The 72,089-nt window shown below is 37.2% G+C and overlaps 1 protein-coding gene across 1 annotated transcript; it reads right to left on the reverse strand.

Moving 5' to 3' along the window:
* Positions 1-7,571: 7,571 nt before the first annotated feature.
* LOC149801676 (collagen alpha-5(VI) chain-like) lies at positions 7,572-51,465 on the reverse strand. The gene is made up of 9 exons (XM_089956825.1): positions 51,266-51,465; positions 50,389-50,449; positions 49,087-49,644; positions 48,045-48,629; positions 11,732-11,862; positions 11,267-11,312; positions 9,480-10,037; positions 8,308-9,072; positions 7,572-7,872 (listed from the first exon to the last, which is right to left on the reverse strand). Exons 1-9 carry the CDS (start codon positions 51,296-51,298, stop codon positions 7,865-7,867), a joined length of 2,745 nt encoding a protein of 914 aa, XP_089812951.1. The 5' UTR covers positions 51,299-51,465; the 3' UTR covers positions 7,572-7,864.
* Positions 51,466-72,089: the final 20,624 nt, after the last annotated feature.

The raw sequence follows: 72,089 nt of genomic DNA on the forward strand, positions 1-72,089 counted from the left end.
GAAAGCACCTGTTGCAATAGATATCCTTACACGAATAGATCCAAGGATTCGTAGCACAAAGAACGGAATTTTATTATAATAAAAAATTAAAAATACTTACTGCATCAGGTTGGCATAAAAACCAGATACGCTTCCATTCATTAAAGTCAGATATTTTTTTCAGACTTAAATTACAAATGCTTTGCAGCAAATCTTTTCAGCCTGCTGCTCATAAATAGGGGAACTCCCTGGTTTGCACCTAATAGCATAACATGACACTGGGAATCCAGATGCAATTTTGTCAGTAAGAAACTAAATACATGATGTCAAAATAAACATATTTTTAGTTAACTATAGTTTCTAGGTTGAAGTTTATGAAAAGTATAATGGAAAAAATACATCCATTTATAGCCAACAGGTACATCTAAAACATTTTGGTACTTTAGTTTTTATTTCTCCGCCAGTTGACTAGTTCTCAGGCTTTAAAATAATTATAGGAGAATATTTGTAGTATGGGATACATTATAACGTAATACTGTTCAAAATCGTGTCTGGGGCAATGTGCTACTACAATCTCCTCAATGATTAAAGTCAAGATGTTCAACTCTTTTCTCAACATTGTTTTTACCGTGTGGCATGTATCTTGTGTTTAATCAGTTAAATATATTCATTGTTACTCAGGGTCTGGAAAAACAAAATGGAACAAGATATGACATGTCATGGTTTGTTTTTATTCTTGAACAAGTTTTACACAAGTTTTTGTCAATTTTCTCTAAAATATGTTTTTTTGGTACTCATTATGACACAGTTTGCTGTAACTACTAGTTCTGTAGGAGTCCGTTCTGTCCCTCTCATCAGCACATTCTTCCTTTTATTTACAAAATTGCATTTAAAAATTAATTTTAACTACTCAAAGTGACATTGTAAATCAGCTTGCAACAAATTTTTTTTTATATTCATTCATATGTTTATATTTTTTCAGATTTCCTTCCAATTAAATGTACGCTGAATGAAACAAAAAGCAATCAAGATGAATCTAATATTAGCAAAGAAACAGAGAAATTTATGTTACAAAAAACAAAAACGATGCACCACACTGGTAGACAACTTGGTAAATGTTCAATAGGATTTTAAAAAGTCAAATGCAAAAATGTAAAGAAGGATGTTGACTATAAACCGTCAAACACGATGCAAGTCAAGTATTACAATCTGTTATTATTGTTATTAGTATTGTTGTTTTATGCATCTTATTAACTGTGTTGAAAATGAAGATGTTGCTTTACATGGTCTTCCGCATACTTTTGTTAAGGGTGTTGGATGTTGAATTCATCAACAAATTATCAGCCCAAGCACGACGACAGAAGACGGAGGCAAAGCATTGACCTGTACAAAGTATAATATGTTGCTGTTGGAATATGCTTCTCCAAATCAGACGCCAATAGCATGTCTACATATAGCTCAATGTCATAAATGCTTTAAAGAAACGTAATGGTGTGGAGCTAATCATTCCAGTGTATTTGCACCAGTTCACAATTGATTTTTCGATAGCAAATGTAACAACGAAAACAAAATGGCTACTCAACAAACATCGAAGTATTTCAAAATAAGCGAGCTACTATTGCAGTTCTTCAGGTCTCTCTATAAACGAAAAATACTTATCAATTACAGAAATGGAAAGTTACGTTTTTCTTTGCAAAGAAAGGATTCTTCATAAACTGAAAAAAATTATATAATTTAGTATATCAATGACAAGAATGAAACAGTGATTATTTTAAACTTGCTAGTTGTTATAATCTTCAATTTTGTAATAAAAGTCCAAGCTGGAATATCTACACAGAACAATAATGAAGAAAGTGTTAATGTTTGATGTCTAACGTAGATCTAACACATAACCAAACTAAACTGAAAATTGTGGAAGATAAATAGATAGATAACTGTTGAAGCCTATGCAATTTGTGTGTTGTTTGAAACCTAACAATTTATAGATTTTCCTCCACTCCTCTACCTTAGCAATGCCAAATCTGTTGGTCATTTGAAAAATCTATTTTATCTTCAAAAATATTTTTTTAATTGTTGTTCTTATCTAGGGTTTTTTGATGTGCTTTCCAAAATTGTAATGGTTCGTCAATCTGAGGAAGTCCTTTTGAATTAGTTTCTAGCTCTTTATCTAAGACATCTACACAGCTCTAAGTACAGTTGTTAGTTTAAAACGTAACTGCTATTACAACCTTTGTAAAGTATCACACTTGCTTTTAGTTTTCAACTTGTGCTATGTACATTTGATTTACATGTATCTGAGTTAATATATATATATTTAATTGTTTGTCAGTTTAATATATTTTTATTTTTCATTACATGATATTGTAATGCTAATTTATTCAATAGAGATGATAAATTTTTCAGAAAATAGTTTGACCTTGACTGTTAGTTTATAAATACCAGGTGTTGATGTAAATCCTGAGATTGTTTCAAAATTTGTAGCAACCATCGTAAACAAGTTCTATTTTATTTTAAAATGATTGGTTGTTTTCGAGGTCATGATGTAAACAATTATTTTATATTTTTTATTTCTTACAGGAAAATGATTGGTTTTCGTCAGGGTCAAACAGGGTAAACGTGATATGTAACACGTACTTGTTTTCTATACCCTTCCAGAAGATGATCACGTGACCCCATGTTTACGTTAAGAATACTATATAACCCATGTTTTGGCGAATTAATTTCAGTAGAAGCTGGGCTGTTAAATTGTTACTTGTATGTTGTGCTGTTTGGAGTTATTTCAAATTACTTGATTTGGAGTTATTTCAAATTACTTGGATTCAAAAGGATTAATTCTGTTATTTTTCTGGAAAATACGTGTGCAAATGTAATAATGTCGTACAAGAACAGTTTTTTCTATGTATTCAGCTATCAGAAACCGGAGTGATAATTTTTGTTTCTACAAGTAACTGTAGATTTCAACAAAACAGATTGCAGCATACGTCATCGTCTTCCATCTTGGATTCGAACGTGAAATCAGTAGAACATTTTGTTATTAGGACTACTAAAATTTTAATCTTGGATTATTATTGGATTATTTTTGGATTTGATTCTATAAAACCGTAAGTTCATATGTTTTCATTTTTACAGAATTTTCCAGGGAAATAAATTAATGTATTTTTTCGAAGCTTGTTGTTTTCACTCTTTATTGTGTTACTGTTTATTCGAGCCTAAATAAGTGACATAGGACTTACATTATAGGTTTGGTCCGTTTTTTATGTGGCCCCTGGAGTTTCGTTTATAATCATTTTCTTCCGGAAATAATTACTCTGGAGCAAGTGTGTTGCCATTTAAATAGTCGTGTAGATGTAAATGGATCTCCAAGTCTACATTTAATATGAAGTCGCTATCATTAGTGTCATGTATTATTTATAGGCAAGAATTGGTTCTTGAAACATTTATAGCAATTATTGGTACATAACGAATGACTTTGACATTTCGTGATCAGATCCATTGTTGCATTGGCGTCACCATTGTATGTTATTTTCCATCTTCGTTTGTATAGAATTCGCTAATTACTTTTGCTTATCTATATGTTTTCATGCTAATATCCCTCAAACACCACCTTGAATCATCGGGTTGATACAATCATCAGGTTGATACAATCATCAGGTGGATACAATCATCAGGTGGATACAATCATCAGGTGGATATCACACTCAGTAATTCACTTTTTACGGATTGAAATAGTGAGCGCTTTCAAGAATATAATATTTCATGCAGACATTTCTAAATTCTTCGAATATGTTAGACAACAGAAGAGAATCTTTCTACAAAACTTCTCGAAGATCACTTAAGTTTTGAACGGGGAAGAGTACTATGATATCATTTATATATTGTTAATAATTATAAGCAATGATTAAAACTTTACTTTTTATGGAGTAGGTGTTAACAGGTTAGATTTGATTACACCAAAATATTTAATTGTCTCAAGGAATTCGTGATTATCGTTAAATTCTTAAGTTCAGTTTTTGAGATATCATCCTCTATCATCACTGGCCGTAATCGATTGTCATCAACCATCATCGATCATGATAAACCATAGACTGTCATAGATCATTCTCATTAACCTGACCGTGTCACTCATGTGAGATACATGGCATTCAAATCATTCGATACATGGGTGTCTAGAAGATTAGTGAAATCATTCGGATACATTGGTGTATAGAAGAGTATTGAAATTATTTGGATACATGGGTGTATCGGAGATTATTGAAATCATTCGGATACATTGGTGTATAGAATATTAGTGAAATCATTTGGATACATGGGTGTATAGGAAATTATTGAAATTATTTGACTACATGGGTGTATCTAAGATTAATAAAATCATTCGGATACATTGGTGTATAGAAGATTCTTGAAATCATTTGGATACATGGGGTATAGGAGATTATTGAAATTATTTGACTACATGCGTGTATATAAGATTAGTGAAATCATTCGGATACATTGGTGTATAGAAGATTCTTGAAATTATCTGCATACATGGGTGTATAGGAGATTACTGAAATCATTTAAATACATGGGCGTATATAAGATTATTCAAATGATTTTGATACATGGGTGTATATGAGATTATTCAAATTATTTGGATACATGGATGTCTAGAAGATTATTGAAATACTTTTGGATACATGAGTGTATAGAAGATTATTGAAATCATTCGAATACAGGGGAGTATAGAAGATTATTCAAAATAAATGCAACACAGACTACACATAATTTGTACAACATATTTTCTGTAACAAATATCATTACCCATATACAATATCATATACAATATGGTACTCTGTGGTGATTTAGCAAGGAAGTAAACATAAATACGAATAAAAAGTTATTACAGATTATTTAAAAAAACATTATCGACTGAAATGAAAGCCCAGTCATTTGTGGTAATGTATTGCAATTCACAAATCTAATATCCAGCGAAATCAATCGATTAATCAACAAAACACATGTACCTTTCATAAACAGGCAAGAAAAGAATGAACAAATCTGCAATCTCAAAAAAGTTTGTAATATTACTTCTCCTTCTGACAAACATGAAGAACTGATGCCCTAATGTGGAACGAAAATAACTAGATTTCTGGTCAATCTAAACAACAGTTCATTCATTGGGATAACAGGCGTATGTCCGAGTATGTGATCATGATAGTGGTTTTTTTATATGTCGTAAACTGAGTTTTACCTGCGACGTAGCAGCGTAGATGGTTAATCGGATATCAAAGATAGTAAAAGTATTATTATTGTCCTCAAATTCCGGAACACAAGACTGGCATGCACGTTTTATTACCTTTCAGATATTCTGTCAAGATATAGCTGAAAATTGTTTTTTTTTGCGGTAAAGGGACTCGCTGTCAATCATGAAACCACAACGGCCTCTACGTTTCCTACTGAACATCGTTAATTTGAACGTTTTAAATAGCGCTCGAACAACCATTAAGCGCGATAGATTCGCAAATGTGTTAGAATGTACCATTTAAACTCGCTTATAAGTCGAATAAACCATACTGATATGTAAACGAAACAATATAGGTATAATGTGTAGCTTGCAGTTAGAATCGACTTATAAACAAGTAGATTTATCAGACAGATATCTAGATGAACGATTCATAAGATGCCGTACCACACTGGCATTTGTGATGGCACTCTTGTTTTCACCAAGAATTTTAGCGCATATGCTTAGTAAAAGTAACAATACGACGCTTCTATCGATGCTTTCAAAATATCAAGAACTGCATTAGAAAATGCAAAATTAAACTACTTAGCAACACAATAATTATTCTGTCAGTCATGGTTCAAGATCAGTTGTATTCTACAGTGCAAATTCACAGTATAGATTGTTCTTGCGCCGATACGAGATTTTGTGGCGGTCAGTATGATGCGTACAGACCTCCTGCCAGTCCATGATCGGGTCATTCTCAAAGTAGAAAACTAACAGTATGTTTTCATGTTCTCTCTTTCAGTCTGACCCAAATTCCAAGCAAAATTTATAATACAGTTTCCTATCTACATTATATTAATAGAAGCTGGTTGGTTGGTGTTTAACAGCACTTTGAACCGAGTATTGGCTGTACTGTGTCAAAGAAATGAGAATTAACTGTCGCCATTCCTCATGACACACGTAAGCATTAGAACATGTATAGCCTGGTTTGGTATCGAACCCGCTACAACTGGATTCCAATTGGCTAAACCAACTGTGTTACTACGGATATCACACACACATTATCCTTCAAATGGAGAATGTGTAAATTTACTCATGAGCAAAGCCATCTAAAACGAAGAACAAGTCGAATAATCTCGTAGTACTCTCGCCCAGTCTAGCAAAAGCTAATGATTATGGACAATTCTATTGTAAATGTTGTTGCTCAGTTTGGACACTTGTTATTTGTGGTTTTGATACTGTATTTTTACACAAAAAATTGTCTTTCTTGTGCCATATGTCAACCTCGTAAAGTACACATCTCAAGATTTGCAGGCACCATTTTGGTTACCGTACTATCCATACGCCTGGAAAACTAGTACTCATTATTCAAACTCAAGCCCAAGCCTAGCCTGTGAAAGACCATCGTTGATGATATTTGACTTTTCTTATTCCTTGTCATCCCCAAACTATCCTCTTTCTTTTCGTACACCTCTCCTTTTCTTTTCATCATTTTGACTATCATCGTCACTATCGTGATTGTTGTCATCATTTATAGTAGTTGGAAGAAGAAGAAGAAGACGAAGAAGATGATGATGATGATGACTTACATTTATCTACTTAAGCGGAGTTGGAAGAAAAAAGTCTATTGTTAAGCGTCTTTGTTAAATTCAAATAGAATAGTTTGTGACTTTTATGTTAGAGCTTCAAACGATCTACCACGAGCAGGCGTAAAGTCTATAAAAATTATGTGCCTTGATATTTTTCTTTTAGTTTCTTTTGTTGTAATCTTTCCTATAAGACGGTTCACGCTTTCACTGATGCTTCTTTAGTAAAAACACTAATACTGGATTTTGTCTGCTGACATAAGACGTTTATATAATACATGTAGAGAACATATTGAGGACTTGTACATCAAGCTAGTTACACAGGAATGTACTCAAATGTTTTCATAGGTAGCACATGTTCAATTTCTTTGGAGGCGGGTATGCGGGGTTGGGGGTAAAATATCTGAAGTGCTTTGTGATTATATTATCCTCTGTTTAGTTTGGAAAAAATGTAGATCTTATTTTAAATGTGGACGAATTAAACAGCATTTTAGGAGAACAAAGACAATTCAGGATTTGTAAAAATACTAATATGGCAAATGAAAGTTAAAATTTTAATCTACACAGGTAAATTATCAAGCTTTATGAAAACCATCACTTGGGAATTTAGTAGCATTCTCTTACACAAACAAGAGAGAACCGGAAACCTAAGTTGCTGGCCATTGTAGTCTGTATCTGTTGCAGGTATTGAGAGAGAAAGAGAGACTGACAAAGTGAGAAAGAGAGACAGTCTAAATGATTGTGCTTAACAGAGTACTATCAATTTGTCAGCAACTAAAAATGAAAACAGGAAGAATCTGTTCGTAAAATTAATTTATTTGCTTTTCGACAAGTAACATAGTTAAAACTGAGATGCACTGTGAAAATATAAATAATAAATATCAATTAAAGTTATGGAATTCGCAACAAATAAGCACAACAATTACAAATCAATAACATACAAAAATCTTGTAAATGACTTTCAACCAATTTAAATAATTATAAAAATATTGCAATGTGGGCGGTTGTTGTTTCTAGTGGCGGATATGGTCTGTTTAAAAGTGAACAATTCATCGTCACTTGAGAATCTTAAAATAGGTCACCACCACTCTTCCTACAGACCTGAAAAATATAAATAAAACTGGATCAAAATATTAGAACATTTTCCATTTGATAATATGATTTTTGTTCAGTAATCTACAATACCTTGTTCATGATAATTAATTCTATATTTATTGTTTCACAAAATTGCATCTATAATAATAATTATTTTAATTATCCGTGAAATAATATGACGCTACTTATTAACAATGGGACATTTGTGAATAAGTAAAACCGCTGTAAGTTTAAAGTGGCCATCCGTCCGTCCATCCATCCATACATACATCCATACACACATACATCATACATATGAATCGTAGTCTTCATATGAAGCTTTATTTTGTAATTGTAAGTTAACTTATGATCATGGCGCTAATACTGAATGCATATAACTGGATGCCTATTCATATATTTCACAATTTGTACAATGAATACGTTATTGTGACAATTACTCACCATAGCAAACTTGCTCAAGAAAGGTTGGTCTGTAGGACATCAAGACTTCAAAGGACGGTACATGAATAACGTGCCGGCTCGCTGGACTGCTGCACATCGTGCTCACATATCCTTCAGTGATCGTTTTTCCTATGGAAACAACAAACATCTCAATATCTTGGAACTTGGCTCGCCTTGCCTCGTTCAGGACATCTTGGACATTTTCGAATTTATCCTCAACGAACAGGATGGCTATACGGCGTGCATTGGTTCTCCCTCCACGAGTAGGATCGAAGCTTGTGATTCGAAGCTGTTTGATATATGGCACCAACCCGAGATACTGGTATGAAGCGATATGATTGGATATCTTTGTCAAGTCTGGGAACTGGTTGAGGGAAATATCTGTGTTCTGGCAGATTTCAGATATAAGTCCCACTCGGATATTGCCAGAACCAATGCTCATGTAACGGATAATCTCGTTGATGAATCTATAGATGTACATTGTCTTTGTGTAACCGAAGGCCATCGAATCAAAAACAAACATGATGTCGGCCATGTTGTTTCTTCCACAGGTTGATTGATCATTCATGTTGGGGTCTTTGGTAATGATTTTCTCTGTGGTTGTTGGCTTAGTGGCTGTTGTGGTTTTCTCTGTTGTCGTTGTTGGTGGAGTGGCTTTTGTTGTTGTTATTGGTTCAGTTGTTGTTGGCTTAGTGGTGGTAGTGGTGGTTGATCTAGTGGTTGTAGTCGGTGCAAGGGTAGTGGTAGTTTGCTGGACTTCTTGAACTAAAACAAATGTATAGAAACTTTGCCATTATGTTAGAGTTTATGTAAAATGCAATGTAAGAAACGTAATAATTAATATTATTACATATATATATATATATATATATATATATATATATATATATATATATATATATATATATATATATATATATTGTAGAAGATCTTTCTCATTTGTTTTATACTGTTATAAATGCCCAAAATCTGGATAAAATTATTGCAGTGATAATTAGTGCAAACCACAACTTTAAGTTTAATGGATCCTTGTTTTACAAAATGGAAAAGCCGCGTAATATATTCATTGTAATAAAATGATTGGTGACCATCTTTGATCTAAAATAAAGATAATCATGTCTAACGAGAAATTATTGTATAAAACATTTCCGACAGAATGTAAATATGCTCACCTTCACAAGCCTTAACGGCCAGTCGTTCGTATATTGTATCAAGGTCATCGAAGTCGTTTGCTAGCAGAACGTATTGGTCCGATGGTTCGCTACCGATTGCTGTCAGTTCCTTTAGGTCGACGTCTTTTCCAATGCCAACCGCAAATACGATGACGCCAGATGCCTTCAACCGCCGTGCTTCATCGGAGGTCTTCTTGAAGTCCTGTGACTGTCCATCAGTCATGACGATGGCGATACGAGCAACATTGGGTCTTGCATTACGGAAACCCGTTCGTCTCAGTTCACTCAGGGCTATGTGAGTGTTGGTACCCCCAGTAAGGTATCGAGTCTGGTTGACTGCGCGCTTCAGGCTCTCCTTGTTATCATATGTAGTCAGGTCAATGGATGGTTGGTAAGTGAAGGAGAAAAGGGATACTCCAACACGAGTTTTATTCCGTCCAATGTCAAATGTGTCGATAAGCCTGTTGACAAAGTTTAACTGCTTCTTGTAGTCGAGAATATATATACTGGATGAAGAATCAAGAAGAAACATGATGTCAGCTGGCTTGGGTCCACAAACTAGAACAAAAAATTCAAAGATATAAGTTAATGCGATAGTCCTTGGCGAAACCTTGTTTATGTGGCTTGCTGCCTAGCTACGGTATGCGACTCGCCGTCTGTTCGTGATGTATATTTGTCTTACTTTTAATAGAGATTGAAACTGCTAGCAGGTTTAACTGCCGTTATTAGTCCTCCAGTAAAAAACAAATACATGATTTCATTCGATACGGGGATGATCTAAATCTATGCTCATATCAACAATCAATTTTACTTATGTATTCAAGAAACGACCTCCTAAAATGTACATATATACATTAATGTATTACAAGCAATATGCATAGAGACTGATTATATTTATTCGATGAACTTTAATATTAAAGTCTGATTTGGAAAAAGATCATCTCATTAGATACTCTATTAAGTATGAAAGTTTCATTTTTAAGAACCTATAATAAACTGTTCTAGAGGATCAAGTGTCTTTTCTATATGTAAAAAAGACTGCGCTTAATGTGGGTTATTTTGTAATTGCTAATCTTCCGCTAATGAGGTTTTATGTACCTCCTTTGTAAGTAGTTATGAGGTATCACAGGTGTCACGACCGCTATTAAGAGGTACTGCATTCAGATTTCCTGAATCGGACACCAAATTATGATACTTATCTCTTTCTCTTTAAAAGAAAGAACTGATGAAATTGATATCAATGTAATAATCAGTCACATTCTATCAAGAAAATCCCTTTAATTTGACAAAAATGGTAGAACTCTTATGCAAAAAAGAATATTCAAACATTATGAAAAAAATTGAAAGTGTTAATCTATAAGAAAAGAAATATACATTTTCAACTTGAATCACAATTTACTAAAACAAATTAATATCACCCAACAGAAAAACTTGACTTGACTCCATTCCATTGGGAATCATACCCTCCAAATCTAAATAATTCAGTAATCAGTTGAAAACATCCGCCGGAAACGAAATAAACACAAAATAAAAATTTCTTTGATTTTTGTTTCTAGGTCATCTGATATATTTTTTCTGCCCTTTTCTACAAAATGTTTCTAAATAAAGTCATTGAAACATTTCCAAATTTATTCAGTCAATTTAATCTGACGTTTTCTATAATATCCGACCACAGTATATGTTCATTTACTGAGAACTCTTTTCTGGGGCGGATACGCTCAAAGTTGGAAAAGGGCAGATTATCGCTGAAACTGTTCTATAGCAACTATTAGAGAATATTCCTATACCTGTTGTGTTCTGATGAATGTCTGGGGCAGATACACTCAGTCCAATCTGAAAGATAAACGCAGTCACTGAATAATAGTTGTGCTAAATGCAATTCATTAAATTGATACAGTTTCAAATATTAATAAACCTCCACCCGTAAGACTTAATAGGATCAGGTTGGTCCTGGATCCTGTTGAACACTTATATCTATATTCTGTTTATTTTTTAATATGACTTCGCAAAAGAAGTTTAAAGCGAAACAAAGATTGACTGAAAATTAGCATATTTTACAAAATATATTATTATCTTCTTTCATTCTTTAACAGATTGTTTAATATGAAAATTATTTAGACCCAAGTTTTTTGAAACCTATGCAAAATTACATAGTCTAACGTAACGAACAACAACTTTTCTGTTACCAAACATAATTTTAAAGCGTGAATAAATCTGAAGTAATTTATCAACATAAAGACAAAAGAGCTTACCAAAACTGCAAGAATAAAAAGTCTCGTATCCATTCCTGTTTGTAATGTTCTCTCTTCAGTTACAAGCCTTGTCTGAGTTACTTCTTTCTTACTGTGAATGTTCGATGAACATTTTGTTCCCGTATTTATACATCAACAAAACCGTGTGAATTAGTCACTTACTAAGGAAGTACGTGAGAAAATTCTTTACCCCTCAAGGAGGCGGCTGCATTGCGTCGGCGCAGAAATCTCGAGAGCAATGTACGCCTGCTCATTCATCTACATTATATATTAAATGTTATGAAACTCCCCAATTTTTTCTGACGAGCAAAATTAAATCGCCTCCTGAAGCATGAGCAAATCAGAAATAAATACAGTCATGTAAACACACGTACTTTTAAGGTGGATTGAATTGAAGCTTGATTTTATAGCACGTGGCTTGCATTACAAGCTCGATTTTTAGATCAAAATTGTTATTCCTAACAAAGCTTACTTATGTAATAATACATACGGTACACGCATCTTCAGCAGCTGAGGTCATAATTTATGTCTACGTGCAGAATCCAGCCGATCCAGCCGTATGGGGGAAATAGCCAATTAGAAACTACGCAATAGTTGTAACTATCTCATTCACGATCTTCATCAAAACAATACGGCGTACTACCCACTCCACGAACGTTTTCAAACACCTAATGGCATTCTTCGAATATTTAATCTCTGAGAGAAGAGATATACACCAGCATCTTATCATGAAATTGTCATTCTTTACCTGTTTATGGTATCCAAGTAATGATCAGAATCATTGTCAAAATTATGTGCGTATTTGATCGATTAATGTTTTCTTTCATTTGCCTAATCATTTGTATATATTATTATCAGTTAATTTCCTTAATTTGGTATGATCACTTCAATGAACAATAATAATATTTTGTTCAGAATGATATGCATGGCTTCATCTATCTATCTATCTGTCTGTCTGTCTATCTATCCATCCATCCATCCATCCATCTATCTATCTATCTATCTATCTATCTATCTATCTATCTATCTATCTATCTATCTAGCTAGCTAGCTAGCTAGCTATGAAGTTCCTGATGTGGTTGTTTGGTTGACAGCCTCCATTGTTTTTCTTTACTTGTACTAACGGACGGTTAGCTGACTGCATTATATCATCTCCATTCACTCATGCCCTTCCTTTCCTTGGAATGATGATTACCATTCTGTATATATATAAATCATTATATTAAGTATGCAGTCTACATTTTTTCCATCTCTTTGTATTTCTCTCTTTATTTCTTTTGTTATTTGCAGTTTACGTTGTTGTAATTTATTTGGAAGCCCTAAATTCTGTTTAATACATTGCTTCAAAAGATGACTAAAAGACACCGTTCATTCTGGAATGGTTTTACATAAAGTGCATTTCAAGATATTTCAGGATAACTTATAGAAGAATGTACCAAGATAGTTATCTCTATCCAGAAAACTGATGCTACCAAAAATAAATCATATGCATAGAAAGATATTTAAAGTGAGATTGATGAAGATTTATCGATGATCTCAAATTTTACGAATACACAATCAAATGTAAGACGTACAGACCCAGTGTGCACATTTTCAGATGTTATATCTAGGATGTACTTGTCAAATGAACAAAAATGACATGTATGAATATTCACTCATTTCCTATTATCTGATCACAGCCCAGGAGATTCGGCACTATACAAATGTGTATGTGTCACAGCAGATACGTAATGTATTTGACGTACTGTATGCTTTATCTGGAAATAGTGATGGTCTAAGTTAAGATGTCTTACTGTTATGTAGGATATCGAGTGAAATTACAAATTCAAAATAGTGTCGTTCAAATGACCACCGTGTCACAGCACCTTGGGAACTTTGGTTATGAAGGAAATACTTGCCAAGAAATTTAGATTCTGCAGTATAGTTAGAGGTTTCAAATATAAATACTGAGCATAGCAAACTCTGTTAAGTCAGAACTGTAGGTATTAAATTCACACTCGACAATCACAGTTTCCAGAAAATAAACTTACAATCGGTTACTAGACTGTGAGATATGGCAAATTATATAAACTCCAGAATGATCTCTCTCTCTCTCTCTCTCTCTCTCTCTCTCTCTCGTAATGTTCTGTTTCAATAAGAACGAATGGTAATGTCGTGCAAATCCGAAAATCCCAATTATATATAAACTTAAGTATTAAAACTGGAAAGTTGTTCTTTTCAAAAACATATACAACTAATATAGCTCTTCAATATTAATCGGAAAATGTTCTACAAGAAAGAGCTATGTTTGAAAATGTATCCTAAATTTTTTAAAATATTTTAAATTTAACTTTTCACTTACTCTATTAGACAATAGACAATTATTATTATTTTGCATGAACTTTGCATAAATTATTATTTTAATGTGAGTATCATGAAAAGTAACGCTATAAAATGTGAAATATCTATCTATATGTCTGTCTATCTATCTATCTATCTATATATCTGTCTATCTACATACCTACCTACCTACCAATCTATCTATCTATCTACCTACCTACCTATTTATCTACCTACCTACCGACCTACTACCTACCTACCTACCTATCTATCTATCTATCTATCTAACTATCTATCTATCTAATTTGTTATCTATCTATTCCTACATCAGAACACAACCCACCCATCCACTCACCTATTGAATCACTCATCGAGCTATACATGGATATATACTGATGCATTTTGTTTTCATTCCAAACTTGCAAAAAAGTGCTAGGAGAATCGATTACAGAATGGATTAGTTAAAAAAGCTTCAGAATGAAAATTAGTGAGTGATATAAAAGCAAACACACACACACACACACACACACACACACACACACACACACATATTTAGACACTACATTAATCTGCTTCCTTAGAATTTAGAAATGCTAATTGGTATTTACTTCCACCATATCGTATCAGGTGTAATACACAGCAGAACGAACAAAGTGTAAATATGCTATTTTTTTGGACAAATAAAAATGTGTTTGGATCGTTTGGTGTATTTATCAACCTGCCACAAGATTACCGATCCATTCGTGCTGAACTCATAGCCTGCCATTCCCTATAAGCTTCAATATTTGTCCATACAAACATACATACATACATACATACATACATACAAGTGTAGGGGCCCCAGGTGGCTGAATGCTCTTAAGCGCTCGCCTTTACAGATTACGGACATGTCATCTATGTCCGCGTGGGTTCGAGTCTCAGGCTTGGCCAGAATGTGAATGTCAAAAGGCTTGCCAGTACCCCACCGTGGGTTGGTGGTTCACTAAGGGATTTTTACACGTTCTTTCTGCACCAGATATACTGGCCGCCATGTATAGCCAAACAACAATACATACATACATACATACATACATACGTTATACGTAGACATGCATACATACATTCATCAGACGAGTATTTTCGCTCTGGCATTTTGTGGTTCTTGGAATAACTCTGATAAATGGAATAACTCTTTGATAAATAGGTCCGATGCAATAGTTAAACAGCCCAGCCCTGAATTAAACAGATGACTGCATTGTTTGCTGAGAAATTGCACAGTAATTTCTGGAATTTCGTCCAATACATCCGAAGACATTGCTTTGTTGATTGAGAGAAATTTGCAGTTTTTGTTTTTTGTCTGGTGGGCACATCTGATTGAAGCACGGGCTTGATTTGTTCAAAGCAGTATTAGATATAGAAATAAGGACCTTTAGACTAATACAGAAAGCTGATTACTCACTGAGAACACGGCAAAATCATACCGCAGCTGTAGGAGTTTTTAAGCTGAAATTTATATTTTACTCTGATACATTGATCGAAGTATGGATTTTCTTTAGTCGCACTGCAACTGAGTGATCAGAATGATGGAGGATATGTTACCTCTACTTTTGCATATCTACTTTCTTTACAAGCGACATTTTTTTTTGTCCTTTGAAACATCTTCCTTTTAACGAAACGAGACTCCTAAATATTTTATATAAAAAAAGATGAAACAAATGTCGATGTTATAAAGAGTTCATTTTGTGTATCTTATATAACAAAACTGACAACTAGCTGGAGATCAGACTGGTTATCTAGTCACTTGAGTCTCCGTTAGGCCAGAGTTCACTGACTCCCCTTCGGCCGACAGGTCATCGTCACTAAATGTAGACTCTCCTGAAAAATTAAATATCGCCTGGTCTGATAGTTATTGTTTTCATTGTATTGGGTTGAATTTCATTCGTAAGAAATTTATATATATATGGCAACTAGTTTATCTGGTGAAGGAAGAACCTGGACAAATCATGGGAAGAACCACCGACCCACGGGAAGATACTGGCAAGCTTTCTTACATACCCATGTTTGTCGGGCCTGAGACTCGAACCCACGCAGACGGATATGAGGTGTCAGTGATCTGTAAAGTCGAGCGCAATAGACCACTCGGCCACCCGGGGCTCCACGTCTAGGCTTGCATAAAATTCTTAAACTTGACATGTACCTTCAGCGGGGCCGGATCAAGTTAAATGTGTATGTATTAATGGGGGGTGGGGGCAAAATTTCAAAAGAGCCCTGACTTTCCTCGAAAGGGTGTGTGATTAGGATTTTAACGTAGCTTTAACAATTTTGAGTCATATCGCTACGATGTCTGCAGTGTGGCAGTTTATAGTGATGTCTTGCACTGGGGTATCATGCCGTAGACATGTAGCATGATTTCCAACTCAGTCACATGATCCTGACACCAGTCCGACCAGTCCTAACACTAATCTATTATTGCTGAGCCTAGCGAGGCAGCTGTTAGTATCATTTTGGTAAGTCTTTGGTATGACTCGGCTGGGGTTCAAACCCTCGACCTCCCGCTTCCGAGGCGGACGCTCTAACCACTAGGCCACTGGAGCGGTTCTTCCAAAGGGCACCAAAGCAAAAGTCCATGTGTATATTTGGTCAGAGTGTGCATAATAACAAATAAAGCGATGGTCAAATTTCAAGTGACAAATGACAGTACGTGCGGGGGTGGGGTGGGGATAGTCGGGTGGAACCGAAAATCCCGGAAGTCCCCCTACCCAATCCGGCCCTGGTCAGTTAGTTTAGACTTATCGAATAGGTTATCGTTCTGAATATTTATTTCATAAAGGCAGAAAATGTAAACTTAATTATAAATTAGTATAAGAATTACTGTTTTTTTTCGTCTTCAGTTTAAATCTTCACATTTTAAAATTTAAATAAATTAAAAGTTATATTAAATAGTCAAGAAAGTAAGAAATACTGTTCCTATAATTTCTTCAACCACTCAGAGCAACCTGCGTATACTGGTCTGCATAGACTGGTTCTGTCTTTTTTATCTAGTAGATTAGATTACTACAGACCAGGCAGGTTCCATGCTAATGTGTCACCTTATGAATACTGACGGCAGTATTTGGTTTGAAGTCTAGTTATTAACAATGGCAAATAGACAAAATATGCATTCGTATTTACAAAACTTTTTTCACTGAGTACTATGAAAACAGACGATGCATTAAATATCGTTATATTTAATTTCCAAATTTTCCCTACGTAAGTAATAGATTACTTAAAGGCACCTTTTATGCAGAAAGAAAGAATAGGCATAAAGAGAAAATGGTCAATAGATTTCACATTTGAAGAATTACATATTCAATTGACGGTTATATTCAAATATTCAATTATTTCCCTGCCCATCTTTAAGACAATTTTGACTCTGATACATGTGAATTCTTGGCATACAGCGAACAAGTCTTATTTCCTTGAGAGAAACACGATTTTCCATTGATAAATAATTATTTTTGTCAAAATCAAAGTTTATGGAAATAAAGATGTTTCACCTAGACATGTTTCAATTTCTAATTAAATGGCGTCTTACAGAAATTGAGCAGCTGGACCAGATCACAATTTGTAAAAAAATATCTGCAAATTTAGAGGGCGGGGGAACAGGTGTGCCAAAAAGGTCATTAGATTCAAAACCATTTATTGTGGATCTTACATCGATAAAGGTATGCATATATTCCAATTTTTAATATCCAGAAATTTTTCATGAGATGAGATGGTGATTGGACTATTTTTCTATTTCGTACATAAACAATTCTGAAATAATAAGCAGATTATTCTCTGAACAACAGAAAGTTTTGAAAAATAAAATGTATAGGTCACCAAGCAATAATTTACAAACAGTACGCGAACTGCAGCAACTGAGATAGCAAAACACATATCGGAATATTTTCCTAATTTCGCAGTTACACGTGACCTAATGAGTCATTGAGCTCTAAGAATGATTTGGATTGTTTTCGTGTCGGAGGTTCATGGACACAGTTGGAATCGGTAAGGCATATCCAAATTTGTTTACTCTACAGCCAATAGCAGCGCGAGGGCTCGACGCCTTCGGGAACAATACTAGAGATACGAGTGTGTCTAATTTCTGTTTTGAGTGGAACCCCTACTTTGCTACACAGAACAACCTACCTCATCTCCGCTACTAAATATACGTTGTTTGAAGAATTTCCCCCGTTAATTAACGTGTGGGTGGAATGATATGAAAATTAAAGCTTGAAAAAGCTTCAAAAGGCGACCTCCATAGCCTGGTGGCAGGAGCAAATCCTTCCACCCACACACCACACGCCCCTCGCGCCGTCACTGTCTACACCTCTCAAAATGCACAGAAAGTTACATACATCTTTAGTCTACATGAATTAGCATTTATTTTGTTATCCATATGACTAAAGTCATTTGCCGTCGGAAGAAGAGATATGATAGAAATGACTGATTATATAGGCTGGAGAACAGTATTTGAAATAACACAAAAGTACACAAACCTTGTATGTCCTTGAAATACACAAATGAAGGCATTCATATTTTCTGTAAGAGCACTTTTCCAAGTAAGTTTAGGTAGTGAAAGTAGCAACAGATAGCTAGCTTCTCTTAGATGCAATACCTTCTCTTATGATGTTGTTGTTGTTGTTGTTGAGTTTAATTATAGTGGCCTGCGCACATTTGTGCATGTGCCACTTTTTTCTGACTGCACCGCAGCCTGCTAGTTGTTCCTGGGGAAGGGAATGGTGCCACCTCCCCCAGGCTTTTATGGATTCAAGGAACCCTGATAGTTTGGCCTCAGTCTGTGGGTCCATAAAGGTCCCTTACAGTTGAATGGATTGCTGTTATTAGTGGGAAGGAGAGCCCGGGAACGGTCCTGTTTGCTTTACATCGCTGGTTTCTTGTTGCATTTGCCTGGTGGTTTTTTTTTTTTGTCGATTTTTGTTCTTCTTCAAAATGTTCTAAAAAGGGGGGATGTTCTATGCTGTTTATAGAGGTTCTTAGTAGAAATCATGTATGAAAAGAGATTTTCAAGGATGTTATTTATACTTTATTTAGCAAGAGACCGGAGTCCTAGCCGATTCGTTAAGGACATCTAGGACCAGAGTCCTAGCTGATTACTCGGTTCGTTAAGGACATCTAGGACATCCGATTTTGCGGTTTCCTTAGTTTTTGATAGGTGCTTCGTAAGTGAATTATTTATTAATATTTTTATAAAATTGAATGATATGTTATGGGGTTTTATGTGGTGGCTTCTAAATTTATTTAGCTAGTTACTGGGTCTTTTGGTTTTGTGGGGATAGTAATTATATTTTGTTCCTAAGTCCTGCTGAGTCTATGAATTTATTTATATTTTTATATGCTGATTGTTTATTTTTATTAGAGTCCAAAGCAACTCTGGGTATGTGTGTGGTGATGCAATCTCTTTTTGGTTTTTGATAAATATTTTCTGAGCGGGTTGATATTTTGGGCATATATTGAATACGTGGTGTAGATCTTCGGTGGTGTGGTAGTTAAAGCAGTTAATGGTTGCTGGTTTGGGCCCTATAAACCTTCCAAAACTGCTTGCTAGTTTAGTTTTTCCAGTTATGATCCTGTTTATGGTTTTCTGTTCTAAATAGGTACCCTTAGGTAGTTGTATGTTCCTATCTACGGTTTTGGGGGTTTCATGGTGCTTTTTACCTTTTGTGGAGGAGTAACAAAAATCTTGCCATATTTGGTCTATATACGTTTGTGCGAAGCTTAGTGCTTCTGTAGAGCTATAGTTAAGTTTGATAGAGTTTTGATCTCCTAGTCTGGTTTGTGCAACTTTGTCTGCTGTTTCGTTGCCAGAGATTCCAATGTGCGACGGTATCGACATGAGCTCGACTAATTGATGTGCTGTGGTGATATTGTCGATTAATTGGCATGCTCTGTCGAGGAATTGTTCCCTAGAGTGTGTATTGCGATTTTGAATCGATTTGATAATGCTTAGGGAATCGCTTATAATGGCTGCTTTAAGTAATTGGTTGTCTTTGATCCATTGTATTGATTCAAGTATAGCCCATAATTCAGTGGTGTAAATGGAGCAATAGTCAGGTAATCTGGATCCCGTTTGTATATTGAATTCAGGGATGGCTATTGCTGCTGCTGTTCTTGGGGGGTTGTTTGTTTTTGATCCATCGGTATATATTTTAACATAGTTCGGGTATTTTTGGTTGATTTCGTTTACCAGTACAGGTTTTAGTAAGTTTTCTTGTCCTTCTTTATTGCCTAATTTGGTAGCTTCAATGTTAATCCTTGGTGGCTTTTGTAACCATGGTGATTTGTTCTGGTCTGTATTGTTTGTTACCTGTTTTTTTAGTAGAGGTATCTTTTCTCTTAGTTCAAGGATTACTTTGCCACTTGGTGTGGTGGGTATGATTTTGGGTTTAAAGACAACTTTACACTTATTTATAGCTATGTTGGTGGGATGGTTGTCTGGGTGGGTATCTAATCGAATGGAGTATCGGAGGAGCAGTTCTTGCCTACGTAATTTTAAGGGTAGTTCTCCTGTTAGTGTTTGTAGTTCTTCTAATGATGTTGAGGGGAGTGTTCCTGTGCATAATAGTAAGGCTTTTCTCTGGATAGTGTCAAGTTTTTGTAGTACAGGTTGCTTAGCCGAGTTATACGCTTGGCAACCGTAATCCAGTTTTGATCTAATTAGGGTTTTATATATCGCGAGGAGGGTTTCCTGGTTGGATCCCCAGTTAGTCCCTGTGATGTTCTGAGTAAATTGAGATCTTTGTTACAATTCTGGGTGAGTTGTTCAATGTGCTGTTTCCATGTGAGGTGGTTGTCAAAGAACATTCCTAGAAATTTTACTACTGTTACGTATTTGATTAATTGATTTTGTATATAGAAGTTTGGATAGACTAGGTTGTTATTTCGTTTGGGGGTGAATATGATTGCCACAGTTTTTTCATGAGATATTTTGAAACCCCATTTGTCCGCCCATCTCCCTATGTTGTCTAGGCTCTGCTGGATTTCTTTAACTACTGTGTTATTGGCAGGATTTCCATTCCTCCATATGCCACTATCATCTGCAAATTGTGACAAGTTTATTTTTGTGGAGGCTGCATAGAGATCAAGGTCGTTTACCATTGCGTTAAATAGTAGGGGACTTATTACACTGCCTTGCGGTGTTCCATTTTCAAGTGAAAATTCTTCCCAATGGGTGTTGCCTATTCTTGTGGTAATTTTCCGGCCTGTAAGGAAATCGCCAATCCAGTTGAACAAGCGTCCAGTTATTCCAAATTGGTTTAATTTGGCCATTAGTCCATTGGTCCATACTAGGTCGAACGCTTTTTCTAGGTCTAGAAAAACCGCTATGAGGTTGCGATCGGTTTTCCTATGTGCGTTAAAAGCGAGTTTGATGTCTGTTTCCAGTCTGCGAATTTGGTCAGTGGCGGACCGTTTGTTCTGAAAGCCACATTGATTTATGGAGAGTAGGTTATTGGTTTCTAGGTGGTGTTTCAACCTATTTGCGATTATTGTCTCCATTTTTTTGCAAATATTGTTTGTAAGGGAGATGGGTCGGTACGAATTTATGTTGTTGGGATCTTTACCTAGCTTGGGGATTGGTATTACTATGGCCTGTTTCCAATTGGTGGGTAGTTGGCCTTTATCCCATATCCTATTGAAGAGTTTGATTATGGCTATTGTTATATTGATAGGTAGTTTTTTGTAGATAATGTAACCTAACTGATCCTTATGATGCACGCATTTCTTGTTTATAAATTCTAAGGAAAACTTCTCTTTAATTTTTTTTAACCCTGTGCAACAATGTGAAATTCTGAAACAGAACCTTTAATAAGAAATTTACAGAATGCAAAATACATAAACCTCATTGTTTAGTGACTATCTGACATGTCATTTTTGTCAAAATGACATGTTAGTTTGAAGTTCAAACTGACCTTTGACAAGTTTACGATACATAGTAAAATGTCTCATATAAGTTAAAAGCACGTTAGATAGAGTTAGGTTTAAATTTTCTGAAAAGTATCTTTATATAATTCATTATTTTAAGTAGCGTTGACACTATGCTGATATAGAAAACTTGTTGTTCACTGGGTGGAAGCCGAGATACTAAAAATGAATGTACTCCACTGTCAGTAGATGAAAAAAGTAAATAATCAGTTTTAACTTTCAAAAATGAGAAACCTTTCTCCTCTTAACATTCGGATGTCTGTTAAGCATTTTCGGTATTTGACGATCAATAGTATGCATACATTTAGACCTACAGCAGATGGTATACTTATAATGAACTGTCGGTTCCTGGATTAAGGCAATTTTGATGTTTACAATGATTACAGACGGTATAGTGGCCCGAGTTAGAACCTTATCTTATATAAGATTTCAGAAATGATGGCAACCACTTTAAATCTTAATTAAAAAAAAACAAACAAATTTGATCGATATGAAGTTAGGTAGGCAGCTCTTAGATCTAGGTTGAATAAGTCATTCATTATGCCGTTCTGTTACATAATCTTGTCATAAAAAAAGCTGGCTGACATATATATTTTCTCTGACACATATTAAAGTCTGACTAGATGGTTCATTATCCTCATATGTCTTCTGAATCCACACTAAAAATCTGACTGGATGGTCCATTGTCATCCTATTGCGTCTGAATCCACACTGAAAGCCTGACTAGATGGTCCATTGTTCTCATATGGCGTCTGAATCCACACTGAAAGTCTGACTAGATGGTCCATTTTCCTCCTATGGCGTCTAAATCTACACGGAAAATATGACTAGATGGTTCATTGTCTTCCTATAGCATCTGAATCCACACTGAAAGCCTGACTAGATGGTCCATTATCCTCATATGACGTCTGAATCCACACTGAAAATCTGACTAGATGGTCCATTGTCTTCCTATTGTGTCTGAATCCACACTGAAAGCCTGACTAGATTTTCCATTATCCTCCTACTACGTCTGAATCCACACTAAAAGTCTGACTAGATGGTCCATTATCCTCATATGACGTCTGAATCCACGCTGAAAGCCTGCCTAGATGGTCCATTGTCCTCATATGGCGTCTGAATGCACACAGAAAGTCTGACTAGAAGGTCCATTGTCCTCATATGGTGTCTGAATCCACTCTGAAAGTCTCCATAGATGGTCTATTTTCCTCCTCTGGCGTCTAAATCTACACGGAAAATCTGACTAGATGGTTCATTGGCTTCCTATAGCGTCTAGATCCACATCGAAAGTCTGACTAGATGGTCCATTGTCCTTCTCTGGTTTTTGAATCCACCCGGAAAGTCTGACTAGTTGGTCCAATGTCTTCGTCGGGGACCTGAATCCACATTGAAAGTCTGACAGTATTTTGTTGGAATCCATGATTTTGCAAATACAATGTGTTAATTTGTTACGGATTATAGTTGGATGGGTCGATATGGTATTTTCCAGGTTAAGGTACTGGTATGACTGTTGCTTCTCAACATGACAGTGAAAGACGATAGTTACCCAAATATTATCGAAAATATTTAGTAGCCTATTGACCGCTGTATCAGTTATGTACTTCAGAAGTTGATAGTTGATATAATCAGGTCAAATTGAAGATCCATATTCACTATCAAACGAGTTTTGCAGTTTTCAGATATTGAAAGCTTGGTTGTAATCTTCATTTGTAGAACGATTTGGCCCAATCAGTCCACTCGCTCACAGGGGCCCCGCGCGTTAGTAACTTTTAATAATATAACTGTAGAGAGAAAGTAAATTTAAAGCAATGGAATACAATTTTAGTTCAATATCATATAAAACTTGTTGAAAAGTGTATTTCCAAATGCCCTGCTCTCCGGGGGACCCGCGCGTAAATCGAGGGTCCCCGCAAAATGATTCAAATCGGGCTCCCGTTTTTGCTAAGGCCGTTCCTGATTCTGGATATAGTGGTAGGTTTCAAACAAATTATTTTAAATTTCTGTCTAGGTAGTGACTGGTTTAAGAGATGCTTACAGTTCTTTTCATTGATACCACTGATACTCTGTACCATATTACTGTCACGGAATTGTATATATTCATCGTATATTTATTATCTGATTAAACACATGTAATCGGGTTTCGTTTTTTGTGAACAGCGATACCCGAGCGTGGTTTATGTATATCGTTTATTATTTCGAAATGGTGAGTTAGGTTCATCCTATGCTGCGTGAGCAAAGTGCTTTTGATGGGAAAATCGATATACTTTGAGCGCACAGGCAGTGTATGGCTACATGGCCTGTGTATACATTACCTCATCGTAGAGTTAAACATCACATTACGAAGAGTCTTGTCAGTGAGCAGTCCACTTTATGACGCGCGGTCTCCAGCTGTAGAAGTATTAAATATTGTTTACTGTTTGTATTCTAGGATATAATTGTTTTAACTGTCAGATTTATCTTGTAATTTAGATAATTCCGACTTGTGTCGTATAATGCAATGTTATAGTCTGTATTATAGTTTACCTGTATGTAACTTAAGAGAACGATTATTTTCGCAATAATGTTGTATTTATTAAGGAAGAGAAGCTGTTACGTTAAGTACTATAACATTCTTGTCAGACACAGGTTGACTTCCTAACCTGAGTATCACATTGTACAGTAATCCCGATAATATAATTTGTAAAAAATAATCAACATAAGTTTTTAGTCATGACGTCATTACGCGCTGTTATACATGACCGTGTCATTTGTATTACACGGATTCAGATATTATATTTTCAGCTGACTGACTGATCATTGATGACTGATTGGTGATTGATTGATGGCCGGTGACTGGTGAATGGTAAATGGTGAATGCTGAGTGTAGTGCTGATGGAGTGAAGGAGGGACGGAGTGACAGTTACGCTGTATTTCCGTATATGCACTGTATTGTAGCTGTTGTTTAGCCGTGGTGCTAATTTGGGTTGTGTTATACCCGAAGTGCTGCTCTCGGTGGGTAACGTTGGCCCGGAAGAAGATATTGGTCACCACATAGTGATGAACGAGGCTTCTGGACCAACGGGTCTGCAGAGAACAAGAGATTCTACGGATCTTTTAGGCACACCATAAGGGGCAGACCATTCGTATTGGCTCCTCAACTATTCGAGGGAGCGTTGGGGCTGAAAAGATGTTTCGATTTTGTGTTCGATTCCCTAAGATGTATGTCCCAATGTTTCTAATCATATTTCACTATTTGTGTGAAAGCGTGTCACCTTTCATTATTTGAGTGAACTATATCATTTTCGTGTGGAAATTGTCAATGTTTACGTATAATCATTGTTTCCATTGTTTGTGTGGAATCACTTTGAATTGTTAATCATTGTATCTTTTTATTTTTTAAGAGTTTTCTTGCATATCAGTACTCATTTCGTTTAAATCGCAATATTATCAGGTTCGTGCATATTTTGTTAAATATCCAATATTTGGATTTTGCAATCACAGGAATCAAACAGGTTTGTCAACAAATCATTCATCAATAAACATTGTATTTTTGTCACCATCAAAAGTGTTTTGTTATAATCCGACCCCAACCCGGTTATCTTGTTATAATCACATTCTAATTTAAGCTCATGGAAGTTTAACCTAAAAATCTTCATGCTAATCTCTTGACCTATCTGATGGTACTCCGAACCATAGTTCGGTATATGCGGTATTTAGTAGTTTTTATATTTACATTGAAACCTCTAAGGGCTTTTCTCAGAAGCTTGAACTAATGGTTTCATGACATGTTTAGGAATTGCCGATGTTTATTGTTCTGTATCCGTAGCAACATCTTGAAGCATGTTTTTAAATGAGTATCGGAATCGCTACATTGTCCAAACCATCAGCTTTCTATTTCGATTCGCAGAGAGGCTGAAACATATTCACATATTCCTTTTCAGATTTTCATCTCTGACATATCCAGAAGTTTGAGTAAGTACAATGGTCAATACCACACATGAATAGTAACAGTAGTGAAACTGAAACAAACGGGATTATAGAGTAAAAAGGGTTGAATATTTCTATGGTAAAATTTTGGGTCAAAAGTGCATAGCTTCAAAGGGTCGAAAGTTCGCAGACTTAAACATGAATTTAATATTGGAAAATTGAACTGTCAAAAGAAATGGGATCATTGTTAGAAGTGGTAGCCTTCAAAGTGAGTGACAGAAAAAAGAACACCAGTTTATTTTCATTTTCAACATTTTGTAAGAAGCCCAGCTCCCTGAAACAATCACTATGAAGGTGGAAGCTTAAGACACGCCCCTTTTGCCACATTAAGCATGAACATATTTACGAGGTGGACAACGTTGTAAAGTTAGACTCGAGTTCCAATGATTTAGCACAGTGCCATTTTGCTATCGATGTACACTTCGTTTCTGGGCTAAAGGATATGGATATACATAATGTTCAGCAAAGCCACTTTTCTTTTGCACTTTATCCTGACTCGTGGAACATGTTGACCTTGTACTGCGAGCATTGTGCACAAAAAGTAGCAAAAACCCACCGGTTTCCATCATCATTTGAAAATTATTTCACAATACTAAAGATAAAAATTAATTTCAACACATTTACGTACTAAAACGAAACTGCTTGAAGCAATGTTTCTCTCCAGAAGACCTTTTAGTAATGATTGATGTAGCTGCATTACCTGCTAAATAGGACGTTTAGCACTGCTTGACCTACCTACCTACATTGCGTACTAAAGCGAGCAGTGGTCGACGTTGGGTCTCCTCAAATATACCGTGTCGCACTAGATGATCACGCTACACTGGTTACTAAAAAGGCCATTTTTCGCACTGTTTGACCTAGCTACACTAAGCACTAAAGTGAGCAGAGGTTGAAAGTAAGTGTCCGGCAAACATGCGGTGTTCGAACTGATTGGCCTAGCCACTCAAACGGCTTCAATTTCAAGAGCAACACAAGCCAGAAACACCGAATTCACATATTTATCCATATCCTTTATTATTAAACAATAAATACCGGAAAAGTCAGTTCATAGCTGTAAGTTAAGACATTGACAGGGGTCAATTTATAAAACTATTCTCAGCTTCCTAAAGTGAGCAGTGGTTAAAGTTAAGTGTCCCGCGAATATGTCATTTTTGTACTGACTGACCCAGCCATATAAACGACTTCTTTAGTTACTGATAACATAGTGAACACGATGAAATATTGTCGAATGAACGCAGCAAAATGTGGCTTGTGCTAAATTTAAGTCTACGACTTGTGCTAAATTTAAGTCTACGACTTGTGACGATTAAACCAATGCGTTGCCTATACTCTCAGATGGCACGTACCATATTTAAATTGTTAAATGAGTTACAATAGTGCTAGCCGTGGGTTTGACGTCGGTCAACCAGTCTTCTTAAATATTTGACTTGTTTGTAAGTTTTGCTCTTTCTGTGCATGTGTGTGTGTGGGGGGGGGGTGGATCTAGGCGCAGAGTGTCCGGGCAAACTTGAGTGATGTGCGAAAGTTAATTTTGTGTCCAATGTTTATGAAAAGAAAGAAACTAAAGTGTGTTTGTAAATGAGAGAGAAATATATCTACTTGAGAGAGAGAGAGAGAGAGAGGGGTCTACTTCTTCTTCTTCTTCTTCTTAATAATAATAATAATAATAATAATAATAATAATAATAATAATAATAATAATAATTATTATTATTATTATTATTATTATTATTATTATTATTTCATGATAGGAGAGACAGAGAGGAGGAATGTTGCCATTGTATGAGTTTCTGAAGACATGGTAAATCCTATGTTAGAACTGTTAATTGGTCTTTTATCTCTTTCTAACATATCAGTGTTAGATATAGAACCACGTGAAACTACTAGCGAGCTTTCTCACATAACCACATTGGCCACCCGTAAGCCTAGAATCCACGCAGACAGTAGTGAGCTGACAGCGATCGATACAGGCGAGCGCTTTAGACAACTTGGCCATCCGTAGCCCCATATATATAAAGAGAGAGAAAATGAGATTGAGACTGGTACCATAAAGAAGGAACGAATTTTTAAAAATCATATTCCTACATTGGAAAAAGAGAAAAAGAAACACGCCAAGTCATTTACCTTTCCTTACTATGTATTCCCTTCGAATAAAATTACCAGACATTTCAAGATCACATTCCCAACAGACTAAAATCATACCCATAGGAAAGAAAGCTTTTATTTTAAAATCCCACATGCTTGAGTTTCATATATACGCGATACCATCTCCTTAGCTAAAGTATAGATAAATAAGTATCACAATAAATCACACCAAATCGTATGCAGTCAATCCGTGGAGCTTTTGCATAAGGTTGTTGCATATGTTCATTAAATCCAATGCGGAATATAGGCCATTCTAGTTTTTGTTTAACGTAGTTGCAACGTTGTAACAGTGAGCCAGTTCAAATATATTGGTTCCATAATCACTGAAGAGGAATCAAGAGCAGAAATTTTGTCAAGAGCAGCACAAACAATGGCAGCTATGTCAAAGCTAAGACCCATCTGGAGAGACAAGAATATCTGTCTGAAAACTAAAATCAGACTATTGAGAACTCTAGTCATTTCAGTCTTTTTGTACTCATGTGAGGCATGGACCCTGACAGCAGAATTACAACGAAGAATCCAGTCACTTGAAATGAGATGCTACAGAACCATCCTTGGCATCTCTTACATGGACCACATCACAAATGAAGAAGTGCGTAACACCATCAGGCGCGAAGTAGGCCAATATGAGGACCTCCTCACCACCGTCAAAAAGAGAAAGCTAAAATGGTATGGCCATGTCACTAGAGCCAACAGTCTATCCACAACAGTCCTGCAGGACAGCGTCGAGGGTGGCAGAAGGAGAGGTAGACATAGAAAAAAGTGGACTGACAACATCACAGAATGGGCCAGGAAAAGTTTTGCGGAGACACAGGCATTGACACATGATCGAGACAAGTGGAGGGAACTGGTCAGATGTTCAGCAGCACAGTGCCTCGACGATCACACTAGATCATGAGACTGATGATGATGATGATGAGTTGTAACGTCATCTAAAGTAAAGTGTAGAGCGAACATTGTTTACAACTCTCTGTAACATTTTGAAAGCAAATGCGACCGGTGTGATGGTAAAGGTGTTATAATTGTTATAGCCGATAGAATTTGAGTCTCGCAAACGTGTTCTTTCTCAAACTTGTGTTATGGTTTAGACTGAAGATACCAGTGTAAAATATGACAGTCAATGCATATATTAAGACCAATTGTCTTGCAACATTTTCTCTGTTACTTATTAAAAGCGGTAAATCAAATGTTAGAACTTTTCACGTGACAGACCGATTTTTAAAAGTAGTAAATTTAGAATCTAGCTAAGATTTTTGTCATGCACAAAGGTATGTCAAATCTGTGAAAATGGTACACATTGGATATACAGTTTTCTTGTGACATATGTAAAGTTGTGAGTTCGTGCAAGGTTTAAAAATGACAAACATCGGATATAATTTTGTATAGTGTCCCTTGTAAAGTTGTGATTTCATACAGGTTTCAAAAGGGGTGTCACATGGCTTTCTATTTAACGTAGACATGTTAACGTTGGTGATAATAAGTATAGCAAGTCATTATGACATTTATAAGTATAGGTAGAGAGAGGGTGTCCATCCTGTTTATTTTGTTTTTACTTTTTGGGATGAAGATTTATTTCAACGTTGGCAATGATGAGGGTGTGAAACGTGGTGACATCTTTGTTTTAGCAAGGAAAACCTTAAGCGAATCTTATCTAACGCTTCTCCTTTATTATAATGGAATTCGAATCTACTGATTGTCGGGACATTGTATCAACTTGACATTAGGTACTACTGGAACTTTCAACAAACTAAATCTTGCCAGTTCTTGTTTGGATAAATCCAGTAAACTCTCTAACAACCTTGTTCTATCTTGTACTTTTATCAAAGGAGAGGCCACGATTTTGGGTGCAGCAGCAGCCGCAAGAAGACGTCGTCGATGAAGAACTAGAAGTTTCATTCCAACACGGTTTACATTTATCCATCAAATTCGGAAACACCAGTCTTAAAATAAGGTTTTGCAGTCATCATCATGAAAAAAGAAGTAGAAGCTGCAGTATAGACCGTCACCGATAGAAGTTTTCTTGAGTACGCTTGCTTTCCAGCGTCAACCTCTCTTTCCTGCAGGAGATATGTTTTCTTGGGGCCTTTCTTCTTCTTTGTAAGAAGAGCGTGATACGTTCGCCATTTTTGTTTGATCTTGACACCTCCACCTCTCTTTGTTCTCGCCTGCTGGTTTGTTTTTGGTTTAAGTATCGATTATGTGATTTAGTCAGTTGTGACAAAGCTACTTTATGGGTTTCGTTGAATGTGGGATATCAATGACGCCTTATAGTACCTGACGTGCTGTCAAAGTAAATCATCGTTATGTTTCATTGAGATCAGTTTCTAATGTTTGTGAAAGAGATCTGATTAAACTCAGATCTCCACTGTCCTTCACGTAGGACATTGGAAATCTGATTTTAATCAGAGTGATATGAAAGTATTTGTGAATTTTTACAGGACGGATGGGCATGCAGTACTCGAATCAGTATGGTTGGAGGTTGTGGTCGAAAGGATATTACGTTGAATATTGTTAGAAGGAAAGAAATGAATGATGTTTCATACAGTTTGTTTTTGTCACACAGACGACAAATATGACGTGTAAAAGATTCGACCTCTTTACTGACACCAATCGTGAAACAAATGTGTTCGAATACTCAAATAATCGGGGTGGTAGCTTTAAAATCGATGAATAAATATGCATGTGCCATATGCATATATGAATAATATTGCCAAGGTGTTCCTAACTGCACTAGAGCTTTGTCTCGTGGACTGCTCATTTCTTTGTTCAAATACATTGTACGTGAGAATACTGGCATTACGATAATGTCCCTTTCGGGTAAACCAAAATTTAACTTTGTCTTCGTCTTCTCCTACCATGTCGTCGAAGATTACAAGATGTGTTTAACTACAGTTAGACTCGATCTTCGAGAGGAATTCCTCTCACAAACGAAGTGGATTATTTCCTTGACTTTCCTTCCGTAAAGTGTATGCATTTTCCCACTCTTTGCAACACTACACAGTACGTACTGGAAGACGATCGAATACTTTTGATTTGTGTTTAATCAAACGTAAGACAAACTTGGTTTTGCTTCAACCACTCCATCCATCAACGTGTTAATGACATAGCGAAGATACCATGCCTCCCAACTTTGACGATCAGACTTTTTGTCACTGACTTTGGAGAACGGAGGATGCAACTGTAACATTGGTGTTCAGAATTCTGAAATTACATCAACGAGACAAGACATTTTATATATACGTTTAATTCTTTTTCATGGTATAATTAATTAGAAAATACGGTTCATGACACAAGAAGCGTACATTTAAAAAAACACAATTTATGGTGTAACAAACTCATATTTCACTCTTCTTTGTTTCATGCTAAAACCTATGTGCATGTCATAACATACAGCTCATATACATCATATTGAAATGTCATCAAATACAAAGAGTGTTTTCTATCTTTCATATACCACACATTATCTTAGGTATAGTTATTCGCCTTTTGTTTGTAAGTGTTAAATCCTCGACCTTTCCAGTTACGTACTTCCTTCCGGTCGTAAATGTGCTGGTGTATCCAACATGCTATATAGACGTGTTGGTAAGCATGCGGATAAGTTACAGTACGATGAATGTTTTCTTCACTTGGGAGTGAAACGTGTGCAGTGTTGCTTGTAGCTTTTTCATCGGTCATATCAAACTGTTCACTCAATGTTGAACATTTTTAATTTGTCCAAAAGTTTAGAAGACATTAATTCTACAGGTGTACTAAACTTGAGCAATAAGAGGAGATTTCAAAATGTTGTAAGACCACGATAAACTAAAACGATTTTAACCTTTGGCTTGACGCTGTCGTTTTAATTCCTCTAACAATGTATCAAATATGACAGTAAGAAACACACCTGCTTTATTTGTTGGAACCTCAGACGTAAAGACTTTAAATTTCACTGTGTAAGTGTATGCCAATCTGATTAAAATAAATCTCTATGTGAAGATCTGTCATTGATCGCTTAGGTCTCATATTCTCGTAACATTTGATTTAGCCACTGGAAATGCAGCTTTCATTAATCTGAAAGTGAACCAAATCGTTCGCCACACATTGATGCTCTTTTCTGCTCAGGGTGACGTCACAAAAATACCCAACGAAGTAAAATAAATAGAGAGATACAAAATGGTCTTGTACTATGGCAGAATGAAGGTTGGTATATAGGATGCCAGGGATGTTTCCCTGGTTTGGTCTTAGAGGGCTCTCTAGTTCCAGTATTTTCTACACTTCCCAGCATATTTAAGACTTTTACAGAATCGTTGTATTCCTTCAGAATGCAAGTCAATTTTTGAATTCTTAATTTGATTTTTGTCAGGCATTACCACTGGTGGCAGCGATTTGGTCCTATATGTTTGTGGGCCGGAGCTCTAGCCGGGTTTTTCATAGGATGTTTAAACACTGGGTTTGATCGATGCAGGCCAAGAGGTACTGTCAAGCGTCAAGATATAGCTGCTAGTGAGAATCTGGTTGTCGTTTCAATGAAGATTGATTAGTTTCACTTAGTAGACGTTCTACAGTCCGAGATTTTCAAGCATTTCAGACTCACTGCAACCGTCTGAATCCCTTGATTTGCACCACACTTCTTCTATGGAGGTACCTTTGTTGGTATCACACAAATCTCTCTGAACCAAACTGATTATCAAAGTAAGCTTTTCTACTGTGTTTAGCTAAGTTTTCAAATAACTTGGGCCGTTAAGCCAGATCCCCCAAAAGGCGTTTGAAATAAATTGGCTAGATTCTGTATATGCTTATTCTGAACAGAACTCTATTCTGAGTCATTGTTTGAATTGCTCTTAATACTTTGAGACCAGATACCCCACTGTTGATGACTGGTGTGTTATTGCTTTACCACTCGCGTTGATTCAACAAGTTTTTTCTTTTATGTCAGAGATGCAAAGGGGAATATGCTCGAGTAAATTAGAATCCGGACTTCATTGACCTTTGCTACCTTCCCTCATTAGCCATGTCGCTAATACGATTTAACAATGCAACAGTCTTACATAGTTTCAACTGCGACCCTCGTCAGTCTGGAAAAATGTATAAACTTCATACGTCATTAGAGTAGCCCCTGTAGCTTGGCGTGACCAGCTGACTAGCAGACAGGGCCCTGAAACCGCTCGTCTAGACAAACTGGAGCCTGAGTTGGTGTCACAGGAGTGACAACGATCCGGCCTTCTATCTGCCCATCTAGCAGGATCATTCGGATTGCATCTAATCCTACCCAATGTAATTTTAAAATACCATTCTCCGCTTTTATCTACACAAGGTTTCCAGCAGTTAGAAGTAAATTTATAAAATCAATATTAGAACACGGTTCTAATTTGGAATCATCAGTAATGTTTTTTTCAATTTGTTTTACATTCCTTCATTTCTACAAAAAAACTATGCTTGATGTTTCCTCTACCGCATAGCTATATTTATAAGAATTCTGATTATTATCAAGATATGGTTTTAGATCGAGTTCCTATGTATTGGAAGTCGTATTTTATCATTTGTCTCATAAAAATGGATTCCAAAACAGAAAAGGAACTCATTCTAGACAAGGTATATGTGTTTCAGAGATGGTTACAGTAACAAAAATCATCCAATAAATCATATGCCAATTAATGTATTCTTATGGGTCATATGATGGTGTTATCACACAGATTCTTATTTCATTTAGTGCCAATTGTCTTTTGATTGAATAATTAATTACATAAAAAAGTCTTTAAAAAATAATTGGTTGTCAAATTTATTGTATGATGCTTAACTTTTCATGACATAATTATCCAGCATCCATTTTTATTTTGTTCATATTTTCATATTATTATTATTATTATTGGTAGTAATAGTAGTAGTATATCCTCATAAGAATTGACAAGACAGAGATGGAAACTGAATAAAACATTCTGATAAACATTTCAGCCTCTCCGTGGATCAAATTTGACTGCAGATCGTATCCATAACATAACAGATCCGATACTAATAATTTGCGAAATTACTCAACGATGTTGCGGGAACCACAATATCAAAGGATAAAAACTTCGACAATTCCTACAAGTGTTAGCAAGCTCTTGTTAATGATGCTGGATAAAACGCTATTAGGAAACGGTAAAGATTCATTAGTTGCTTAACTTTTCTAAACCCCTTTATCGATATATTATGCATCTTCAGCATTTAAATCTGTGTTATAGGGTCTAGGTCGATTCGATCGTGGGATCCATGTGCAGACTGTACATTTAGTATGAGATGTAAATAATACTGGGAAAATTCCGATACATACCAATATTTCCCAGGCATCTGTGTGATTTAGGTGATCTAATGACATTTGTAATTTTACATTTACCTACTTCTCTGTCAAAATAATCTTAACACCCTCAGTATTTTTTCAATGATGTTCAATAGTTACTTTGCTTAATTTTCATTTCAGCTCTCTGATATGGAAAACACCGAGTAGAAATTTGACTGCTCTTTCAATTCTAAATTTATTTACCTTTTGTAGATGCCATCTTCCCGTGTTTGTTTTCTTAACTGTATCTCTCACTTTGACGGGACTAATGGTTATAGGGCATTTGGTCATAGAACGTATGGTCATAACCATATGGTCATATGGAGCTTTGGTCCACAGAACGCTTGGTCATAACGAATTTTGGTCATAAGGACCATTGGTCATAGTTCAATCGGTCATAGTATTCCAGATTGAAAAATTATATTGGGTTCTTATGACTGATTTTCTATAAGAGCTTTAGAAAGACGTATTGGCTTCTTTCTAATTCTAAGTCATTGTAATAAATACTTCTGTTTGAGTTAATTAAAACCACGTGTTGGCTTAATTTGACTGAGTTTTGTATTTATCACGGTAAACCTTTTATGATATTAGTTTCGTGAGATTGATTTTCTGCAAGATCTTTCAAAACATTTATTTACTTAGTTTTAGCTGCAAGTCACTTTAAAATAACTGGCTTGAGTTAATTAAAAACATGTATTGATTTCGTTTAACAGTGTTTCTGTCTTAATACGGTAATATAAAGAACATTAACTTTGCACAGATGTGTTTATTTTGAAAAAATGGAAGTACAAGGTATATTGGGACTTAAAGCGTGCGGGGAAAATATAATTTTTATTTAAAGGTTATGAGTACTGTAGACATAAAGAAAATTGACAGGGACATATTATTGGAGCTGTTATATGGCAGGAATATTTCAATGTAAAGATAATGTAGTTTCTGATGGTTTGAAGGTTATTGGACAAGATATCGAGGATCACAATCATGAAAGCACCATTGCAAAAGCGCTCGCTGAAAACGCCGTTTGTGAGATGAAGGAGAAGACGTCATAATCGCTTTCTGGACCGAGAGCAATACAAGGGTCTGTATCGGAAACGCTTGCTTCACACTTTCTTCCTTTAATCAGCAGAAGTTTTTAGAGGATGTTGATGGTAAGACAGCATTTCCGACATGCCCTACAGATTGTAATTTGAAATCCCGGCCGATTCGTCGAACTCGCACTTTATGACACAGGAAACTATGGTGATGGAATTATACTTATAGGATGTCGAGAACTGTTGGACGGTTTGGTTTAGAACTTCGATGTGATTGGCTGATGGGACCAGAGGCGTAGCTGGGGGGGGGGGGGGGGGGGGGGGGGCAGGGGGGTACATATGTCCCCGGGCGCCAAGGTACAGGGGCGCCAAAATGAGGCTTACAACGTTACATTATAATAAGTAAACAAGGGTAATATTCAAAAATGTGATTAAACGGGGAGGGGGCTGGGGCGCCAATTTTATAGTTCGTCCCCGGGCGCAAAATATCATAGCTACGCCTCTGGATGGTACGTTCAAGATTTTGCCTGGCCTCTCCTTCCAACTGTACAATATTCACTTTCAGTTTGTTACTATCGTCAACCCTGCTGCACTGTACTGCTTGCTACTGAAATAAACTCGCGAAACAAAACGGTTTACTGGAAGAGATTAAACAGTTAATTCCAGATGCTGCATCAATGACATCTTGACTGATTGTTGAAATAAGCGCAATGTCCGCATTAAAAAATGAATTTCAATGTGCTAGAGTAACAGGATATTACTCCCAGCTCCCACAACGTGTTCCCCGCAAAGTTAAAGAAAATGGAGTGAAAGTCGAGTATGAAACCTATGGTGAACTAGCTAGATATCTAGCAGCGCTCGTCCATGTTCCAGTTGACGACGATGCTAAGGCTTTTGATATTCTGGCAGATAACAGGCCTATTGTTGAACGCTTTGATGAACTACTAGCTATTTCGAGCACACGTATGTGCGGGATCAAAGTCAATATGTTAGAGGTAACCAATATGATCAGGCGCTGTTTCCTATCAACTTCTGAAATCATTGAGACTCTCCGGCAAAAGGGCTAGCAAGAAGAACGAATTTGGACGAAGGTTGTCATTATGGCATTTAAGTTTTCTTTCAGTGTAGTCACACAACTATATGGATATTTCGAGATGGGCTGAGAAATGACTGCATCAAGCACAAAACCGCTTTTCTGCTAGAGGGTTTCCGAAGTCGAACAAACTGCCTTCTGAGAGAGAGAGAGAGAGAGAGAGAGAGAGAGAGATAGAGAGAGAGAGAGAGAGAGAGAGAGAGAGAGAGAGATAGAGAGAGAGAGAGATTAGAGCCATCGCAACGTACAACCACAATATGTCATAACTCGCTAATTTGTGTTGCATCCTTGGGACAATTAATTTAAGCTCAAATTCTCGGTTAACACTATAATGCATAAAATTGATTATGATAGCTACATAAGTATCATAATAATTCTCCATTGTTATAGTTTATTGTTTCATGATTTTTATGCTTGATACATCTTACGGTGAATAAAGGTTACTTCTTCTATTAGGATTGTTAAATGCTTATTTAATGTTACATATGACTGGCATCTGTGACCAATCGTCCTTATGACCAAAAGTCCTTATGACCTTATGGCTATTACAACTGACCTATGACCGTTAATCCTAGAACCAGCACTCACCTTTTAATCATCATTTACATAGTAAGTTTAGTTGGCAAAAAGTGTAAGCACAAAATTATTCGCTAATGCTTACAACTCAACGTTTAACATCACTAAAATCTACAGCATTTATAAAAGAAGACATTGATACAAAAAATAATAGGAAAGGAAAAATAAAAAAAAATATTTAAGTAGCGAATACCAGACTATTTGTTTAATATTATTGGTCTTTTTATTTGATTTTTTGCCTAATTAATTTCTTTATTTATATAACTTGGGGGAAGACAGCAAAGATAAATGTGGTCAAGAAATTTGTCTTTAAGAGACCGATATAGTACTTTAGTTTAAGCTTTTACCGATTGACATGATGAGTCATTAAGGACTGAGTTATTATCCATGAAATTTGACATTAATGAGTGAGTTATTATCCATGAAATGTGACATTAATGAGTGAGTTATTATCCATGAAATTTGACATTAATGAGTAAGTTACTATTCAGGAAATTTACATTACTGACAATGCCCCTTCAGTTCCTGTTAAATTATAACAAAATCAGTTATTTCCCCTGTGTCGATTTTGATTTTATGTAGAGCAGGGACAGGCGTGTGCACAATAGTGAATACAAAATATATTATTGTAATTTTTATCAATTATTTCTAAAATACACCTATCTCATGGAAGATGGGCACACACTATTTGTGAGTAACGGTTGGTAGTAATGCTGTTGTTATTTTAATGTTAGCCAATTATATTCATCTCGTTGCAATCCTTGTTGTTTTTTTTTTACTATATTTAATTTGCTATGATATTATCTCATTTTTAGTCTTGTTATTCCAATTGTTGTAGTCTCTGCAAATACAGATAGCAAGGAATTCGAATTATTACAGTTCCAAAATAACGAACGATTTACGCTTCATTTTAATATGAATCAGCGAATTAAGAATACATGGAGTTGTAACATAAACGGGACTTGTACCTTTTAAAAGTCTTATCTGTACAGAGAAGGGCATTAGATACCGGTCAACTGACCACTCTGGTGGCCTACGTGGTTAGAGCGTCCGTCTAGAATGCTGGAGATAGTGGGTTCGAACCCAGGTCGAGTCGTACCAAAGACATAAAAATGATATTATCAGCTTCCTCGCTTGGCGCTCAGCATTAAGAGGTTAATGATAGGACTGGTCGGTCTGGTGTCAGGATAATGTGACTGGGTGAGACACAATGCTACATGTCTGCGGCATGATGTTCCAGTGCTAGACATTACAAACTATCCCACTGCAGACATCGTAGCGATATGACTGGAAAATTGTTAAAGCTGCGTTAAAAATCCAAATCACACATACATACAGGTTGACATGAAAGACTTGTCTGTTTCATTTTGTCGAATATACATTAACAGCATTAGGGCCAAGATGACTCACATTTGATATATTAGCGTGCACGTATGTAGCTGCACTGTCATGGGGAGTGGCTCGTGCCAGTAGCATGCACAGTCCATACATACCATTTTTGACGTATCATATTACATATTATTCAGTATTCTAATGGAAATGGAAACTCTAGTCGAGCTACACCTTCAATATCAGTTATAATTCTGTATATTGCAATTGCATTAGCAGATCTTGATACAATTAAGGAAATTATGTTCATCTAAATATAGATACAGATGTTAATGTATACAAAAGGATATAATGCAGAGAATTATAAAGGGACTCTCTCACGCGCCCCCCCCCCCACGTACACATACACAGCGCAGGTTAAGAATTAGGCGGATGTGACGAAACGCGTAATGACCTAATTCTTTAATATAGCCACGCGTGGGCAATATTTTAAACCTTACGGACAAACTCTGTAACATGGTTGCTAAGTTTCGGTATGTAGTATTAATTGAAGAATATAACTCCCGTGGCGGCTTGCCCTAAATTATTTTTATTGTTATTCCGCTTCAATGTATGCCTATGAGATTTTCACTAAAAGACTTTGTATTATATGTTAGCGTTCATGATGAAAATGGTACCTATCTGATGTCCAAAACTGACGCAATGCTGCTATGCTGAAAAAGTCTTAATCGCTGCTTCTTCCTGAAAACAAATAGTTGTAAGAACTTGATATTTTTATTGCGATAAATCTAGTTGATCCAAGGAGGTCATACTGGAAGTCTATTGTAACTTCTCTTTCTCAATAGCTGATTATATTGACATGAGGTTTACACTGAAATACTTCCTATGATATATGCATAGTTGTACATGGAAATGGCGTTGATCCTATGTCCAACATGATGTCAATCCTGGAAATCTTGTTATGGCCACTCCCTCTGAACGAATGGTCGAATGGATATGATGTTTTCATTAGAATTATTTCTGTGATGTCTAGTCAGTCTAGGATGAACATGGGGCAGATCTTACGTCCATCATGGCAGCTATCTTGAAACCATTGTTACCACTAGATCTCCTGGTTGGATTTACATAAAGAAATTGATATTTAGCAGCCATTGACATTGATTTCATGATTTCTATTATTGACAGAGACGTTTATTTGTAATGTAATGTGAGTATGATAACATAAAAAGGTATACATTATTATGTTTCCATTATTAATCCCCAGAATCCATTGAACTGTACCAGTTCAGTAACGTAGGAATCTTTAACAAATAACATTAATCATGGATTGGATCAAACTTTGTATGTGGGTATATGTTGACTGTATCTAAGATATGTTCTAGGGTCTTCTATCCTTGTCCGGATCGACGTCAAAGATCATGACAAAGATTTTATACGGCACTAATCTTGAAGGCATATAAGTAAATCAAACATATATTAAAATATATTTGTTACAAATTTGGATAGGTTATAGTTTCTCATAAATGTCTGGATTAACTACTCAACAATTTATAATACAATGTTTATTAATTCCTACACATTCTTGCTATATTAATTTATGGCCCAAAATACTGTAAATTTTCGTAAAATATTTCCTGATTGTGGAGTCCATTCTAATGAATATGCTTAAAAAGCCTTTACGTGGAGTAAATTTCAAAATTTTGAAAATAGCGCTCTTAAAGACTCTGCTGTCGGCATAAATATGCTTGTGGTCGATGATACTGGAACTCTGAGGAAATCACAAACCCTGGATGAGCGACCAAATACCCATGTTATGTATCTTTAATTTATATTGTGTGATTTTCTTTTGTCCTTGATTAAGGGTAGCAATTTTTCATATCCGACTTTTGTCATGCTTTTTAAGATATCTACTAACAGTTTAGTTCATTGAATGACTTTGCTTACGAGCTTAGAATGTTCTGAAAGCGAACTTGTTGACAATTTGATGGAATTTCCTATTACAAGTGGCTTGCATCTAGGGACTTCCAGAACAACCTATTGCATGGCAGGCTTATTGGGTATTTGTATATATGAACCATTTGGTCAACAAAAACAATCCCTATTTCATATCAGTCTTTGGGAATGCATGATCAGAGTTTGCAGTCATTATAAGATATACGTCATGAATCATTTATTTACTTAAATTATTGATTGGGATTCCAAAGTCCTCGTTGAATTTTTGAACTAAAACAATGCTTTGCGATTATTGAGAACTCATTCAAAGACATTCTGGATTACGTCATTAGACACTCAAGACTATTGAAATTCATCTAATTATTCTATACTTTGTACCTGTGATCGAACATTTAGGATTATCTGGGATCTAATTCACGATACTGGGTCTTTTGAATTTTCACTTTGAATTCTGTGGAAATAAATTGCTTGTTGAGCATTGTTTAGATTGTTGATTTCAGTTCCCTAGATTCGTAACACCCAACGCTCTTGAGGCACAGAGGCGGAACAGAGGCAATGGCGGCCAGACACGGGTGAAAATGACATTAAAAAAAATATCCAAGGCTCCATTTCAGTAACCAATAGTTGCAAGAAAAACTTGTTGTTGTCCCCGTTAGGCAATTTCGTGGCTTCGTTATTGCTTTCTCATCAATCAAGCTATGTTGATTTTTTATTCACCGGATGACCAAATGTTGGCCAAAAAATTGTTTTTATAATTATTATATCGTTTTAAGCAGCATAAATAGACAATTGAGGCTGAGGTTTTGTTTGTGCCAGTTTAGTTTCTTGCCAATTTATTGCCAGTTATACCAATTCATGGGGTCTCTTCATGGGGTATTTTTGTTTGTGCCAGTTATATCCATTCATGAGGTACCCTTCAGTGAAGTTTTCATTTTGCCGATTTCTGCCTTCATGGGGTACCCTTCAATGATGTCTATTTTTACTTTTGGATTTTCTATGTATTTCTGGCCATATTTCCAATGTATTTCTAGCTATATTTATTTCCAGCTATTTTTCGGCTCTTTACCTCTACTGTCTGATTTTACCATAAAGGGAGGGGGAATTCGTTTCCCCTTTATGGTCATATGGACACCCTCCCCTTGGTGAATTCCTAGATACGAAACGAAATACTGAAATTCAGAGGGATGTCTATAAATTTGCGCGCCCCACGGCTCCGCGGTCAAAAGGATGCGCACTGATTACCAATACTTTTTTGCACCCCCACCCTCAGGCGAACCCTAGGGATGCAAAATCTGTACCATCACCTGTTTCGACTAGTGGTGGGTGTGCGTAAATGTATTGGTAATAAATACTTTTTCCGGTTGTTTTCGCATGCTTGGAGCACGACCCCCTCCCCAATTTAATAACCTCAGTTAAACCAGCCAGCAATATGCCGAGTCTGGGGTTTTAACCTACGAAGTATACCAGTAATGGTTTGGGATTCCAACGACATTGCCACTGGATTACACAGCTTCGAGAGATATTTTTTAAAACCTAACATAAATACCTGCTGACGATAAATCAATAACATTTTAGATAATTTATAACAATCCAGTGATCTAGAATATTCAGCTGAAATAAAATATATAGTGTTATTTACAATAGATCAATAATATATCTAAATTCGTACTACTTATATTGCCGAGTGGGAGAATAATCAGTATATGTAGTCCACAGGTAGAGTTATTGATTTTTCTATGTTTCACATTGCCGGTCAGGCGAAACAGGTGTGGTTCGTTATAACTATCACCATACTCGAGACTGTTCCTGAACAACCTGCGACAAAATGGATGGTTTTCAAAGAGAATATATCAGTATATTATATTTGTGAACAGACAAATATACAAACATATCAAACAATGAACACATGCACGTATTCATATAGCACATCATAGATAATGTATTATGTAAATCACGCCTGTTCTCGTAGGTACCTATTTTGACTTGGGGGAGCCCATTAGTAATAGCGTACATATATTTTTAGCACAGTCAGACATGTGACTGGGGTATGACTAAATAGCTGGGAACCCCTCCTGCCTATTAATAGCGCAAATGTATATTTATCGGAGGCAAAAATGTGACGTGGCGATGCTTAATTGTGAATCAAATTGAGATTCCGGCAATTATGGCAATTCATTGTAGTTGGAAAAAAATACATTACGTTACATTGCAACACTACACGGTACGTAGTGGAAGACGATCAAATAATTTTGATCTGTGTTTAATCAAACGTAAAACAAGATTGTGTTGCCTCAACCACTCCATGCAGCTATCAACGTGTTAATGACATAGCGAAGATACCATGCCTCCCAACTTTGACGATCAGACTTTTTGTCACTGACTTTGGAGAACGGAGGATGCAACTGTAAAAATGGTGTTTAGAATTTGAAATTACATCAACGAGACAAGACATTTTATATATTTTATAAGTTTAATTTTTTTTCAAGTGTATTTAAGATATATATAAAACAATACGGTTCATGCCACAAAAAGCGCACATTCAAACAAAACCCAATTCATGGTATAACAAACTCATATTTCACTCTTCTTTGTTTCATACTAAAACCTATGTGCATAGTATTGAAATGTCATCAAATACAAAGAGTGTGTTTTCTATCTTTTATATACACTACATTATCTTAGGTATAGTTATTCTCCTGTTGTTTGTAAGTGTTAAATCATCGACCTTTCCAGTTACGTTCTTCCTTATAGTCGTAAATGTGCCGACGTATCCAACATGCTATATAGACTTGTAGGTAAACAAGAAGATTAGTTACAGTACGATGAATGTTTTCTTCTTTTGGAGGTGAAACGTGTGCAGTGTTGATAGTAACCTTTTCATCGGTCATATCAAACTGTTCACTCATTTATTGAACGTTTTGGAGTTTGTCTAAGAGTTTTGTAGACAATAATTCTACAGGTGTAGTAAACTCGAGCCACACATGAGATTTCAAAATGTTGTAAGACTACGATAGAATAAAACGATTTTAGCCTTTGGCTTGACGCTGTCGTTTTAACAAAAAACAGTTGCTTCATTTGTTGGAACCTCAGACGCAAAGTCTTTAAATTTCACTGTGTACGTGTATACCAATCTGATTAAATCAAATCTCCGATGTCCTATGTGAAGATCTGACATTGATCGCTTAGGTCTCATATTCTCGTAACATTTGATTTAGCCACTGGAAATGCAGATTTCATTAATCTGAAAGTGAATCAAATCGTTCGCACACATCTATAAATATTCCATCACCATCTGTTTTAAACGTTGACCAAACATGAACAGCACCATCGTTGTAAAACTCATTTTTTGCTGTTGTTATTATTTCGTGCAATTGTAGTTCAAGTGGTATTTGTTTTCTATCATTGTTCAGTCGGTCAAAATGAAAATGTTGACGGTTCAATCTTGGATAAACCTTAGAAACTAATCTTGTATTGCTTCTAGTGATCTTACGTATTTTTTATATGAGATTTAAATTTGTTTTCGATTTTGGTAATATGATTTTATTGCCAGTAAGATCTTGCTACTGTTGCTTTATCGATCTAGCCTCATCCCATCTACCCATATTGTATAATTACTTTTCTTTAATATATATATGTAATGGTATTTCTCTAATTATAATTTTATTGATAGTATAATGATCAACCAAACATATAACAGTTGCAGGTGGCTGACGATGGTGTCATCTACACCTTGTGGAAAAAATTGTCGCAGTGATTATTGCGCTATTCATTTACAGATTATTCGACGTGGAAGTACAGGACTTTACCATGTCTAAATTGTGGGGTGGTTATCAAGGGGAAAACACAATTATGTGTAGTTTGTGGATGACGACGTTGCAGAGCGCTATGGAGATATGTCGAGATAACAAATGCTGATGATTATATGAAAATAAAAGACACTAGAGATTATGTTGAGAGATACATTAAGGAAAGTCATATTAAGACAAAAGTATTGTATAATGGAACAAGCAAAGATTGAAGTTAGTGATGATGAGTTTGTGAATCACCCGATATCTACTAATTATAAACCGATCAGAGCTGGCTTTATAAGAAATGGTTGACTAAAACAAACTTGTTTGAAATAACACACATAAAGGGTATACTCAAATTGGTATAATAATTGCTAGTAATAAAAAAAAATGATCTTGCGTACAGATTTATTTACGAGTGCTTTAACGGCTTGATTGATGATGGTTTTGTTGCTGACAGTATCAACTCTAACAAAAAGACAACAATCTGGAAAATCTGCAGGTGATAACAAGTAGAGAAAATACAATATGTAGAAATGCTGATAAACATAAAAACGCTAAAGCATGTTAAATCAATCAGTATTGAAATAAACTAAATAACAGAATTTAATTCGATGTACTCTGCATGAAAATACTTTGATGTTCATATAGACTCGGTACACGAAATTACACAACGGGGACAACAAGCTTTTTCTTACAACTATTAGTTACTTCAATAGAGCCTTGTATATTTTTTGCGTCATTTTCACCCGTGTCTGGCTGCCATTTTCTATGTTCCACCTCTGTGCTGGCCTTCCATATAAAGATTACTTCAAAGCCGGAAGTAGATACAGTATCAACTGCTCCGATATAATTTGCATTATGTTATATTTAGATATAATAATTAACATCGTAATCCAAGTCATTGTCTACGAAAAGGCTGGCCATTATGCATGAAATTACACTTTCTCAGACGTGTCTTCATTTAAAATTCTTTGCTTTATTTTCTCTGTCCATATTCTTACATAAATCGGATAATCAATAATGAAATGTAACCGCCACCTTACACGCTTCTGTGTAACGATTTTGTGTCCGGAACTTAAGTGGAAATAAAAAGTCAAACGAAAATGTTATGTATATTTAATTTAATTGTTTGTTTGTTAGGCTTTTTTAAAATTCCATTCCATGTTATTGTAATGTAACATTGTATGCCCGACCTGACCTTGTCCAAAACTGAATTCATTTCTGCTTGACCTGATTTTTTAAAATTTTTAATATTTATTTCATTTATGTAAACAACTAATAATAGCTTCGTTATTTTTTATGATTGCATGTATATGAGCTTGTTATCAGGATTATTATTCAGGTAAACAAAGAAGGAGTAAATATGTTGATCAGGGTCAAGGTTTCGGAGATTCGTAAGTGAAGTTTGTAGGCTATTGTGTTGTAAATAAACAATGCTCATTGGATCATTCTAGAAGATTTTTTTTTTCCATTAGGTAATGGCTGTGTTTAGAAAATGCTAATTGTGACCTAAGGTCAAGCAGAGAACTATATATCTTATGACTGTGAGGATTTTACCAGTTGTTCTTTAACATCTAGCACTTTAACTTGCATTATGTTGTGACCAGTTGGGCTGAATTTTATTTTCTTCAAATTATTGAATTCAAGTGATTACTTTCTCTGGAAATACAAACGTGCTCTGATAAAATTCTTGGATAAAGACATTCACTGGAATTTATACTGAATTCAATCCTGGAATAATATTTATGTGATTCAACAAGAGGTTGTTGACACATCAGCACTTCGCAGGCCATACCAGACATGTCATCACCTTCAATTTTGAATCTCTTCGGGACTTGAATTGAATTTTATTGAGAACTTTTTATTACTGGGACTTGTGTCTTTAATTCTTTGATAATTTTTGGATTTGATTCGCAATACCGTAAGTTTTTTGTCCTCATTTTTCACTTTGTATTCTATGAAAATAGATTATTTGTTAAATTTTACAACGCTTGTTGTCTTCACTCATTTCTTTTCCTTATTTTAAGAGCATAGACTCGTAAAACAAATGAGAGAGAGAAAGAGAACATAACCATTGAGCTATGAGCCAACACATATTTGAAATAGAATTTATTGTAACCACTGAATGTAAAATATAAATATATTACACGGAATTTTACAAACACTGAACACAGTAAGTATTAATAAATATAATCATATACTAAAATATGATTCACATATCAATGATATCAAAATCCTAAATTATTTGTAAATCTTAATCTTTATAAATATAAAAACCTCACAGTACATAAACAAAACTACAGGTGATTAAATCTTACTGAACATAAAAAAGTTTAAGAACTGCCCCCCCCCCCTCCAAATTTCTTCCAGTCAACCTAATTTCTTTTTTATACAAATAAAACAACGGTTTCATAACCCAACTATCGGCCCACTTGCGAATTGTGTTACTTTTAAACCATTGAAATACTAGTATGCCCCTTCTTTCCATCGTTTACTATTTGATTGTCAATTTATTCAATCATGTGTGTGCATTTGTTTCTTTAGCTTCTTTAAAAGTCACGTGTCTTTGATTAATGTAATTTCGCCGTTGCATTTTAAATGCCAAGGCTATTGATAAAAAACTAACGTCAAATCACACAGCATAGAAAAATAACGGGAGGATAAGGAATGGCAAAAATTAATCAAATAAGAAAATAAATTAATTTTGATGACATGATACTCAAGTTTTCTTTCAAAAACAGTATATGATGTTGGAATGCATAACAACGAAGGGAGACAACCCATGTAACCCTGTTGCTGTCGTTGCATTGTGTAGCATTATTAAACGAATGCTTGATGCAAATTAATTTTCTTCTGATTTATAGAGTAAATACTTTTAATACAAAGGTTATATTTGGCAAGTAGTCGTAAAACTATTGCAAATGGCAGCATATTATCAAGACGAGATTACCGTGAACAAGAGAGTTCGGAAAACATATTAAAACCAAAACACTCAATACCTATATGAACACAATTATTGTCGATTTATCAATATAAATATAATATTTTTGATAATTATAGGAGATTGTCGCAAAAAACATAATGTTCTTATCACAGTTGTTGGTACCGGGAGAAACGAAGGAATCCAGCCGGTTCTTGGCGCGTGGACCATCCACATTAACAGGGTTGCACACGATACTATCTACAATGGTCAAGACACGTCATCGTATCAGAGTTGCAACCACTTGACCGTGGTAATAACTGTCCTTGTTACTTCAACCCTCACATTTAATGAAATCAGAATGCTATCACAACCTTTTCTGGCACAAACTGCAGTCCTTCTTAGCTCATAAGCCTGAAATGAAAGATATCCATGAGATTGTTTATACCTAAATACTTCATGAGATAAACGCGAGCTATTGGGCTAACAAAATTCTATCTTTCCGTTGACATTCACATTATTCACTGTTTATGTAAGTTCTTACTTCTCGAATGAAAACATCTCATTTGTTGTTTGAGGGTTAGCGTGTATATATATATATATATATATATATATATATATATATATATATATATATATATATATATATATATATATATATATGCACGTGGCTGCATGGGTCCTAATGTATGTAGTAGGTATGTAGACGATGTAGCGGTTGGTAAAGGTAAATAGGTTTCGTCTTATTTCCGTCTGAATTTTATTACGTCCTTTCGAAAGATAGTATGTCGTGACAGGATAGTGTGTCGGGCGTGGACAAACGTGAGACTAATTTACAAGTATAAATATACCCAAGGTTAAATCCCATGAAGTAGTGAACGTACAAAACGACTTCTGGACATCAGCCTTAGATTTAATTTTGAATATATACGTTTAATAAAGTGGTACCTACCATTACACAATTTGTTGATGAAATCCTCCTTGAGCATTGGTAGTTCATCATATGAGTTCACTCTTATAATGTGAGTATCAACTGGGTGGCTACATAGCATTTGGAGTTCTTCGTCTATTACGCTATCTCCAATCGCAAAAACAAATAGTTCAATATCATCTTTATGTGCTTTGTGGGCTTCAAGAAAAATTTCTTTAGCATTTTCACCTAGTTTGTTGTCTACAAAGATTACTGCCATATGCCTAGCCGTGTCTCTGCCACCGTTTTCTTCTTTGAAACTATGAGTTTTCATTTTTTTTATCATGTGACCGAGATTAGCGAACTCTATGTTCCTGAGTGCCTTTGCCAGCTCGCTCTTGTCCGTATAGTCCGCCAATCGGATATCGTTTTCAGCGCAATTGCGGGACTCCACTCCAATCCGAATATTACCCGAATCCATGTTAAAATCTGGCGTGAGGTCGCTCAAAAAGTTGTGTATCTTGGCTGTTTTCTCGGATCCCAATGCAGCTGAGTCCATCACGAACATTATGTCGGCTTGATTAGTAGCGCCACAGGCTGGTTGATCCATTTGTGGTCCCAATTCCACTAAAAATGGAAAGACTGTCCTTTTATCTTTCGGTGTATTATAATTTATGACTACCTAAAATATTATGTTAAATAAGTATATATACATGGTTATGTTATAGGTTAAGAACTTCTAGTTCTTGACACTTGGTCTGTACTTTTAAATGAGGCGTGATGTAGTGGTTATATGACTTAAAGAGAGATAATTTCTTCATAAATAGATTTTCTTCGCGTCATAAAACTACAAGATACAGTTGCAGCAATCATCTGCAACAATGGTTATTTATGTGCCAATATTATCAAAACTTAATGAACCACTTCAGTTTAGTGGCTTGATATACTTCATATTATTTACTACTGTTACTAACGATAACATGGCCCACTAAAGCATTTCTATTCGGCTTGGCCTGTTTTCATAACTGTAAATAATATATAGTCATGGTTTATATGTGATATCAGATTTTGTGAAATTACTCACCTTCGCAAACTTTGAATGACACTGTCTTTTTCATTGTGTCTAGGAGATCAAAGCTGGCCACTTGGAACACGTATTTCTCCGCGCTCGCAATGGCCCGTAGTTCTTGCTGATTGACTTTATCTCCGATTCCAACAGACAGGATCACGACCCCTTCATCCCTAAGTTTTTGGGCTTCATTGGCCGTCTCTTTCATGTTTATCGACTGTCCATCTGTCATAACTACTGCTATTTGGACGACACCCTGCCGGACGACCCTCTTGTCGAACCCTCTGGTTCGCATACCTTCGATGGCCAGATGGGTGTAGGTACCCCCTCCCTCCTGGCGGACCTGGTCAACAGCGGTTTGAAGATTCTCTTTTGTATCAAAGGTGTCCAGAGCAATGTGGGGATGGTACCGGTTGGAGAAGGTGGACAACCCTACTCTTGTCTTGTTGGGAGAAATCTCAAATGTGTCTATCACGTCTCGGACGAATTGAAGCTGTTTCATGAAATACACCGGCCATATGCTTGATGATGCATCCACGAGAAAGAACAATTCCGCTGGTTTTCCGCCACACACTGAAAAGTTAAGAGAATTCGGAATAAGATAATCACATTATTACGTTTGTGATATATGTTCAAATAGGATATTTAAGTAAGGTCGACAAATTATGCATTTTAATCTTTTCTGCAATATTATTTTAAGGAATACTGCACGACTTTCTGCAAGATGGCCAAGAGCGGGAATTGACCATCAGTTGAAGGAGGAATTTTAAAATTGGGCAGGTAGTACCTCCTCTCGCATGCTTTCGTATAAGAAAGGCATTTTACTCCAATAAGGAAAGTTTTACCATTTTACTTTTGGGTCATGATTAGTGTATGGTTTTGTCTTCAAAACACAAACAAAAGAAAACAAAAACACATAGGACTCATAGGACACGTATTCAATTGAGAGTTTAATCGAATTTTAAAGGACGAAACGACCTATCTAAAACAACCACAAAAAATGCTTCTTTTTCTTCTTTTAACTAAACAAGGAAATTATGCCCAAATTTTCGAAGCCTACACTTTTTAAACTTAGATTTGAGTTCCACAGAATGATAGGAAAATTCGAAAAGTCTCCATTTCTGTTATTGAATAAGAAAGGAAACTCGTTTGTTAGAAATAAAAAAAAAATAGGATTGTTCTTTTTTTGGTCTTATTTTATTACATAAAGCCATGCCGTTTAAACTCTGTCATAAAGTTAATTGTCTGGTACAGTCCTATGAATATTATAAACTCTTAGATCATAGATTTACACAGATAAAAATATTAAATCGTTACCCTCATCATCGATTGACTCTGTTGGTTTCTTGTATTTAGGTGCGGCTTGACAGCTGTAAATCTGTAAGAAAAAATATTTATTTCGTGTATATATTACTTAAACATGCCGTAATGTGTTTCTGCGCTCAGTATCCGGAGATCTGATCTCACAAGAAAGATTAGGCTATATTTACATTCGCCCATACTGAGGCAGACACCGAAGGCTACAAATTTATGTGCAGAAGGTTAAAGTTCAGGAATGTATGACGAGTTAGCTCAAACACAAAAGTGGCTTGTTGAAAATAGTCTAATATGATTTATTTATTTCTCTCCCTTAAAAGTCAGCCAGATTTTACAAATATTTTAGCCAGTGGTGGCAGAGATAATAAGATAATTTCATTGTAGTTATCCGGAACAGAACGTGTGCTTTAATTTAATTTTCATTTTGAAACAAAGAGATACATTTGTATTAAAACTGTGATTCAAAAATGAATTCAAATAAATAAATAAATAAATAAATAAATAAATAAATAAATAAATAAATAGCAAGACCACTAAAGGCCACAAGACCCTAAACATTACGTTGTCTTAGTACTCCAGATTTGCTCAAATATCATCTAATTCTCGGACTGTATATAGTTTGTTATAAAATTACAATTATAACATTTTTCTGAATAAAATCATGAGATGTCATTATATTTTATATGTATTACTCCCACAAAGATACCGTAAAATCTGATTTCTCCTAAATAATAAAGAATCATTAGTTTAGTTGTCTTTGCAAAGTTAAATATTGTGTTTTGTATTAGGTATTTGTTTGTCACTGTTATCTTTCATGTTATTTCAGCTTATTTTGACATATTTTGAGTAAATATTCTTGAGAATCATCCATACTTACAAGTACAGCGAGTAGCGACAGAATGATGTTCATCTTTTGATTTTCTCTGTGAAAGTGGAGTATCTCGAAAAAAAGGTTTTCCTTTTTCTCGGTAAAAATTAAATCCGTTTACTTTTCTTCCGTATTATCTTTATGAAACAAGTTCTTCTATTCTTTCTTCGATCTTGATCAATCAGATTCAGAGCAAGTCTGAAATCTCCTCTCACCTGACTGCTTTATATACCTGTCACTTTACAAAAGTTCAAGGTGGGGTTTGCATGATTCAGTTGACATTCCGAACATTCCCGAGCGCACAACGTTGAGTCGGAAACCTCCGACAGCTTCCTAATATGGCATTGCTACTATGTTTTTTTGTTTTAATGGTGAATTACATTCGTCGCGACAAGTGGTACGTGATAGTATGCGTAATTCAGGATTATGTGATAAATTTAGCTTCTTCTCCCAGTCAGGCAAAGCCTAGGCCAGAGACATTTCAGCTAGTGTGACGAACAAGAGAATTTATCTGGAGGATCTTCACGCATAAGTTATGTTGCTAAATGTTGTTTAGCTTTTTTATGGTACCGTATATGACTTTTTTGAATGAAACATTACATAGTAGTAATAGCTATATAAATCAAGATTAAACCTACCGCATAGTCATCCACGGCTTTGAAGTCATTCAATATTCCTTGGACTAAGGCATACATTCACTGTACTTAAAAGAACCGTCGATATTTGTATACCAAGAAAGGAAGAGATAGAGGGTCTACATATCAGCACAGGAATACGAGAACATAGACTAGACATGAACGAAAACACTTGACCGAACATGTTTCCTGGAAAAAATAATTCAATATCTGGCAAGGCATTTGAGCCTCAGTATTCTGAACACATTTTCCAAACCAAAGGACACACCTTTCAATCAAAGAAAAACAGTTAACACACTATAAAATATTTATCATTACTAGAAATAAGAAATATTGTGCAGGAAAAGTGTATAAAATGTTACATTTTAAGAAGTGTATGAGAATAAAAGAAAATCGTCTCTGCTCATTAAACAAACAAAACAAACGCAAAATGCTTTTCATGCAAACATAAAACTGAAATAAAATGAAAGTGGTATATTCACAAAGTACGTAATTTTACTAAACATTCGACAAAAGGTCCAAATTTGATAATTGGATGCTGATTTTAAAATCAGATTCAATAACAGAACTACAGAAAACACGCTACTGTAGTCAGCATCAATAGACTGGTACGTGAAATCTCCTTTCTTCAAAGTGCTGTTACATTTGTTATCTATATAATATGTACTAAAGACTGGTTTAATGGCCCGATTTGTTGTTGAAGTTGTTGCATATTGCTTGCTAAGGAAGTACTTTTCAGTCTTTTTTCACGCAAAGATCAAATGTGTCAGTTATAATTTGTGGAAGCATAGTCATCGCAATTGAGAACACCTTTCATATTACCTGACGGTCATTGTATTGCTTATTTAAAACCAGGTATTTGACCCTCGGTATTCAAAGCATGCGCAGCACATGTTGGATAGCAATCTAAATTCGTGAAACTTTGTTTTCATGCCCTAAACTCATTGGCTCACAAATTCAGTCTTACATTTTGCTGTATGATAGATAAACATGACGCTAGGAACCAATTTATGTGACTTTGTACCGTTTCCACTCAAGTTTAATAATGAATTAAAAGAACGCGAAAAGAAAGCAAGATTTTAATAGAAATTTCTGAATCATTATTTACCTTTCTAGAATGATTTTAAATTTACGTTAAACGAAATATTCGTAGATATTACAGCTAATGTGCATCTGTCTGCTTTTTTACACTTTGGTGTTTATCAGAATGCATAGAATAATTTTTTTCTCTCTAACAGTCAGATAGTGAATGTTGATTGGAATACTGAACGTCGTATACAGCGACGAAATGTCAAAATGCAAAATTGTTAAAACAGAAGCTTAAGAGAACGGATTGATAAAATTTTCTTTCTGTCTACTGATTGTGCTAACAATAGGTACAGGATTGCTAGTGTATGACTAACAATGGATACATGATTGCTAATGTGTTGGTAACAATTGATACATGATTGCTAATGTGTTAGCAATAGGTACATTATTGCCAATGTATTGCTAGCAATATATACCTGACTGATAATGTGTAGCTAACAATGGATACACCATTGTTAATGTATTGCTAACAATATGTACATGATTGCTAAAGTGTTGCTAACAGTTGGTACGTGATAGCTAATATGTTTCTAACAATAGGTATATGACTGCTAATAGTCAGACAGTATGGATAAATATTCCCACAGAAGACAGATGTTGTATGCTACGTGAAAGAACTGGTATTGGATATTACACCATCGCCATTGATATATCATGGCACTGATGCCACTGCCTCGTTCCGTGTAATACAAGTGGAAGAAGGAACCTAAAGAAATTTATATAGATATTACAGAAGTAATTTTATGATATTGTGTTTAGAATTCATTTATATTATAATATTTAAATTAGACAATTATATAGATGCACTCAACAATATAAATATACGTCCTTTTTCTTGCAATTTCTGTATCTGTCGTAAATATTTAAATGTAGGTACATAGGTACAAACTATGACGATTAAGTAGATCCTTTCTGGAAAATTGCCTTAGGCCCATTCGTGTTTTGTGCTTATTTGATTTTCAAATTTATGCGAAGTGCTAGATAGGAATCTTAGTTACATCCGTTAAACTTTGAAATTCAGTAAAGACACGGTTTTATAAGATTAATTATTAAGTTCTTAGTATCTCTTGCATTATTTATATCCGTCTCGTATTAAATTAATTATAAAGATCTCGTTGTAAGTACGAATTAATAAATATTCTCAAAAATCAGGTAAAATTGTATTAAGTGTTTTTGCTCCAGGGAACTCGCACCACTTAACCCCTCCCCCCCCCCCAACCATTAAGACGCTATTAACTAATTAGTATGCCGCCATTTTCAGCACGCCATGCCTGGTTATATTACAGTCTGTCACTCCAATATGCTCTAAGCCTGCACAACTAAGGATACGAAAGTATTCAATACGGTTTTGTGTCTGATAAACGGCATTTTTCAAAAACGTAATGCAGTTCTCAATGTGCGGCGTTCAAAAAGATTAGGTCAATGCAACTTGGTATTCTCTTGCGCGTGAACATATATACGAGAGAGAGAGAGAGAGAGAGAGAGATGTGCAGAAAAATCTTAAAACGTAAGCGGGAAATAAGAGTTTACATAATGTTAACTGTAACAAATTTCACAGACGAATTAAATGAAGCCAATCCTACAGAGAAGGGAGCAATTGTGACTTTTATCGACCATTATTTTCTTTATCACTTTGTATCTTTGTTGCCTGGAGACAGATTCTATGTTAATAAATGTACTTTTTATTTCTTAATGGCAGGATTGTCAAGATAAAATTACTTGTGGGTTTCATTAACATTCTCTGTCTCAGATAGTAGATTATCTTACTTATTCCGGAAGAGGTTTACAACCAATGTGCAATATATACTTCTCGGTAAATATACTGACAGAATGAAACCTTTCTCACATTGAAAGGACTCATGTCACACTTATAACTTCCGGTTCAATGCCCATGAATGTAGTCCCAGATTAATTTTAAACATTTGTGTCTCTCTCATATTGGTACTGATGAAAGAGTTACACTTAGGAATTATTGATGTTGACTTAAAGGCAATTGTTTATTCATTTGATGATGAAAATTATGGTGTGGTTTTTCTACTTGTATTTTGGCGACAGTGCACAGTGAGTAATGAGGCATCGATGCTGATCCGAAGTGAAATCCACGACCAACTGCATGTTGCTTTGCTTACAGTCAAGACTCTAAAATAAGCCAAATTCCAAATAACCAATGACAAAAAAAATGTCCCCGTGAGTTCATCTTTGAAGGTACTTCAGATTAACATATCATTTATTAGGATATGGACACAGCGTAAAGTCCATTATTAAGAAACAAATGTAGAGGCTATATAGAAAAAATATTTCTGATCTGATTCCATTAATTGGTTCCCATCCCTACGTCCACGATTGAGAAAAGTCTATAGCCAAATGAGTACAGAACTCTTCCGAAAATAGCGGAAGTCCAATGACCGGTCAACAAGTATATTTGATGATGATGACCATAATATCCTCAAACGTTCAAAGCATTCGACCAAAAAATGCGAGAGTGGTTGCATTCACACAATTCTGGCATATATTGCATCCAGCAGATAAAAAAAGAACAATAAGTAGACAAATAATCGGGGTAGCACAAACGAAAGAAAATTAATTGTTCAAATTATCATCTGTAGATGATGACTGTAATATGTACCAAATTTCATATTGATCCATTACAAAATAGCAGTTATCATGCCAGATGGACAGTCAATAAACATGAAATGTCCCAAAACTTAAGGCTGTAGGGAGAAAGATCTTGTCTGTGGGAAATCGGAGATAAAATCAATCATCAGCAACTACGGGCCATTACACACACACCAAAATACTGAAAGACAAGATATATTCACGTGATTCTTTCTTACAATGCATTTGGCGGCAGGAGATAAAGGCAAAACTCTAATAAACATGATAACATGTACAAAGTTTTCTGTTCCATCAGAAAAGGTATCAATGATTAAAATATAAATCGCATGTTCTGATGATGACATTCATATGTACTAATCTTCTGAAAATACTCATGCCATTTACTACGTCTCATGTCAATCATTAAACTCTGAAGGAATAATTGCGTTCACAATAGTGTGTGATGAACGCAAGGACGAACACAATGATTCTTATGACTCCACCCCTATGACACTTTGCATGCAAGTCATTGCAATCTCCTCTCCCGATATTTATAGCGCCTACTGGAATACTCCAAACATCTCATTCTTCGGGCATATACGTTAATGAGATCGTACCCGGTACATGTCTGCGATTGATGACCCTTGAACTACAGGTATTTAAAAAATTTGTGGGAGCTAGAAATAGTGCAATCTCGTTGCACATACACACGACAGGTCATAAATCTATCAAGAGGGAGCCATTTTACTTATTCGGTTGTCAGTTTCTAGTCAGTTTTAATTAGGATGGATTTTATACCAAAGGGTTTGTGTTTGTTTGTTTATTCTTCTCTTTCTCCGTGAAACATGTAACAGACATCAAATTAATAAATCGGAGAATAAAAAGGATATCAAACATGGCAGACATAGCTAATTACAAAGATAATGAATTTCCTTCAGTGTTTATGGTATAAAATTATGCATCTAGTTATTTCTGCTGATCCATACATTTACAAAAATAAGATAGGAATAAAGCTAGATAATCAAAGAGTAAAGCCATGTTCAGATAGTAGTCTCTCTTCCATTTATTTTTAGAATTTTTTATTTATTGTAGATATTTGTATTGCAAAGTTTTAGTCTGTAATTCTATAGATTGCTGCGAAGAGACGCTTATAAATAAATTTGGAGATATAAAAAGACGAATGTGAAACCGCAATATTATTTTCAGCATGTTAGTGGTTGGGATAAATATATTCGGATAAACGTGTTTCGAATAGCTAGGATTTCAACCGTGAAAGTTGAAAAATTATGAATTCCAAAGTTATTTACTGGGACCATCTAGGAAAATGACTTACAGTCTTTAATTGACTATTAAACCGACATTTTATCATCGCTCGAATATCAAAATTGGTATTTGAAACGTTACTTCGAGCGCCCATTCATTAATTCATCTATGCTTTCTTTCTTTCTTCCGAGATCGCTCCGGTGGCCTAGTAGTAGTGAAGGGGGATACTAGAGCGACAATGGGAATTAGCATTACAGGACCCCTTGGGAACATATAGCGACAATGGAAATTTAACATGGAGAAAAATCGTGGGAACATATAGCGACAAGGGAAATTTAACATGGAGAAAAATCGTGGGAACATATAGCGACAAGGGAAATGAACATGGAGAAAAATCGTGGGAACATATAGCGACAAGGGGATTTGAACATGGAGAAAAATCGTGGGAACATATAGCGACAAAGGAAATTAACATGGGATTTTTTTTTTTTTTAAAAAAAATAAAAAATAAAAAAGGGGCAGGCAATGGAAAGGCTATCTCTTTTCGAGAAATATGGGGGCCCTGAAAAGGGCCTTTGGGTTTTCTTCTTCTTCTTCTTCTGCTTCTAATTTCTTCTTTTCCTCCACCAACTTCTTATTTTATCTCCAACACTCTTTCTCTTCTTTTCTTTCTTTTTTTTTCTCCTCCTCTTCTTCTTTCTTCTCTTCTTCTTTCTTCCTCTTCTCATTTTCTTCTTCTTTTTCAATTTTTTCGTTCCATGTTCTTATTCTTATCTTTTCCTCTTCATCCTCCTTCTCCTCCTTTATTTCCTTCATCACACCACTGATCATGTCCTTTGCTTTTCTTAAGTTGTTAATTTCCATTTTTACTCTATGCGGACTATAAGAATAGTGGTCTTCAACGAGTCGTACGAGCATTTGTTCTATCATGCCCAAATTGTCAAGGACGTCTTGCAATTATTGAAATTTATCCAGGTGGTTTGAAGCCATCTTCTATGTAGAATGGTTTGAACGACGAATACTGTGGGTTCTTATACTGAAAGCGCGTACGTGAAGGAAAACATCCCCCTAAAAACATAAAATGGATCTTACCTAGATCATGACCAAACAACGCGCGGACGTGAAGGAAAACATCCCCCTACTTTTTCATTTCATATAATATAACCCAAACTATACTCTCCACATTTGCTAAGAAACAATAAAGAAACCCATAATCTACTATTCGCACAAACATACCTTTACTCTTACAAACACAAACACACCAACACATACCCTCACACGATCTTAAAAAAGAGTTAGTGTTTATTTTCACACTACTCTACCTACACACATTGGCAAATTAATAGTTATTTCTTTTCTAGAGTATTGGATAGCCCTGAAAAGGGCTGTTTTTTTTTGAACTCCAGATGCAACTATCTAATGATTACACCTTCCTGGCCTGGCGCCACACACGCATCTTCTTCCCCAGTCTCCTTTCACCTTTCTTCTGGGGAGCGAAGAGGGAGGATGATTCGCTTCATCACCCCAATCCTCTGTCTCGGGAATATTGAACGACATCCTCTCTTCTCTTTTCTTTTCCTCCTCTTCCCTCTGTCTTCTCTCCTCCTCTTCCTTCTTTATTCTTTCTTCTTCTATTATAGCCTCCGCAGCCAGTTCATTGACCAGGCGCCTTACATATTCCAGATGTATCTGGAGTTCAAGAAGTTTGCTTATTCTGCTACTATTCATTCTTGTGTTGATCAATCAACAAGGGTAGCTAGACTGTCCAGCGAGTTTCAATTTATAGTGAAAGCGCGGACGTGAAGGAAAACATCCCCTAAAAACATAAAATTGATCTTACCTAGATCATGACCAAAAACAACAACAACGCGCGGACCTAAAAGAAACACTCACTCACTTTTTATGCTACCCATCACTATTTTAAAATTTTTTCATAAATCACTTCAATAGACTATCCACATACGCAAAACCAATCCAATCTAACCCCAAATATACACCTCAAACACCAAAAAGACATCATTTTAATGTACTATCCACACCAACTTACGTGAGCACTTACAAACACACAAACACACAAACACATACCCTCACATTTTTTATAAAAGAGTTAGTGTTTATTTTCACACTACTCTACCTACACACATTGGCAAATTAATAGTTATTTCTTTTCAAGAGTATTGGGTAGCCCTGAAAAGGGCTGTTTTTTTGTTTGCTATGGCATTCTTTTTTAGTTTCTAAGAATGCGATGTCCTCTGAGGATAGACTTTCTGGCGATAGGTCTACTTCTTCGGAAAGAGAAGAAGAACTCTTTGGTGTCGATACGACAATCGACAAAGCCTCTGTCAGCTTCAGGTTGCTGCTGTTGTTGTTGTTGTTGCTGCTGTTGCTGCTGTTGCTGCTGTCTCTGAAGTCTGTACTTCTCTGTCCATTCTTCTTTCTCCCTGTTCATTTCTTCTCTGAAGAGCTCTTCTATCAGGTCTTCAGTGATTTTTAACATTCTCACATTCTCTATTTCTTCTGGCTTCGGTATCAGACTGTGTCTGACCCTATGCAAATTCACGTAGGCTTCGTTGAGCTTAGCTAGTTTGGAACACATCTTCTTAGGAGGATGAGTCGACAATGGATGGTTAGACTGGGAACAAACCGGTTCTTAAAGTCAAAGCGCGGACGTGAAGGAAAACATCCCCACACGGTTTTTGAGTCGCAACGTTTAGTGAGTGTCATGAGAGGGATAGTAAGAAATGAAAGAGCATCAATCCAACATTCTTATAACTAAACAAAAGACAAAGGCATTTTTTTCTAAACACAACATTTTTTATTCAAAAATCACTTAACACTAAACAACAACATTTCTAACATTTTTAACAATAATCCAACACTATAACATCAAACAATCTTTTTCTAATCACAAACATTTTTTTCTTCAAATACTAACTACTTTGAACAGGGCTGACAACGTTGTGAATGAAATTGTGATTTCCACTGTTGGAAATCATTAGGCCATTGATGGACACTACGTTTCCTAGCTTGAGACAAAAGATAAGCATAATGGTCACAAAACCATCGGTCTACTTTCACATCATTTCTAGCAGAAGAACGAGGATCGAAATGAGTCACTAAATGTTCTAAGGAATAGCCCAGGCTGTGATGATGCAGAAAATACACACAATATTGTCCACACACCAAGGAATCTGTGCCTTGTAATTTCACATTATTGAATCGGGTGGTTTGAGCATTTCTTCTCATAAAGTCAATGATATCGTCTTCCAAAGGGGGCAATCCGTACGAATCGAAATATTCCACACATCCTTCTTGAGGAAAGTAAACGGCTACCCAGTGGGTTCCTGGGAGATGACTGTCGTCCGTGTTGATCACGTAAGCTTGATGGTCTTGAGGTTTGCGATGAGGGAGTTCATCTTTAGCACAGACGACAGGATTCCAAGAAGCCGTATACGAACTGTGGTTCAAAAGGTAATAAAGTTCCCAGGTATCCATTGTTTTGTGGTTTTCTTCTTCACAGGTAATAATAAGTCGTCAATTCGATTCTGACTTTTTGCTTGAAAATGTCTGACGAATAAACGGTTATTCGTTCTGTTTCCTCACTCTGATTCAGGACAGCTTCGATACGATGGATCTCTTGAGTAGTTAATGGTGGACAAGAATGTTCACGCAAGTCTTTATACCACTGGTGCAACACGTCTTTGTTTGAGATGAGACTCCAAGCTTCGTCCAGATACTCGTCCAATTTTTCTTCTTGGCTCAACATCAGGCATTTATCTGTTTGAATTTGACTGGGATGATCGTTTTGACATCCATAGCAATTTTTCTTGATCAATTCCGTCATTTTGTCGACCAAGTGTTTGGCAAAACAGGAGACTAAATGGGCTTCTTGTTCTGGCCATCTCGACTTCATCATGATCACTTCTTCTTTTTCCACCGTCTCCTCACATTCCATCTCCAAAGTTTCTCCACTAGGTAAAGAGGGACAACAGTCTTCCATGGTTTCTAGTAATCTAGGATGACTTCTCTCAAACTGTTGATTTCTATGGTATTATCGAATTCTGCATACAGGATGACGTTCACTGTCTCTTTCAGTGGTTCTGCAAACTGAAGTTCCACACGAATCTGGCCTGATTTTATAGGGTGGAAATGTCCCTCGTCGCTGCCTTGGTCTGGAGTGAAATCGAAAGCCCACAAAGCATAGCCTCCTGCGTAATCCTCGTACGTAATACCGTGACTGGTGTTGGTTCCTAACTGTCCGGTGGCTTCGTACAGGGACAAGTACGATCTCAAGTAATTCTTCTCTTTAAAGTCAGGTTCGAAAGGTCGGGTACACAAGGTTTTGCCATCGCGACTGACTTCGATTTTCTTCACGTTAAAGTGTTGAAAGTTGAAAGGATTTTGAGCGAAGGCTCCGTTGAAGGCTGAATTCGAGACCATTCCAAGGATCAAACGTTTGGGTAGCTGTCCTTGGAACAGATGATCTTCGATCATGGAATGATGTCCAACGGGAATGGTGAACGTTTTCACTTCCACGCGTCGTATGGGATACTTGGCGGTCGTTCTGCTCAACGTTTGACTGATGTCGTTACCTACTTTGGGTAACACTTCCACGCGTCGTACGTAGAGTTTGGCCTCTTCGATTTTGCTTTTAGGAGCCTTAGCATCCTCAGCCAACAAATGGAAAGCGGTACTGCTACGATTCAGTCTCAAGCGGACATTGACTTCGTTCAGCAAATATTTCTCTTGCAACCACATGTCCAAATGCAAACGATCCATCAGTTCTAAACTCTTCTTATCTAAGATTTTGAGTTCTCTTTGCTCAAAGCCGCTATTGGTTCCATCTACAAGGTCGAACTTGCCCGCATCGTCAGGTTCCCACAGCACACAAGCATTGAGATGGGTATCCTTGGCATCTATTCCGTACGTCAAGAGATTTTCCAGGTAGGCACGGTAAGGGTAAGTATCCATGCTGCTGCTGACCAGTTTGTTATTCAAGTACAAGTCCACTCCACTAAACAAGGAATGCATGAAATTGTTGACGGGAGCTATATTCTCAGTGTCATCTACTGCACCATCATCCTTATCTAGAACTTTGACTTTCAAGTACAAGTAACTGCTATTCAGATCGATGTAATCTTCGGGCTGTCCTTTGATTTCAAACTCGATGGGAGCTGAGGCTGTCAATGAGGAGACGGGATGAAATTCCACCCATTGAGATTCTTGCATCGTCATCATGGTGGGGGGCATGGCAAACAGATCCAGTTCCGTCTTGGAACAAGCGCAAGACTCTCGGTGCATCATTTTTTCTCTGTGTCTCAATAATCGAAAACGTCTAAGTCTCGAACGGTTCTTCTTTTCTTAGCCTTTCTCGCTTGAAGTCTGGTGAAAGGGTGTTTTCTTCGTCGTCTCTTTCTGCCTTGTCCTTGCTGAATGCCTGACTCGGTAGCGTGCAGAACATTTATAGGTGTGTCTCGTCGGCCCAAAATGTCTTTGCCCGTTTTCAGCAAGACATTTTTGCCAGCCCTCATGAAGGCTTCTTTAGGGTTTTGTTTGTGGATGATGACATTTTGGAGAAATTCTTTGCCTTGCGTCAGTGCCGCATCTTTCAAGGCGTGCAATCAGCGTGTCACCATCGGTTTCAAGACTGGGGCCACCGAACGAAAGGCCGATTTTAACATGTCTCCTAAGCCGTGTCCTCGCTGTCGTGCAACCCCTCGGTACACTGGATACATGACTTACTTACGAGTCGTGAGAAAACCGTTTTCGAAAATGGAGTTTCACCGTGACTTTTCCTTTGGTGAATGGAATATTTTGTCCTAAATCTCCTTTTATAGTAATGTTGACCGTGTCCAAATACGACTTGCTGACAGGTAAATAGTGAGGATGGACAAATTCGCGGTGGACGTGGTAAGTGTTTCCACCTTCCTCGTCAGCGTTTGCGGCAGAATCCACTTTGAAAGGAATGACACGCAGTAACGGCACAGAGGTGTGTCCCACCACGTTATACTCCACCACATCGGAGTACACGAACATCAAATTTAGTCCTTGGTTCAGTTCTACCGGGGTACGAAAATACTTGGCAAAAGTATCGTTGTCAGAAATGACTAGTAATTCGCCTTTTTGTTGTTCTACTTTCTTCCTCAGCTCCATGTCACCGCCCAACATGTCAAACAATTCAGGACAAAATAAGAAAGACATGATTTTGGGCCCCTCAGGAAATTTTATCAGGAAGCGACGAGCTGTTTTGTGGTACTCCAGGGTGACACTTTTTTTGACATGCTCTAAAGCTTTCAGAAACACACCATTAAACCTGGTGGCTATGGTGTTGACCAAATGTTGACCACTAAAATAATAGCCTGGGGGAATGAACAAGTGATAGGTGGTCCACTTTAGATTTGGTGTACGGGTTTTCTTGTCATATTTGCTATGGGTATCCAAATACTGTTGCATTTCTTCGTCATGAACTTCCACATCAAATTTATTTTGATTGGGAAGGACATTGAGGACTTGGGTCGGGTGAATCATTTCCACTAAAGCCACTTCCCAATGGGCTTCGTGATCTAAGGGAATGGCTTGAGGTAATTTGGCCGTGTAACAGCACAACGTGTTATTGGGAAACACCTCCATGGAACTGTCACTGGGTAAGGTCAAGTAAAATTGGTTTTCGTGACTCATAATTCTAGAGTTCTGTGGCTGTCCGAGGGGATATTACTGGACGTCAGAGGCGTGTCTCCACCCAAAATGGGGTTCTGGTTGTGGTTGTGACTGACACTGGCACTGGACACAAGGTTCCCGGGGTTCCCGTTCGAGGAGAATTTCAGGGAGGGATTGGGAAGCAGGTAACCGATGCAACTGCTCAATAAAATGGTCCACAATTGTTTGTCTCCTTGTTGCAAACTCAAATTGGCGATGGCTGCCCCGATGACACAATACACCACTAAGATTTGGCAGGAAAAGACGATTTGCGTTTTAGGCACACGTTCTCCACACCACACCCACAAGGGTTGTTTTTGTAAATCTTGCACAGAAGAACTAGGGGAAGAAGGAGTGGTCGACGTAGCTGCGTCTGATGTGTGAAAGGGCATGATGGTCACTTCTTCTTTTTATAGTCGATGACTTGCGAAGCGTCGATCCAAGAATCGAAACTGGGTGGATATCCTTTCCAACGTACTTTGACTTCTTTGACACGTCGTTTGCCCACTTTACGGGTTCTGCGTTCGAGAATGCTTTCGATGTCGTACACGTCGTCTTCTTTTTTGGTCACACGTTGTAACTCGGGCAAATAAAACGTTCCTTTGAGCACTTCTCCGTTCATGTCTTCCAATTTATAGACGGCAGGTTGACGGCCATGCACTCGTCCAGTGACGCGAAACAATTCGGTCGTCCAGTTAGGTAAGTAACCTTTGTCGAAAGTGCGTTTGGTTTTGCCAATGCGCACCCAATCTCCTACGGTCAACTCTCCACTTTTCTTGGGGACAGCCCTCGTCGGGGACGTACCAAACAGGCGCTCAAACACCAGCACTTCGTTGTCGGGAGTCACGTCTTGCGGGGCACGTCCGATGCTTCGATGGTAAGATTGGTTGTACGCTTGCACCAGGTGCGGTAAGATGTCGATGTACTTCAGAGTGTGGTGATGCGTAAAATATTTCCACATGCGTTCTTTCAAAGTGCGTTGAAAACGTTCCACGATGCTGGCTTTGGTTTCGGGATTCTCGGTGGTAAAAAAATGAATGTCACGTTTCTTTAATTCTTTTTGGAAAGCTTGGTTCAGAAATTCGGTGCCTTTGTCCGTTTGCCATCAAAGAGGGTGACGACCGCTTTGTTTCAACACTCGTTGCAGGGCTCGCACTAACTCGCTGCTGGATTTGGAAGTCAAGGGCACGACCCAGGCAAATTTGGAAAAGACGTCGATGACACAAAACAAATATTTGTAGCCGCGATTGTAGCTGGCCAAATGAGAGACATCGGCTAAATCGGCTTGCCATTGATGATCGATGCCTTCCACTCGGGTGCGACTTCTGGCAAACTTAGTCGAATGGGTTTGTGTAAAGTGTAGGTAGCTTGTTCTTGTAACCATCGTTGCACTTGAGGTAAACGGAGACTTTTCAGTCGAGTTTTGGCAGCACGATACAATTTTTGAACTCCTGCGTAACCTGCAGGATGCGAGGGATCGTAGTAAATGCTGGCTAAGACTTTTTCCATTTTTTTGTGTTTGTGTGTTAATAAGGCACCCACTCTTGGAAGAGGCTACTCTTTTTCTCTTAGGGTATTTTCTTGGATTGCAAGGCTTTGCGTGTGCGACCGGCAATAGGTGTCGAAGAGGAGGATGTCTGAGCAGGGGATATCGGTTCTTGTTTCACTTCTGTCTTCACTTTCTTTTTCTCTTGTGATGAAGAAGGGGTGGCCATCATCTTTTTAATCCATCCAATTCTGGAGGTAGGTGGTGTTGTTAACTTGCGTACTTTTTCTGGTGGAGTTTGAAACCCTTCTTCTTCTTCTTCTTTTCCTTTTTCTTTCTTGACCACTGGTACCGGTACTGGTACTGGTACTGGTGATGGTGCTGGACTTTTCATCAAGGTCTTAAAATCTTTCAAAGTGGGTAGAGCTGTTTCGTCTAAAGCTTTCTGGTGAAAGAGTTGCAGTCGTTGCAAGAGTTGACCGTACTTTTGCGATTTTTCTGTTTCGGACAAATCTTGGCGATCCATCAAGGACTGCAATTCGTGTTGTAACTGGGACATCTCGCTCAAATTGGGATTGGGAGGTAAATGCGGGGTGCGTTGTTCTTGCCACCGATGGTATTCCATCCATCGTTTGTAAGGCACTAAAGCTAGTTTTCGTCCTTCCATGGGGTTGTCAGGGGTGAATTCTGAGATCTTGGGACTTTCGAGGGCCTTTTTATCTTGCTCCCACTAGTCCTCCCAACATGGTTCCCAAGACTCCTTTCAGTATGGGGCCTAACAAGAGGGGCAAAATGCCTCCACGTTGCACTAACATCTTCTTTTTTTGACGAATGGGAATTTTCTTTCGAACCATTTGGCGAAGAACGTGACGATGTTTGCTTAAGCATTGTTTCTGGTGTTTGGACAAAGGGATCGTGCCTTTCAAAACGTTCAAACAACATTCGCACACGGTATCGATGACCTCTTTGGAGGCTGTTTGAATGAGTTTTTTTCGTAGGGGTGGAGAAGCTTTGGACAGGACAGATAACATGTCCCCATGTTTGGCTAAACGTGGTGGCAGTCCTTTCCTTTTCTTTCCTTGGGGTTTTCAGGAGGGTGACATCTTTGAGTCTTCAGGAGCACCAAAAAAACACTGATACCCTACTTGGTCACAGGCCTTTTTTATACTGGAACGCGTCGCCACTGATTGTCTTTACGTCGTATCAACTTCATGACAGGCATGACACGTCGTGCAGGGGTACGTAACGGACTAAATCGAGCCAGTTCTTGCTTGGACAAATCCAGTAAACTTTGTAACATGCCCGATCTTTCATGGACTTTGATTTTGGGAGAAGGTACTTTGTGAGCAGCAGCCACTGCCACTAAATTGGAGGGTCCTGCCACTGGAGAAGTTCTTTTGGGGGTCATCAACGGAGATGTTCTTGGTGTGATCAACGTCTCCAAGTACTCTTCAGTTCCTGGTGTCATCAACGGAGAAGTGGACAAACGTGAGGATGCCGGGGACGTAGTCACCGCCGTGGCAGGTCGTGGTTTGCGAGTGTAAGGTTGCGTCCTGGCCGAAGTGCCTCTCTTGCGACTAGTTTTCTTCTGTGGACTTTTCTTTTTCTTGGGGCTTCTTTTCTTTTTCCGGGGTGGTGTCTGGTAAGAGGAGGGTCCCGCCACTGGAGAAGTTCTTCTCTTTGGGGACCTGGTCTTTTTCTTTTTCTTCTTGGGGCTTCGTTGGACTTTTGTCTTGGGGATAACTTTGGGGGCATTAGGATCCCATCTTAAGAGTGAACGAATGATGACCCCTCCTAGAGTACCGCTCCCTCCAGGTTTCAAAATGATTTGTTTTTTGGTTTGAGTGTCGATGCGGGGATCGGCCAGTTGGACCAAAGCGACTTTGTTTCGATCGAAAAAGCGTTTGGTTTGATGAGGAATCTGAATGATTCCTTGGAGTAATTGACGTGCCGTCACCGTGAACCATCGTAAGACTTCTTTGAGACTAGCTTCTAAGACACGAGCTCGTGTTTGTGGATCTTTTTCTCGACTGATGCCATACAAGGCACGAATCAATTTGACGGGAAGATGCGACTGAAGGGACGTCATGTTCACACTGTGTGAGACAGACGAAAAAGGGTCTGAGGTTTTTATAGATTTTTTGATGGGGAGTGAAATGAAGTCGAGGACGGAGACGTGTACAGGACAGGCCCTCCGTCTTGGCACCAGTGGTGAAACAAGTGGGTACGAAATCGCAAATCCTCGGGAGTGGTAGGTTTCAAATCGACGAGTAAATAGGCGTGTGGCGTTTGAGTGGCATCGTCGTACGCCTGAGTCAGCCAAGGCGTTCCTAACTGTTTGGCTAAGACTTGCACTTGCGATTTATCTCGAGGGCTTTTAAACAAGACCACGTAATGTGCATTGAGACTGATGGTGCGATGGGCTTTACTTTGTTGAAACAAATTTTGGGTGATGTAAACGACACTGGCATTACGATGATGCCCTTTGCGCGTGAACCACAATTTAATTTCTTCTTCGTCTTCTCCTAACATGTCGTCGAAAATGACCAAATGGGTTTGACGGGAGTCAGAGACGATGCCGTCGTCTTCTTTAGGAATACCTTCCACAAACACGATGGAATCGCCTTGACTTTCTCGCAAGAGGCTGTACGCCGATTGCCACTCTTTGTAACACCACACGATCCGTTGAGGTGGCCAATCGATCAAATGATGTTTATGTTCGATCAAACGTTTGACGAATTCGGTTTTGCCTGAACCGCTAGGTCCAGCAATGAGCATGTTAAAGGGATGGCGAAGATACAAAGACTCCCAACTGGCACGATCTAAGTGTTCGTCGATGACTTTGACAGTAGAGGAAGAGGGAGTAGAGACAGCAGAGGTAGTCATGGTGTGAGAAATGTCACTTGTGACACTAAAACAAACAAGACAAGAGTTTATATACTTTTTCAGAACACGTTTATTGAATGTTTTTTTTCAAACATGAATACGAAAGACAAAAATACATAAAAGCCAAAGGCTTAAGTACAACAATAAAAGGCACATGATAACGATGAATGTGGAATAAACACAAGTGTCTGTACAACAACCACATGTTTTGGGTAATGTTCTAACCAGTTCTATAGTAGGGGGTAAGGTCACACAAGTGTCCTCCCGAAAGGGTCTTTCAGGCCTGTCCACGACAGTCCTGTCCTGGGTGACGGGTTCTTCTGGCACCGTCACTAACACGGGTTGAATAGTAACTTTTTTCCTTGAACAACTCTCGTGCATACTGGGCCACTTCTTGGGTCCAAGCCTCAAAACCCCATTCTTTCCAGGCACGGACATCTGTCCAATGGGGATGTAAGTCACAAGCTACACACACATCGTCATACACGTCTTGGGTAGCTAAAAGTTGACGAATCTTTTTTTCCTGTTGAGGTCGAGAAGTATCCAGATGAAAACGCAAGGCTTTGAGCAAAAGGAGTTTTTCGTGACCATTTAAGGCCATTGAGGTGGTAAGTACTGATCGTAAAGAGTCCACAAAGAATCGGCTGGTAAACGAAATCCCAAAAAACAAGTCACTAAGACACACACCACTTGTCGTCCCAAATTGAATGGATACAGTTCTTGTAATAATTGATGGTAATGATCCACGGTTTGAATATGGTCATTGAGTTCCTTCCACGGAATCTGTTGAATGATATGTGACATAATCCGTGGCATGGCAACTTGATTTTATAGTGTCTTTGTTTCGGAAGCAATAAAGGTAATTTCTAACCAAACACGTTCGTTCTCCAGTAGGGAATTTAAATGTTACATACTGTAACTGAAACGTCAGAGTTTGTCTAGATGTTTCGTCTTTTTCTAAGCAGATTCCATGTAACAAATGTTGGTAATCCTTTAACTCGTCTTCCTCAATACGTTGCAGTAAGTGAAACTCCAAGTAACCAAAATTACGAACGTCTGGCCCATCCTCATTCATATACTGAATGTATTCAACAAGGTCTGACCAGTGAAAAAATTTCTGACGAATCAGTCCTCTTATACCATTCAGGTACCAGTGGTTAAAGATCTGGTGACGTAACGGATGCAATTGTTCTTTACGTTTCACTTGTATTTTGACCAGCTCTCGATAAATCCTTTCTCTCAACTCCTCAGGCAAGCCCAAAATGTTCTCTTGTAAAGTATCCATAAGTATATACACTGTTTTTGGAATCGTTGGGTGGTGGCCAATAGCCTCGTTTAACTTTGTGCCTGATGTAATATCCACTCATAATCAGTCTTCTTGTACTTTGAAACATAGCATAATTTAAAAACGGACGAATCACTTTGAGTTTGCGTTTCACTTGTATTTTGATCAGTTCTCGGTAAATGCGTTCTCTCAACTCCACAGGCAAAGCACGAATGTTCTCTAGCAAAGTATCCATGAATAGGTCATACTAAATCCTCTTTGGTCTGACACAAGAAATGTACTGTTTGCACAAACATGGTTTTAATTCATTGTCGAATCTAAATCGTTTCACCACTAATTTACACATTACAATTCGTTCAGAAGTTTCCTCTTTCACCAAGCTGACATCGCGTGAAAGATGTTGGTAATTCGTTAACTCTTCCTCTGGAATTCGATGCAGTACGTTTACAATGTAGTAGATAGAATCGTCCATACCAAACCATTCCTTTTTATAACCAGGAGATCGTTGATCAATGTCTGTCCAATGGAACACTTTCAACTCAATCAGTCCTTGTATAGCCTGAAGGTACCAGTGGTTCAAACACCGGTGACGTAACGGATGCAATTGTTCTTTACGTTTCACTTGTATTTTGACCAGCTCTCGGTAAATGCGTTCTCTCAACTCCACAGGCAAAGCACGAATGTTCTCTTGTAAAGTATCCATGAACAGATTATTATGGTAAGAAGTTACTTCAATGTCTCGGTCCCACTAAAGGTAAGTAATGACAATTCGGTGACCATCGAGCATGTTCAACGTAGGCCGAATCTTGCGGTTCCCAGTGGTGAAGTGACACACCGCAACTGAAGCACTTGACTTTATCTCCTTCGCCCAAGTAGAAAAATCCGGCTCTGGCTAATTCTTCGGGGGTCGGTCCTCCCAGATACTTAGGCCATTTTCCTTTGAACGATTGAAGACGATTTTCAAAGTCGCAGTATTCCGACAAACGCACAGGGAACGAATATTCGTCTTTCACAGGTTCGTTTCGATGAGGGTTGAGTGACATGGGTAGGAGTTTGCTCAGGGCTGGATGACATCCGTAGGGGGGTAGACGTGAAGGTGAACATTCCCCTTTAAAACGAAACCCAGTAAAATGTCCAAGAGGACGAGCGGCATCACTTTCGCATCCCACAGGTTTGACACGCACAGCATCACTTTCCATGATAGGGGTAGGGGCACTAAAGTTCCCATGATGCTTTACGGCATCGCTCAGGTCACAAGGTACAGCATCGTACCCATCGCAAGGCTCACAATCGCATTCCACTTCCGAAGCCTCACACTTGAATTGTGCCCTTCTAAACAACTTGTTCTGTGTTTCTCTGAAAGTATTCATCTTGTTCGCTCGGTCTTGGTAGTCACAATGAACTATCGATCTTCCCTAGGGTTCCTTTTTTATATACAGACCAATACCGACGTGACCGTACGGCAACGTAAAGTGATTGGGAAGTCGCACTCGCTTCTGGTACACGATTTGATAGACTTTTTCCAAGGGCCGACTGACGATGTGGCGAGTGGGTAAACGTACAATCTTGTTCGGTTGGTAAGTGGTCACTTTAAAGTTTCCATCCTCTCTCGATTGCAAGGCTTCTTTCAATACCCCAAAGTTGACCACTCGACTGGTACGATAATTCAGAGTCAGTCCTTTCACTTTGCACGTCGTGTGCACTTCTCCTTGTTTGTCCCGGTATTCGTAGCCGTAATTTTTGGGACCGCCACTGACGAAACTTAGAATCTTGTCGTCGGGATGCTCGTCTGTCCAGGCTCCTAAATGGTCTCCTTCGATGTTAGGGTGATGTTCAATCGGGTGATGGATGTAAATGCAACTGTCAAAGTACAGGACGCGTTCTTCTAACAGTTCTAAAGCTTCGTACAATTTTAAGCGAGCATGGGCTGTCACGTAAGCCGCAATGATGACATTTCCAAAAGGGTCGTCTTGTACAAAGTCCAGATCTTCTTCGTAATTGACCAAGATCAAATTCTCTCGAACGACGTCCACGTGTTTCATGTATTTGGTTTTGTCGTGAATCATCTGGAAGTAGCGGGAAGGTTCTGTCAAATATTCCGTCTTGGGTAAACACGGTCGTTGTGCCATTTTACCCCACAAGCAATTTAACATCACTTTGGCAAACGATCGCCTGCCTTCGTTTTTCTCGATGTGGTCTAAAGTGATGCCTTCTTGTTCGTAGTATTTCTCTTTGAATTGTATTTGGTTTTCGGGAGTGTGACACCAGGAAGGACAGCCGCTGGCTTCTTGCTTCAGTTTCAAAAAGGCATCCACGTAGTCTGCGAAAATGCCTTTCTGAGTAGGGTCACCCTTGCGGTATTGTTGTGTCTTGGGAAAGTGGCAAATTTCGTACACTTCTAACAGTTGGTATCCCATGTCCAGAGCTTTGAACAATTCTACGCTGACCCACGTTCCCGTCAAGGCCCGTTCTTCCTGGCTGTGCTGACAAGGTTGGTCTTGGTTGCACGTTTCGGCACAAGTACGGCACAAGGGAAACATCAGCTTGCCTTGACAATGGTGAGGTAAGACGGGATGGTAGAGGTTCGTGGGAGGCAAAACTTTGCACTTGATCAAGCCTTCGTATTGTCGAATGTTTTTCAGGTCGATGTGTTCCGTCAGCAATTGCGGGTGCCCTACAGGAAAGCGACAATATTTGCACACGTAGGGATACAGCGAACACACGTCCAAGTATTTGATTTCTTCTCCTTTCTCTTCGTCGGCTTGGTACAGCAAACAGGTGGCATTGGTCCTTCCTCCGTACAAACTATCCCTCGGGTTCAGCGGGTCCATGAACTGGTAACTTTCCACGAGGCGTTTAAACTCGGGATCGGTTTTCATACGGTGATCGTACTCGTGT

The sequence above is a fragment of the Sinohyriopsis cumingii genome, chromosome 4 (assembly GCF_028554795.1).
Source record: "Sinohyriopsis cumingii isolate HCF-2022 chromosome 4, ASM2855479v2, whole genome shotgun sequence".
In the NCBI taxonomy this organism is placed as follows: domain Eukaryota; kingdom Metazoa; phylum Mollusca; class Bivalvia; order Unionida; family Unionidae; genus Sinohyriopsis; species Sinohyriopsis cumingii.

Bases quoted from the DNA above. Each gene is read 5' to 3' on its own strand.
- LOC149801676 (XM_089956825.1), bottom strand. From the start codon at position 51,298: ATGAACATCATTCTGTCGCTACTCGCTGTACTT. The intron at 49,645-50,388 runs GTAACGATTTAA...TTAACTTTTCAG, and splicing joins AGAGTCAATCGATGATGAGG to TGTGTGGCGGAAAACCAGCG. The intron at 11,863-48,044 runs GTAGGTACCACT...GGTTTTGTTGAT, and splicing joins CATCAACAAATTGTGTAATG to GTATAAATACGGGAACAAAA.